The sequence below is a fragment of the Podarcis liolepis genome (genome assembly GCF_965112155.1).
Source record: "Podarcis liolepis genome assembly, chromosome: 2".
In the NCBI taxonomy this organism is placed as follows: domain Eukaryota; kingdom Metazoa; phylum Chordata; class Lepidosauria; order Squamata; family Lacertidae; genus Podarcis; species Podarcis liolepis.
In genome coordinates, this window is record NC_139555.1 from 108,128,071 (window position 1) to 108,183,360 (window position 55,290).

At 45.8% G+C, this 55,290-nt stretch overlaps 1 protein-coding gene and 4 long non-coding RNA genes across 12 annotated transcripts; 3 read left to right on the plus strand and 2 right to left on the minus strand.

Annotated features, from left to right (window-relative positions):
• Positions 1-604: 604 nt before the first annotated feature.
• On the minus strand, positions 605-15,618 carry LOC310701638 (E3 ubiquitin-protein ligase TRIM39-like). Of its 5 annotated transcripts, none has more exons than XM_083492853.1 (8): positions 15,597-15,618; positions 14,057-14,263; positions 11,921-12,443; positions 8,463-8,561; positions 4,646-4,876; positions 3,360-3,382; positions 1,947-2,062; positions 605-1,238 (listed from the first exon to the last, which is right to left on the minus strand). In XM_083492853.1, the coding sequence occupies exons 3-8, from the start codon at positions 12,335-12,337 to the stop codon at positions 691-693; spliced, it is 1,434 nt and encodes a 477-aa protein (XP_083348979.1). In that variant the 5' UTR covers positions 12,338-12,443; positions 14,057-14,263; positions 15,597-15,618; the 3' UTR covers positions 605-690. The 5 variants fall into 5 exon arrangements, with proteins under 5 accessions (XP_083348979.1, XP_083348982.1, XP_083348981.1 ...); XM_083492856.1 differs by having other exon boundaries at positions 8,463-8,558; positions 15,555-15,603; XM_083492855.1 differs by lacking the exon at positions 15,597-15,618 and adding an exon at positions 15,163-15,582 and having other exon boundaries at positions 8,463-8,558.
• Positions 15,619-19,429: 3,811 nt separating this feature from the next.
• LOC310702088 lies at positions 19,430-23,743 on the plus strand. The gene is made up of 3 exons (XR_014523216.1): positions 19,430-20,028; positions 22,429-22,548; positions 23,595-23,743. It is a non-coding gene; the product is annotated as an uncharacterized lncRNA (long non-coding RNA).
• A 7,640-nt stretch (positions 23,744-31,383) lies between these two features.
• Positions 31,384-39,675, plus strand: LOC310702080. 3 transcript variants are annotated; one of them, XR_014523206.1, is made up of 5 exons: positions 31,384-31,883; positions 32,430-32,512; positions 34,741-34,857; positions 37,614-37,767; positions 39,413-39,675. It is a non-coding gene; the product is annotated as an uncharacterized lncRNA (long non-coding RNA). The 3 variants fall into 3 exon arrangements; XR_014523207.1 differs by lacking the exon at positions 31,384-31,883 and having other exon boundaries at positions 31,906-32,512; XR_014523208.1 differs by lacking the exon at positions 31,384-31,883 and having other exon boundaries at positions 32,496-32,512; positions 34,744-34,857.
• A 1,152-nt stretch (positions 39,676-40,827) lies between these two features.
• LOC310702133 lies at positions 40,828-44,609 on the minus strand. Its single transcript, XR_014523279.1, has 3 exons — positions 44,471-44,609; positions 41,847-41,966; positions 40,828-41,633 (listed from the first exon to the last, which is right to left on the minus strand). It is a non-coding gene; the product is annotated as an uncharacterized lncRNA (long non-coding RNA).
• On the plus strand, positions 40,834-51,585 carry LOC310702098. 2 transcript variants are annotated; one of them, XR_014523228.1, is made up of 4 exons: positions 40,834-41,434; positions 47,691-47,815; positions 50,440-50,559; positions 51,358-51,585. It is a non-coding gene; the product is annotated as an uncharacterized lncRNA (long non-coding RNA). The 2 variants fall into 2 exon arrangements; XR_014523229.1 differs by lacking the exon at positions 40,834-41,434 and having other exon boundaries at positions 47,578-47,815; positions 51,358-51,580.
• The last annotated feature ends 3,705 nt before the right edge of the window (positions 51,586-55,290 follow it).

Below are 55,290 nucleotides of genomic sequence, written 5' to 3' on the forward strand. Positions count from 1 at the left end.
TGGTTTCTGCAGTCTAAACACGCGCAATGATGAATCCCTTCAGACAGGTCACTTCCCTCCACTGCCCATGTAGCACACGCCTGCCACGCTCTCATTCACACACATTGCTGACCAGCTCTGCCCACAGCTAATGCAAACAGTGTGGCTTGGTTTTTCTCCACCCTGCCCCCCAAGTTTCAGCATCACCATCTCAGATTTAAGCCCCGTTTGAGGTTTGGGAAAGCAGAAGGAATCCATTTCTTCACTGGCCTCCACAAAAGCCGAACTGCTCCAAAACGGGCTCTTTGCTTTTGGGGGAATATTCCCTTCACTAGCGTCACATCCCTTCAAGAAAATGTGAAGCCCCAAAGTTAAATACCAACATTTCTGTAGTGTTCCCCTGCCCCCTTCAGTGGTGTTTATGAAAGCCTTTCCACGTTTCCTTCTGCCATTCCCAGCTTGGTTTCCTGCTCCCTTGCGTCCTTCTCCACAGAGAAACTGCCTTAAATAACTCCCTCAACACATCAGATAAGATATTTAGATTAATATTTTAGTTTTTGGAGGGTGGGAAACAGATATTTGATATTATCTACTTTCCTTTATGCTCTAATAAAAATTTTCCCCCCAAATCCTTTCAATTAAAAACCACCTTTGAGGGCTAATCCTAGAACGAGGTTGCGGGGGGCAGAGGGAGAAGAATCGGCCATCTTGTCACTCCCAGTCCGTGGGAGGCCGAATGATGAGGGGAGCAGCATTCTTGCGTCCGGCACGGATTCCTGGGTAGAAAAAAGGCCACAGCTTCTCCGTGAAGGTGTCGGTGAAAGTGTAGATGTGGGAGCGGTCCGTCACATTGTAGAAGGAAAGCCTGCCGGCCTCGTAGTCCAGGAAGACGCCCACTCGCTTGGGTTTGGTGGCGACACTGAGGGGCGTGAAGGGGGTGGTGGTGGCTGCATACTTGTCCCCGTTGAAGAGCCTCACCCGCCAGTAGCCAGTCTCCGGCAGGGAGGTCGTCTCCCCTTTGCGGCTCACAGATTCGTTACAGACCCCTAGGGCCCAGTGGGTCTTTTCGCCCACTTCCACTTCCCAGTAGTGGCGGCCGGAAGTGAAGCCCTCCGTCGCCAGGACACAAGGGTAGGTGGTGAAGCGCCGCGGGCTGTCGGGCAGGTCTCGCAGGCGTTGCTCCACAAACTTGACGCTCTTCCGGTCCTCAGAGAGAACTAAGTTGGGATGGGCTGTCTCGGGGTCGAGGGTCAAATCTCCTGCAGGAAAAGGGAGAGACGTTCGTTCAGGCTCGGCTGCATGGTGGCCAGGCCTCAATGGCTCAGGGTGCTTTTTTTTTTTTTGAAATAATTTTCATTTGATTTTACAAATATAGAATTGTAACAATACAACACAAAATACACGTCCATATTTAGAGATTTCTCCGAATCCGTTCAACTTCCAAAATGTTCAGAAACCAAGGCGTGGCTTCCGATTGGCTGCAGGAAGCTCCTGCAAGAAGCTCCTGCAGCCAATCAGCAGCCATGGAAGTCGTGTCGGACTTTCGGGTTCCAAAGAACGTTTGCAAACCAGAACACTCACTTCTGGGTATGTGGCGTTTGGGATCCAAGGTACGACTGTATCATTCCTGTTACTGCTAACCACTGGCTGTGCTGGGTGGTGTGTGTGTGTGTCCCAAAACATCTGGAGCACATCAGATTGGGGAAGGCTAATACTATTCCTCTCCCACTATCAACAATTCTAGCACACCTCTCCGGGACAGAGTTGTGTTGTGTGTGCACTGATCAGAATTAAGCTCAATTGCTTGGACGGTGCTAATGCGCAGAATCTATTCCAAACTCAAAGAGTTTTGTTGGCACGGTGGACGAACCCCCTGATCCATGAGCAAGGGAGAAGAGGCCCAATTCTCCCAGCCCCCACACCAACCAAAAAGAAAAATGCCTGGATGTGGCACCACACCAACTTACCTGTGAGTCTCTTGATGATTTTGCGCAGGACGAAGTACTGCCTGGGGAAGTTGCAGAAGTTCTTTTCCAGCTCGATGGAGACCAGGTTCAGCTTCTGGGCCTGCACCTCTTCACATCTGCAAGAAAAAGAGAAGAGCAAGTTGGGTGAGGGCAAGTTCAGGGTTGGGGAACCTGTGGCCCCTTCAGACATTGCCGGGCTCCCAACCCCTAGCAGCCCCAGCCAGGATGGACAAGGGTCAGGGATGATGCAAGCTGTGAGCCCCAGGAACATCTGGTGGGCCCCAGGTTCACTGTCCCTGAAGTTGTCCATTGCTTCCATGTGTCCCCCAATCATCTTTCATTTCATGGCCATTGTGAGGCCAGACTTCAAATACTTGTAAGGTCTGGTCAGTGCCTGGATGAGTGACCACATGAGAACCTACAGGTCCGCAGCCTTGGCTTCTGGGATGGAAGGAAGGTGGGATATCACTGTACAAACGTAAAGAAGCGAATAAAAATTCTTGAGATTCACAAGTACTTTTAATTCTGCTGATTCTCTTATGCTGATTTTTACATATTTTTGGTGCCTTTTAGTTTGGTATGCTTTATGTATATGCTTTTTTATTTTTGTAAACTGTCCTGGGAATGTGATTGAAAGGCAGTTATAAAAAAATACTTACAATAAATATATAAAAGAATCTCCGGGGGGGGGGGGAGGGGGAGTGAATCATCTCCCAGGCTATAATTGAGCAACTTGTTTATTTTCAGGGAGGTCTTATTTAGTTTTCACCAGGTTTCCCCAAACTTGGTTCTCTGCCTGTTTGTGGGCTGCAACTCCCATCATCGCTAGGGAGCAGGGCCAGTGGTCAGGGATGATGGGATCTGTAGTCCAGAAACAGCTGGAGACCCAATTTTGGGAAACCCTGCTGGCAGTGTTTGAAACTCCCATTGTTCTAGGCGCATTTCCACTAGACATGGCCTCGATCAAAGGCCAATCTGTTCTTGGAAGGACTCCCACTAGGAATGAAGTGGCACTTTTAGAGCCAACCCCTTGCCTTTGTCCTTACAAGTATTTGCTTCAGCAAAGCAGGGGCCTTTCATACCTTCAACTACACCTGATGCCAAAAGAACAGTAAGGTAGGTTGCAAGGCAAACCTCTCTGGGGAGAGCTTTCCGCAGTTGTGAAGGCGGATGGCACCACCATAGAGAAGGCCCTGTTTTTGGTAGCTGCCCACCTCCTTTCAGAAAGCAAAGGCATCCATTGGAAGCGCTCCTTCAAGAGGTAAGGAGACCAGCAGTCTTTAAAAGAGCATTTTGTGTGTCAAACCAGGACAAATGCTTGTCCAACAGCTGTTTATGACAAGGACCACCTCATAGGACCCCATGTTAAGAGGCAGTGAGGCTGTTGTGATGACCAAAGAATTTGCTCCTTACCTTTCGAGGGTGTGCTTCACATCCTGCATGAGAAGGACAAGAAATAAAAATGGTTAAGAGTCGTGTAGTCATTAAGGAGCCCAACCGCTAAGTAAAATCTATCTATGCAGACTGGTGAAATGAGGAAGACCCCACCTTTGGTTAAAGCAACACATGTTATTCTGCTGTTTTAAAGGCACAGGCAAATTTTAAAAAACCCAAACACACCAAAAAGATTCAAGTGTTGGACCTTTTGTGCAAACCACACCAACTTCCAGCCTGCCACTGTAATGTCCTGAAATATCAGCTATGTGCATCTATCCAAGGATCTGCCTTCACAAAGCAAACCAATTCTGATGACCTTACACTGGATTTCATGCTTGCATGTCGACTACAGAAAGCTAGAGCCCTACGCATCTTGCCCTGCTGCCCACAAGAGGCATACAGATTCACATCCAAAGGGTCTATAGAAATTGGGGTTCACAGACCCTTATGGAAATGTTAGATGGGAGGTGGAGGAAGTGGGGAACAGAAATGGGATGGCACAAGACTAGAGTTCATTGACCCTTTGTTCTACTCTCATCCCTCTGAGTTGCACAATCAGTGATGGAACCAAAACCCCACATGAAGGCCCATGAGCCCCATTCCACGGTGGCCCCAAGCCAAGAGCACTGCATTTCCAGGAAACTGGTTGAGGCAAATGATCTCTGGAGGTTCTTTGAACCCATCACATGCAATCACTGCTTCCTAAGAAAGTCCTGTTTAGAGCTTTATCTGCTCCATCAGGCTGCAGTTGAGGAAAAAAGGGGAAGCAGGCTCTCTTTCAGATCCATAGGTGCAAAAGATACCGTATTTTTCAATCTATAAGATGCACCAGACCACAAGACGCACCTAGTTTTTGGAGGAGGAAAACAAGAAAAAAATATTATGAATCTCAGAAGCCAGAACAGCAAGAGGGATCGCTGAGCAGTGAAAGCAACAATCCCTCTTGCTGTTCTGGCTTCTGTGATAGCTGCGCAGCCTGCATTCGCTCCACAAGACCCACACACATTTCCCCTTACTTTTTAGGAGGGAAAAAGTGAGTCTTATAGAGCAAAAAATACGGTAATTCAAGTCTGTTTTAATCTACTGTTGATTTACCGCCTGCCTTCAGCTTTACTGGTGGTTTACTACTTCTTAAAGCACTAGAATAAAAGTAAGGGAAGGAGGCAGACTCAAGGGCTGCTGAGGAATGGGATGTTCCAAGCAGCATTTGTTCAGATGCAGGAGATGCCCCCCCTCCAGGTAGACTCTGATGCACACCCCACCTTGAGCATCTCCATGCCTGACTGCAGACACTTCTCCTCGATTTCCGTGATGAGGCTGTTGAGGGAGACCCGCTGCTCAGACAGCTCAGCCACATTGTCCTTTAGTTTCTGCAAGATCTCCTTCTCCTCGTCCTCCAGGTGTTGCATCAGCACTTCTTGCTCCTCCTCCAGGAACAAATGCATCTCCTCAAACTCTCGGATGATGAGTTGGCGGCGGTCCTCAACCTTCCGCTGCAGGGAGATGGGAGACAGGGTTTAGGTAGGGCTCAATGAAGTCAACCCAATGAGGTTGATGCTCAGGATTGGGAGAAAGAGGGAACTTGCTCACACAGCACAAAACCGTGGTGTGACACCCAAATTCAAGTACTTGCTCAGTTGTGACTCTCACTGGGTGACCTTGGGACAGTCTCCCTCTCAGCCCAACTTACTGTATAGAAACAACAACAAAAAAGCCTTGTGACACCTTGAGCACCAATTTAGTAGATCAAAGTCCATTTCATCAGATGAATGATGATAATATGATGAGGTGGATTCTGTCTATGAAAGCTTACATCATAATAAATGTGTCAACCTTTAGAGCACGGGTGTCAAACATAAGGCCCGTGGGCCGAATCCGGCCTGCCAGACCTCATCATGTGGCCCGTGTAGCCGCCGGCGGCTGCCAGCCTTCACCTTTTATTCTCACTTTTTTTTTTTACACAAGAAAGCCACCTCTTCAGCGCATGCGCGGCAGCCTACAAGCCAGAGAACGTCTGCCCTCTAGCGGCGCCGGCCGTTCTACACAGGAAACCTCCACTTTACATGCATTCAGGAAACCTCCACTTGTCTTTATATTGAGCACATGCCATCCTGTGATGTGACAGATCCAACGGCTGCCTGAACCCTTCTCTCCTGTACTGTAAGTCCTACAGATACAACCGGCCCTTTGAGGGTGACCAAACTGCTGATGCGGCCCCCGATGAATTTGAGTTAGACACCCCTGCTTTAGAGTGTCACAAAAATCTTTGTGGTTTGTGCTCCAAGAGACTAACGCTGGCGCTCCTCTTGAAATTGGAAGGTTACCAATTGTTTTGTGAAGACAGAGGAGTTTTATCCCACTGTGTACCACCTAGAGTTGGAGGGAAAGTTGGCTATGAAGTGTGGCAATCTAATATTTTTGGGAAAAGACTCTCCAGATATGAATTTAATTCGTTCCGGGGGTCTGTACTTACCTCGAAAAGTTCGTAACTGGAGGCGCCGCTTCTGCGCATGCGCACAGCACAATAGATGTATACACAATATACACAATAGAAGTGTACAGAAGTATACACTTCCGGGTTTGCCGCGTTCTCAACCCCAAAGTTACATATCCAGAGGGGTATGTAACCGGAGGGTCCACTGTAATGTGATTCTCTACTATGGGCAGTACTATGGCATCTCAATGCAACATTAAAAAAAAACTAGATGAATTCATTTAGGCCAAGTCTGTCAGCCATTTTAGCCAAACTGAACCTCCTCGTTCAGCGGCAGTATACCTCTGAATATCAAATGCGAGGGAGAAAACCCAGCAGGGGAAGGTCTGGGAAATGTTCCTGCGCCGTTTCTGGGTTCCCAAAGGTACTAATGCTGAAAGAGTGCATTGCTTGCTGCTGCCACTGTAAAGCTGGCATAAATTTGTTGTATTTTTTAATTGTTTCAATATGCTTTGGTATATTTGTACAATTGTCGGCTATCCCAGGCTTTGCAAAGAGGATAAGAGGAGCATAAACGTTACATACACAAACGTGGCTACACAGCATACACAGTTTCACCTGTATCACTAAGACAAATCCTTGTGTTCTCCCACCCACTTGCAGATGTGGCTTCTTAGCTGTTACTAATAGTAATGCACTTTTAAAGTTGTTTGAAGGGTGCTTTGTGGGTTGTTGTTGTTTTGCAAAACATTTTTTATCATCACCATCATCAAAAGCAATTTCTAGAGGAGCTAAAACTAAAAAAATTAAAGGCAATGGAGCCTAAAGAACTGTCAGAACTAAATGGAAGGGAAAAAAGAGCACATTATCCCAAAGTATGCAATTCTGGTACATTACAATTTTCCAGTGTGCTACTGTGTTCCTTTTTATAATTGGTTCGTCTTGGTGGGGGCAGAAGGGTATTTCCTGCCCAACGACCAGCAACAAAAAGTAGCACAGAGCTTTGAGATAGTTAACTATATATTCCAAATGCCTGTGCTCAGCGTTTATTTTTTGAGGGAATCTTGGTGCAGGTGTATCACAGCAAATGAAAATATCACAGACAGTCGTACCTTGGAAGTTGAATGGAATCCGTTCCGGAAGTCTGTTCAACTCCCAAAACGTTCAGAAACCAAAGCGCGGCTTCTGCACAACTTGCAGCCAACTGCAGGTTGCAGAAGCCCTGTCAGACGTTCGGCTGCCAAAAATAGCTTCCAAACCAGAACAGTCACTTGGTGCTTTGAAGCCAAAACGTTCGAGAACTAAGCTGTTCGAAAACCAAGGTATGACTGTACCAGCTTTTATTTTATACAGCAAGTGGTTTTATTAAGTTATTTCCTATTAAGTTTTCTTTCTTTTTTCAACAGCAGTTACAAGCTCGGTGGAGCATGGGAATTCTGTGACATTCTTGTGGAGAAGCTGGTAAAATGTGGGTTGAACGAGCTACATTTGTAGCTAGTTGACAGACAGAACCCAAAGAGTACTCATTAATGGTTCCTCGTCATCTTGGGAAAAAATGGCAAGTAGGGTGCTGCAGGGTTCTGTTCTGGGCTCTTTATATTGAGGGGATGCTCATCACATGCGCAGATGACACCACACTGGAAGGGGTAGCCTCTGCCCCAGAAGACAGAATAAGTATTCAAGATGACTTCCAACAGACTGGAGAACTGGGTCAAAACTAACCAAATAAATTCCAAAAGGGACAAATGTAAGGTTCTGCACTTAGGCAAGAAGAGCCAGCAGCACATATATGAACCGACCCAGACTCTGCAACTAATCTGAAGCCTTCTTTGTGTGCCCCCCTCCACAAGGGGACTGGAGGGTGGCAACACGAGAACAGGGCCTTCTCTGTAGTGGCTCCCTATTTGTGGCATGCTCTTCCCAGGGAGGTTTCCCTGGTGCCTTTGTTACATATCGACGTAACAAAGCATAGCAACGCAAAAACATTCCTCTTCAACCATGCCTTTGGCTGTTAATGATATATGGCCTTTTAAAGCACACATGATGCACTGTTGTTTTTAACGTGTGTGTTTTTGCTGTACACCTTGGATATTAATGAAAGTTTGTTTTTTGTTTTCATAAAGACGCCTTGAGTTGCCTCAGTGAGAGAAAATGTTAATACTACTACTAAGGTAAAGGTAAAGGGACCACTGACCATTAGGTCCAGTCGTGGCCGACTCTGGGGTTGCGGCGCTCATCTTGCTTTACTGGCCGAGGGAGCCGGCGTACAGCTTCCAGGTCATGTGGCCAGCATGACTAAGCCGCTTCTGGTGAACCAGAGCAGCGCACAGAAATGCCGTTTACCTTCCCGCCGGAGTGGTACCTATTTATCTACTTGCACTTTGACGTGTTTTCGAACTGCTAGGTTGGCAGAAGCAGGGACCGAGCAATGGGAGCTCACCCCGTGGCGGGGATTTGAACCACTGACCTTCTGATCGGCAAGTCCTAGGCTCTGTGGTTTAACCCACAGCGCAACCCGCGTCCCATTAGTAGTAGTAGTCCACTTGAAATTCAAGCAAGGCTCACAGGGTTTCCACTGCAGCATTTGCAGCATTGGGAGGAAATTCCAAGTGAAAGAGATACAGTCCAAAGCATGCAGCACTTGCCTTGAGCTCCCCGGGCTTCTTCTCCTCCCGGGATCTGCACTGGCCGATCTCATGCAGCTTTCGTTCAAGTGGCTCCAGGCATTTCTGCAGCTTTTCCTGCTTGAAAGAGGAGATGGCATAATTGGGAGCTAGCACAGGGATAGCAGTTAAAGAGTACGAGTCATGAGCATAAGAACCACCCATCTTGCTTCCTGCACTGGCCAAAAAACAAACAGACAGACACCTCTAGGATGACCACAAGCAGTGTTAGAAACTCATATATATATCTATATATATATATAAGCTAAGTGCCAAATAGCTCCATAAATCAAGGTTACAGTCTCCAGAATGGAATGACCTCATCTTCAGAAAGCGGAAAAAGGAAGACCCAGGTAACTACCAACCGGTGATCTTGACATCATTACCAAAATCATTACCAAGGAAGGGCCTAGAACAGATAATTCCACAGTCGGTCTATGAGCATTTGGAAAAGGATGCTGTGATTACTAAGACCCAGCATGGGTTTCTCAAAAATAAGTCATGTCAGACCAATCTGATTTCGTTTTGATGGAATGACAAACTTGTTCGTTCAGGAAAACGCTGTAGACATAGTAAGGCTTTTGACACCCCCCCCCCCCCGGTTATATTCTCGTGAGGAAGCTGGTAAAATGTGGGTTGAATGAGGTAGCTGTTAGGTGGATTTGTAGCTGGTTGACTGACCAAACCCATCCTTGTCAGACTGGAAAAAAGTGAGAAGTGGGGTGCCACAGGGTTCTGTCCTGGGCCCGTTGTTGCTCAATGTCTTTAGAAATTACCTGGATGAAGGAACTGAGGGGATGCTCATCAAATTTGCAGACACCAAACTGGGAGGGTTAGCTAATGCCACAGAAGACAGAATCAGAATTCAAAATGACCTTTACAGATTGGTGAACTGGGCGCAAAATAACAAACTGAATTTCAATAGGGACAAATGTTCGGTTCTGCACTTAGGCAGGGAGAACCAAATGCACAAATATAGGATGGGGGGCACCTTGCATACTAGCAGTACATGTGAAAAGGATCTAGGAGTCTTGATGGACCACAAACTTAGAGTCAACAGTATGATGCAGCAGTAGGAGGGAAGTCATAGTGCCAACTCTATTCTGCCTTGGCCAGATCACACTTGGAATACTGTGTCCAATTCTGCGCACCACAATTTAAGAAGGATCTTGACAAGCTGGAACATGTGCAGAGGAGGGCAACCAAGAAGATGAAGGGTCTGGAAACTAAACCTTATGAGGAGCGCTTGAAGGCATGGGTATGTTTAGCATGGAAAAGTGGAGACTGAGAGGAGATAGGGTAGCCATCTTCAAATATCTTAAGGGCTGTCACATGGAGGAGGGAGCATGCTTGTTTTCTCTTGCTCTGGAGGGTAGGACTCAAACCAAAGACTTCAAGTCGCAAGAAAAGAGATTCCGACTAAACATTCGGAAAAAAACTTTCTGACAGTAAGAGCTGTTCAGCAGTGGAACAGACTCCCATGAGAGGTGGTGGACTCTTCTTCCTTGGAGGTTTTTAAACAGAGGTTTAGTTATAAGCCCAGATAATTGTGTTACAGTACAGTGGAACCTCGGGTTACGGATGTAATCCGTGATGGAGGCACGTCTGCAAACCCGCAGTGTTCGCATCCTAAAGCGCCGCGTCTGCGCAGGCGCGATTTTGTCCTTCTGTGCAAGCGCGAAGCACGATTTTAGCGCTCCTGCGCATGCGCGAGTGGCGAAACCCATTCCGGTACTTCCGGGTTTCCCGCGATTCACAACCCAAAAACACATAACCTGAAGCGTCCGTAACATAAGGTATGACTGTAGAATAGTTCATGATGTACCAACATACCTTAAAGTTAGAATAGCTAGAATGTTTATGTTCGTCTTGTGTCATGAGATGCTAAACATTTCCTATTTTAGATTGAACTGCGTGGGTAAGGAGTTTTCTTAACTGGGAACTCTGGAGAAGACTATCAAGAAGAAAGCAGGGTGTCTCTGACGTTCTGCTGATCACACTGGCTGAAGTGTGGTGAAGTATCAACAACAGATTGTTGGCCCTGTGTAACAGGTTATGGGCCAACTGACCTCACAAGTCTAACGCGTACCGGTCAACATTTAGCCAGATGCATTCTGCACTAATCGAAGTGTTCACCTCTTCAGGGGGATTACTGTAATGCAAGCAAGGGAGAGGTTGCTGGAATTTGGGGAAACGTGAAAGAGAGTATTCTTGTCCAGAAAGAACTGTAGTCTGGCAAGAGCAGGAGCTGGACAAAGGCACCACCTTGGGCACTTGAGGTTCAAGTGAGAAAGCTGGATCTAGGTGTAGCCCACCCCATAACAGGATACCTCCACTTATAGCAGGCTGCATACCTTGTTCCCAAACACAAGAGCAACCTACCCACATTGTGTCTGTCATTTGCTGCCTTTATTTTGCTATTCTTCTAGCCTTCCTATTCATTATAGGAAGACAATTGTGTTCCCTTTCTCCACTCAACTCTGCACTGAATTCTCACATCAAATTTCAAGCTCCTTCTCCTCATTTTTAAGGCTTTCCATTCCTCACCTCCGTGACACCCTCTAATGGCCAAGTCCACCTCTGACTGCAGTGCCTAACAGAAATTCAACTAACACAGAAGCCACCAAGAAACAAAAGAGAGGCACCAGCATACTCAGGTCTGCAGAAGAGCCAACAACAACAGCCTCCACCCAGACAACCCTATGGATACTGAGAGCAGAGTCAGTGGTCACTAGCAACCAGCTGAGCATTATGTTGAAGAGAAAAAATGGGAGAGTGAATTGGCTTACTTATAGTTCCCTGGAGGAAGCCGTGGCTGGCTGGCTGAGCACTTTAATGATTAAACAAGCAAACCAAAATATAGGACAGCATTTTCTTGCAGTTCCCACTTGGGCTTCCCTATTCAATCAAGATAAGTACAGTCCGTGCAGGTTTATGTGCTACTGTGATGGCAAAAAAGACACCTGCCTGCAATGGGCAGATACACATCAAATGCATACTTCACACGGCTGGTGATGTTTCTGGTTGTTATTTATATACATTAATCACATTGTTCATGGAAATGACTCCAAGTCACTTACAGACACAATAGAAATATTAAAACCGATTACAGTAGTACCTCGGGTTAAGTACTTAATTCGTTCTGGAGGTCCATTCTTAACCTGATACTGTTCTTAACCTGAAGCACCACTTTAGCTAATGGGGCCTCCCACTGCCGCCACGCCACCGGAGCACGATTTCTGTTCTCATCCTGAAGCAAAGTTCTTAACCCAAGGTAATATTTCTGGGTTAGCGGAGTCTGTAACCTGAAGCGTATATAACCTGAAGCATATGTAACCCAAGGTACCACTGTACTATGAACAAAATCAAATGTTGGTCTTCATGCCCTCTCCCGTCTCTTTCAAAAACTTGATTCCAGCCACGTCCCATCCCCACTTTACCTTATACTCCAAGGAGGCATCGTCCAGGGTCACCACCGTGTGGGAGCGGTGTTCGTGAGAGATCTCGCACACTAAGCAAACAGCCTCCTGATCGTCCTTGCAGAAGAGGCGGAGGACTTCATTGTGCTTCTCGCACAAGTTCTCATCCCGCACCTTGCGCTTGTTCGTGACCTGCAGCTGCTTGGCTATCTCCACCATGTTGCCCAGCTGCCGGTTGGGCCTCAGAATGCGGTGGCGCGAAGTCTTGCGGCAGACGGGGCAGGGGAAGTCCCGGTTCAGATCTTCCCACCAGCGGGTGATGCATACCCGGCAGAAATTGTGGCCGCAGTCAATGATCACGGGGTCCTTGAGGTACTCCAGGCAGACAGAGCAGCTGGCTTCTACCTGGAGGTTTTCCAAAGGGTTTGTGGTGGCCATGACTCCTCAAAGGCAGGAGGGGGAAAGCATGGATGGCAGAACCAAGGGCTGTATCCAGCGTAGCACTGTCACTTATTGATATCCTTGTTGTGCTGGCGGAGCATTGCTGTGCAAAGGAAAACACAAGTATATTACAAAAGACTGCACGCCAACAGATTACAAAAGACGGCTCGCCAACACAGCTGTTGTGCAACAAGCTTCCACTAGCACAACAGCTGTGTTTGATTCCTTAATTGCGCAACCTTTAAATTATGCCATCCACTAGTGCAAGGGATCTTGCACTAGCATACAATTAACATTGCATATGACCATGATAGAGTGGTGGCACAGTTCAATTTGTCCCAACTGTGTACTTTTCATAAAAACACCAAATTTGTACCATACACAGAATACACCACAATTGTTCTCAAATACTGAGGTATGTGATCTGGCATATACACAGGCATGTTAAATATTTCTAATTGAGCATAGTGTAAGCACACAATAACTCATATATGACCCAATATACGACAATATGGAAAGTTTTCCCTATAGCCTTCACATCTTGATCATAGACCCTCTATTTAGCTCAGGCGTGGGGAATCCGTGGCCCTTCAGATGTTGCTGAACTTTGTTTTGTTCTTTTTACAAACTTTACTGAAAACTCTGAAAGCAATCACCAAACATGAAGTGTTGTCTTCCAGGACAAATACGTGCACATATGTTAAGTCTTGCATGCAGTCATCCACACAGCATCAAAACAGACTTGGAGTATCTTTTACATTACAAATTCAGCCCACTTCTACAGGGTATATACATCAATCTAAAGAGTTAAAGTAATTTATTCATGCACTGCTGAACTGTAACTGCCATCACACTTGGCCATTGGCCATGTTTGCTGAGACTGATGTTTGTGCGGGAAATTAAGACTCTAGTTCCTGTTTGCATAGTATGTGGAAGACAGCCCTGGGTGGTTTGACCCTTTAGTTATCTTTTTCCTTCTATAAAAACCACACAAGATACTTGTGTTTAAAGACCAAATAACTTTTACTTAGTGTACTTGCAATTGCAGATATATATATGTGTACGTGTGTGTACATACACACACAATGCAGGTGGAAGTTTATTTAGTTGCTAGAACATCTTACATAGATTAAACTGTTACAGACTAACATTTACTCTGACTCTGAGGCAAACAGCAGCACAACACAACACAACACACCTGCTGCCCTAACCGTTAAGACTCGCAAGACTGTTAATAACTGAACCAACTGAAATAGCACAGAGTGTATGATACCAACTGAACCAACTGAAATGCCACACAGAGAGAAATGCCACAGAGCATATGACATCACAGGGTTCTACAGTCCTTTCAAACCTTAACATTTTCCATATGCATTTTGGATGCTAACAGCCCAACAGTTTGTGCTTCAGTAACATACGGAGAACAAAGTCCCCCAGACTTTCTCCTGCTGCTGCAGAATTAGTACAATCCCTGGAACCTATGATGGGCGTTCCTCTGTTACGTGTAATTTGCACACATTCTGCTAATGCTAAACACAGCAGCCCAACACCTGGAGCGCAGAATCTGTCTCCCAGATTCAAAGCTAGCCTATTCACTTCATCACAGTGGCTCTCAACTAACCAATTAAAAAGTGTCCACTCTCAGCATTACAGCAGTTTTAGTATTTGTCAAGGTACTTCAAAGCCCTTTACAGCCGGCGATGCCAGACTACCTACCCTGTTGTTTGGAGCTCCTCAGCTGCAAGCGTATTTTCCTCTCTGAGCAGGGTTTTGGACAGCAAAGATTTATCCATTGGGAGCTGGCCAAGGCATGATTCAACATCACAGTTGAACAGTTAAGCTATGGCTGTTGATCTCTTCCAGTTCCTTAACACCAAGGCACCTTGCAAATGAGTCGTCTAGCATTTAACACTTTGGTATTCCCTTGGAAGGTCAAAAGAAAAAAAATATATATTTAGAAAGCAATAATACTTCCCATTTATACAGCAAATTTCCAAGTGTTCGAAGTACTTCACGTGTATTATCCTGTAACCCTTACAACAGCCTTTAAGGAAAATTAGTATTATAAATCATCCCCATACAACAGATGAGGTGCTGAGATTGAGAAAACACTGGCTTGCCCAAGGGTATTTATATCTCAGGCAAGATCTGGATTAGAGACTTTCTAGCTCATGACTCTTACCCAAACTCTGGGCCTGTCCACACTGGAGTAAACCATACATTTGTACCTGCTTGTCTCCCTATTAAAGTAGGGTCACCCTCTCCACCCCTGTTTTGTTCCAGATCTTTTACCCTTTTAAATGTCGGCTATTGATATTTCCCCTTTTGTACAGCGATATCAAATTCACCCTATAGAGCACAGATAGTGGGCCACTGCCTCCGAACCCGAACCATCTAGTCCTGTTTTAGTTAACAATGGGACAGCAGCCTCCTTCCTGGCGAGCTGGTCACCGTTTATGCACCCAGCGCTTCCCCCAAAACACTTCACAGGCGTTTATCTCAAGCGCTTTTACAACAGCCCAACTTAGTAGGCCTGGTATTGCCCTCATGTTGCGCTGTGTAGGAACGGTGAACTGAGAGAATGCCACACCATGAACAGAAAGAACATACAGGGCTTTTATTTCAGCTCACCCCGTTCAGCTACTGCACCACTCCAGCGCAGGCAGAGGAGGAAGAGGCAGGGCAGCAGGGCTGGCGGTGGCCATCTGTCAGGGAGGCTTTAGTTGAGATCCCTGCATTGCATAAGGGGGTTGGGCTTGATGACCCCCAGGATCCCTTCCAGCTCTGTAATTCTAGGACTGAGGCAGGCACCTGAAGCGCACCTGCAACCTGAAGCACAACGAAGCACAGGAGATCTCTGTGGAGAGGACTTGGGCTCGGGGGCTAAGCCTGCCCACCTGAGCCCAAGGCGCCCGTTCTTAAGACGGCGCGGTGTTTTGAACCAGCTGCCAGGGAGAAGCCAGAGGGGCGGGGATCTCACGGCTGCAGTAAGGGCAATTTCAGAGAGGGCTTTAGAGGGGTAATTACGGGAGGCCCCGCAAAACCCGCCGCTCCTCCGCGCAGCACGGCCGCAATTACGGCAGCCCCGCCGCCCCTCTTTGGCCTTCACTTTCTCGCCCCGCGAACATGAGGGCGACGGCTGACGGGGCGAATCGCACGGCCTGCTGGACGTCCGGCCAACCGCCAGCCCCCTCCTCCCACTTCCACAACAAACCCGTTCCGTAAACGCCACCACAGGAAGCGGCTCCTACGTTACCGGAAGCGACGCTCTGAGCTACGCCGAGGCCATAGAGCTACAGGTTGATTCGTTCTCCCGCCCCCCCAGCCGCTCTGGGAAGCGGCTCTGACGTCACCGGAAGCGACGCTCTGAGCGCCGCCGAGGCCATAGAGCTACAGGTTGATTTGTTCTCCCGGCCCTTTCGCTATCTCCGCTTTCCATAGACGCGTGGCGTGTTGTTAGACTCACAAAAGGCGTCGCCTTCCGGGTTCCTTTCGTTCCCCCGGTTCTGTAGGACTTGCAGGGAGTTTCTCTGCCCTCCTGCGGCTCCCAGCAACTGCCATTCGGGAGCATTGCTGCCTCCAGCTGCTGAGGAAGAGCCTAGCTGTCCTCTTTTAGAGCCAACCGGGTTGGTGGCCACCCCTGCCTCCTGTGGGAGGGAGTTCCGCAGGTTACCTGCGAAGAAGTGCTTCCTTTCACCTGAATCTTCCAACCATTACCTTCATCGGGTGCCCACGAGTTTTGGTGTGACCAGAGAGGGAGAACTCTTCTTTCGCCACTTTCTTTAAAAAATATATATTAAAAAATTGTTTCTACTTTTCACTATTTTTTCTACATTTCACTATTTTTTACAATCATTTTGACATTTCGAAGCTTGACTTCCCTCCCCCTCTTTCTGCACCTCCTTAAATTTATTTTTAATATCTTCAGCATATCCAAATGAACTTAATTTGCTCATTTACTCATCTTCTTTAAATATATACTCGTATGAAGCTGCATAATTTCATGCAGTTTTATCACGTAACTTGTCGCTGGCCTTTTCTCAAAACCAAAAAGTTCCCGTTGCCGCAACTTTTCCTCACAGGTGTTAGGGTGCACACACTCTACAGAAAACCAATACTTCACCCTTCAAAGTTTAGGAAATGTTCCCCCAAGGAAATGACACATTATTTTCGCACACAGAGCAAACCCCCCTCCCAAGCCATCTTGGTTCTCCTAATGACTCTAAGTATTTCCTCTGCAGAAGACAAACTTCCCAGTAGCTCTTTTGCTTCCATATCCTTCAAATCCCACCCTAAGGGCATATTTAGTGTAAGAAAAGGATGGGTCTGTGACCTTGATTCAAGAAGTAATCTATTTACCATCTCAAAGGAATGGCCAAACTATAATTCTCAGCATCCTTAACAAACTACAGTTTATGGGATTCTCTCCATGACTGCTGAACTGGTGGTCTGCCGCAGTCAAAACAAAACCAAAAAATCCCTCCAGTAGCACCTTTGTTGTTGTTGTTTAGTTTAGTCGTGTCCGACTCTTTGTGACCCCATGGACCAGAGCACGCCAGGCACTCCTGTCTTCCACTGCCTCCCGCAGTTTGGTCAAACATGCTGGTAGCTTCGAGAACACTATCCAACCATCTCGTTCTCTCTCGTCCCCTTCTCCTTGTGCCCTCCATCTTTCCCAACATCAGGGTCTTTTCCAGGGAGTCTTCTATTCTCATGAGGTGGCCATAGTATTGGAGCCTCAGCTTCACGATCTGTCGTTCCAGTGAGCACTCAGGGCTGATTTCCTTAAGAATGGATAGGTTTGATCTTCTTGCAGTCCATGGGACTCCTCCAGCACCAGAATTCAAAAGCATCAATTCTTCGGCGATCAGCCTTCTTTATGGTCCAGCTCTCACTTCTATACATCACTACTGGGAAAACCATAGCTTTAACTATACGGACCTTTGTTGGCAAGGTGATGTCTCTACTTTTTAAGATGCTGTCTAGGTTTGTCATTGCTTTTCTCCCAAGAAGCAGGCGTCCTTTAATTTCGTGGCTGCTGTCACCATCTGCAGTGATCATGGAGCCCAAGAAAGTAAAATCTCTCACTGCCTCCATTTCTTCCCCTTCTATTTGCCAGGACGTGATGGGACCAGTGGCCATGATCTTCGTTTTTTGATGTTGAGCTTCAAACCATATTTTGCGCTCTCCTCTTTCACCCTCACCTTAGAACCAACTAAGTTTGTAAAGCTGCTTTCAATGTATGGTGTGAGATATGACCATAGGTAAATGTAGATATGGAACCCAGGAGAAAAAAGCTCAACAACTTTGGCTGACCCCCCCCCCCAAACAAAAATCCTGGCTACGGCCATGTCCAGGAGCACCTAATTTTATAGTGCTGGGGAGAACTAAGGTGCTTCAGCCCTTCCTGGTGTCTGTGAGATCAGTGGATGGACAATGGGAGCTGCTCTAAGTGTGCCAGTTGTTTTGCCGTACAAGCATTCCAGCTTGCCATGGGAGAGACCCCACTTCTACCTGCCAGGTGGCTGCTTTGGGGGTTCTCCTTGTTGGGATACTGCCAGGGAGATAAAGTCCATCATGGCCCCAAACCGTCTGCCGGACGATCCATCGATCTCCCGTAGGCACGCAGTATGAGCAATTAGCGACATGAGTTGTTTCTAGAAAATATCTTGCCACATTCTAGAGCTCATGCACACTCTATCAGCAGATAATTTACAGCAGAAGTCGCATGCAGGAGAGCATTATTTACAAGCTTTATTCAGTGTTGATCAGAACAAAGAAAGACATGACTGCCTGTGTCAGTGTCTCCGACACAGAGAGAAAAAACGAAAGCAATAGGAAACATAAACATCCTGTGAACAGGACATGCGCAGACTCTGACTCACAGCCTGCTCTCTTTTAAGGTGGAACGGAAATATCCTAACACTCCTGACACCCCCCCAAACCAGTCTTGGGGAATGTGGAGGGCATGCAGGGTAAGGTTACCGGACATCCCCGTTTCCCAGGGACAGTCCCCGGATTTACAGATCAGTCCCCTGACAAAATCCATCTATTCAGTAGGAAGTTGAAAAGTGTCTCCCGGAATCAGTTACCCACTAGGGGAGAACGGTTATGTAAGCTTTCAGAATATTTAGAATTAGCCAAATTGACAGATATAATAAGACAAAAACCAAAAAGTGAAGTGAAAAAAGAAGGGGAGTGCCTAAATGAATACCTTAAAAGCCAAGGTTCGAGGACAGAAATCTGGCTGAGTCTGGAATAACCTTGTGCAGTGAAAGGACAAGAAAGAGGGATTTATATTTAGGTGTTAGGATAGAGATGATAAGGAAAACAGGAAAACAGGAAGATACAATGAGAGGTAAAGGAAGTGCTGTGGGATTGGTGGAAGTCAATGTTTGTTTTTCCTTTTTAGTGTTTACATTATTAATTTGTAAGATTTGGATTTTAGTGCTTGTTTTTGTTTTTGTGTATTGTTATTTTTTGTTGTTTTATTGTTGTGTGGAAAATGCTAATAAAATTTACTAAAAAAGAAAAGGAAAAGGAAAAAGTGTCCCCGGATTTATTGAAAAAAATCTGGTAACCTTAAGCAGGGGGAAGAGAGGGAGAAAGCCTCATTGTGCAAGCAGAAGTCCTTGCACTGGGCTTCCATTGATGGGGCTGTTAAAATGAGTATAGTATAAGTTGGTGTTCTTCGGCTGCAGGTCCCTAGACGCTGTTGGACTACAATTCCCATCATCCCCAGCCAATTTATCCAATGGTCAGCGATGATGGGAGTTGCAGTTCTGGCAATGACCCAAAGTGGAAGAACACCACAGTAAGCAACAGTTTCAAAACAGAAGCTCCTTAATATCTCTGTCAGTTTCGTCCTGTTAAAAGCTTAGAGTGCAGGAGAGAAGGCACGGCAAGCGTTTTTTTGTTTAATAAAAGTGGGATATTTCTGGAGCAGAAATTATGAGAACAGAATGATCGGTAGGCAGAAAGCTGCAATGGCAGGAGCTACAGAATCCAGGGCCAGGACACGTAGGCGTAGAATATATGGGTGCGTTCGTTTTTTCAGAGAATTGAACGTACTTTGCTAAGTTATTGCTGCCCATGGTGTGCATACTCAACCCACTCTAGGATAAAGGAGATCAAAAAAATCCCAGAGCATCTAATTTTAATTCCTTTGTTTTGTTTTTGTTGGGCTGGTGTTGGTTAAATGTTTAGCTGGAGTTGGTGGTTATTTTAACTTGGGTGTAACTGTAAACTCTTTATTGTTGTTGTTACTGATTTCTATTGATTTATTGGTTGGTTTGTTGCTTGTGTAGGATATTTTGTTTTTTAATGTTTAATGTTTTGTTGCGTTTCTGTATGTGTTGTAAGCTGCCCAGAGTGGCTGCGGAAACCCGGCCAGATGGATGGGATATAATTTAAAAAATAAAACATTATCTCACCTAAGATCCAAACATTAAAATGGTAATCAGTGATCCCATGTGTTCAATCCACCTTCAGAAGCGAAGGCTAATCTCTGGAGTGTAGATGTGTTCTATGGTTGGGATAAAAGCCAGACTGCCCACAAATGAGAAGTCACTTTCTCTTTGTTAGTTCCATCTAAGAGGACACTGTTGTTGCTCGAGGATCACTGTGGCTAGGCATGGCTCACATTTGGCTACTTGCATCTTGCATTTTTCTCTGCTTCGTAGCAGGAGGTAAGCCCAACAACTAATAATAATAATAATTAGGGGTACGCATATCCTGATGCTGGGAAAGATTGAGGGCACAAGGAGAAGGGGACGGCAGAGGACGAGATGGTTGGACAGTGTTCTCAAAGCTAATCAGCATGAGTGTGACCAAACTGCGGGAGGCAGTGGAAGACAGGAGTGCCTGGCGTGCTCTGGTCCACGGGGTCACGAAGAGTCGGACACAACTAAACAACTAAACAACAACAACAAAAATGCCCCCAAACATTTTGTGAATATAAGTTTGGCCTCATTGAGGGGCGATAGTTCAATATGAGTAGGAAAATGAGAGTACCCCTAAACATTTTTTTTAGAAAAAAGCACAACAACAACAACAACAACAACAACAACAACAACAATAATAATAAATAATACATGGGGTGCCACTGGTCTGGGCATCATATCCCACTACCCTTTCCCCTATCCGTCACATACATTTAAAGTGTATTTAAAACACATGGTTTCCCCAAAGGATTCTTGGGACCTCTAATTTACCCCTTACAGTTTTTCGATTCTCCGCACTCTTAACAAACTCCAGTTCCCAGGAGTCATTGAGGGAAGCCATGTGTTTCAAATGTATGAGCTACAAGACAAACCCCCAATTTGCTGCTCCCCCTCAAGGTAAATTACAAGGTAATTTATTGTTTTTAATTGTAGAATTAGATCAGATAGCTTTGCCACTTGGTCCCAGGTGATATTGCAATATCTGTGAACAATACAAACGTACACTTACTCAGAATCTTCACCATCAGCCGCCTTTCTGTAAATCGCCACTTTCATGCAGCCCATGATATCATGAGGACAACTACACATTCAAAATGCTTTTGAACTTGGGAAAGACAAATCGCTGTCAGAACTCAGTTTTCTTAAGGCTACCAGTCATTTCAATCCGTATCTCTTTCTTTTTTCTTTTCCTTCTCCTCCTGCGATGAGGCTACATTTTAATATTTTAATGTTTCAATATTTTAATGTTTTTTTTAATGTTTTTAAGTTGTAATCATTCAACTTGTTTTTATTATTGCTTGTAAGCTGCTCTGAGCCCGGCCTTGGCTGGGGAGGGCGGGGTATAAATAAAAATAATAATTATTATTATTGTTATTATTATTGTAGACAGTTTGTATGGCACTTTGTATTTTATTGTACTGGTATACAGTGGTACCTCGGGTTACATGCGCTTCAGGTTACATACGCTTCAGGTTACAGACTCCGCTAACCCAGAAATAGTGCTTCAGGTTAAGAACTTTGCTTCAGGATAAGAACAGAAATCAGGCTCCGGCGGTGCGGCAGCAGCAGGAGGCCCCATTAGCTAAAGTGGTGCTTCAGGAGGTTAAGAACGGACCTCCGGAACAAATTAAGTACTTAACCCGAGGTACCACTGTACTGGTATAATTGCTGCACATTGCCTTGGTGATATGAAAACGTTTTAGGAAATAAACAGCAAGTCATCTGAAAGGTTAGCTCTGAAAGGGGGGGGGAGGGAGAATGAGCACTCTAAGAATATGCAATTGCTTGGGCATATTGATTACATATTTGTCTGATATACTGTAATGGTTTGTTTTACGAAGTCCTGAGAATGTTCTAATGTCCGTATACACAAACTGAGTTGCTTTTTGGATTATGTTTTAAAATGCTTTAGCATTGGATCATTAATGCTATTTAACACTGACTTTGGGAGCCATTGTTACTCATTCCTGGGGAGCTAAAGCAGTTATATATATAAAAAGGTAAAGGTAAAGGACCCCTGGATGGTTAAGTCCAGTCAAAGGCGACTATGGGGTTGTGGCACTCATCTCACTTTCAGGCCGAGGGAGCTGGCGTTTGTCCACAGACGGCTTTCTGGGTCATGCAGCCAGCATGACTAAACCGCTTCTGGAACAATGGGACATCGTGATGGAAACCAGAGCTCACAGAAACGCTGTTTACCTTCCCGCCAGAGCAGTACCTATTTATCTACTTGCACTGGCATGCTTTTGAGCTGCTAGGTTGGCAGGAGCTGGGACAGAGCAACGGGAGGTCACCCCGTCGCAGGGATTCAAACTGCCGACCTTCTGATCAGCAAGTCCAAGAGGCTCAGTGGTTTAGACCACAGCACCACCCGCGTCCTCATTCCAGAGGACCAAAACAGTTATACTACAGTGCCTGTCACATCCTTGCACACGGCACTATGTCATGACATAGCAATGCGAACAGCACCGTGTCATGATATAGCTCCATTTTCATGAGCATTTCTGGGTTAAGGAGAAAAGGAGGAGGAAGATAATATCTCTTTTAACTATCCAGCATCTAGATAAACTTGATCTGGAGACACTTGCTAATGTGGATCCTAGGAGCAACCGCATTATTATTTTTAATGCTCTTTCTTAACGACAGATGCTGTTGTCTGCCGACAGTGTGCTACCATGAGGCCATGGATACCATGCATGCCGATGGGGAGAAGATGCGCTGCCATAAAGAACAAAATGATCTGCATAATCTTGAAAGTCTACAAAGGTAAGGTGTCTTGTCTTCTTAACAACCTTGACCTTTTCCTTGCAAGCTAGCACTTATTTCAAGAGCATTGCTTTTGGGGAAAGCCATATTGTGTTGGCCTGTGGATTATAACAACAACAACAACAACCACAACAACAACAATTTATATCCCGCCCATCTGGCTGGGCTTCCCCAGCCACTCTGGGCGGCTTTCAACAAAATATTAAAATACAGTAATGCATCAAAAATTAAAAGCTTCCCTAAACAGGGCTGCCTTCAGATGTCTTCTAAAAGTCTGGTAGTTGTTGTTCTCTTTGACATCTGGTGGGAGGGCGTTCCACAGGGTGTGTGCCACTACCAAGAAGGCCCTCTGCCGGGTTCCCTTTAACTTGGCTTCTCGCAGTGAGGGAACCTCCAGAAGGCCCTCGGCGCTGGACCTCAGTGTCTAGGTAGAACAATGGGGCTGGAGATGCTCCTTCAGATATGAATACAGCTGCCACTGGGGCATCAAGCCCCTGGGTGGCTTTAGATAGGTCGGGACTCACAGCTAGGCCTAGTCTACTGACGAACGAAGAAGAAGAAGAAGAAGAGTTTGGATTTGATATCCCGCCTTTCACTCCCCTTCAGGAGTCTCAAAGCGGCTCACATTCTCCTTTCCCTTCCTCCCCCACAACAAACACTCTGTGAGGTGAGTGGGGCTGAGAGACTTCACAGAGGTGTGACTGGCCCAAGGTCACCCAGCAGCTGCATGTGGAGGAGCAGAGACGCGAACCCGGTTCCCCAGATTACGAGACTACCGCTCTTAACCACTACACCACACTGGTGAGGCAGGCAACCACACGAAGGTGAGGCACCCACCTTGAATGGTGGAAGAAGTCCAAGAGGTGGTGCCTGCCTCACCTCCGCCACTCACCCCCCTCCACCGCCAGTGGAGAAGCAGCGGCTAGTGTGTCGTGGGCAGCAGGGCAGGGTGGCGGCACGTTCCTGTTTCACCTCAAGCAGAGCATGAATAACAACACGAATCAAAACGCTTTCCTTTCTCCCCCTGCCTCTTCCCACCACCCCAGGTTTCCACCTGTGGCAGAAGGTCATGGACTGCACGAATGTGGATGACGACAGGTGTGATCAATTGAAATTTGACAAGCGCACTAACAAACTGTACACATTCTCCTGTTGCGATGATAGAAATTATTGCACTGAGCAATAATAGATGGCAGTGTTGCGTGTCTTAGTTCTTTGTGTGACGTTGAGAGAAGGACGAAGAGGGGCCGAAGCGACCAGAAGTCTTTCAGTAAATTAACAGATACCGAAAAAGTGAGTGTTTGTTCAGCCGTCAGTCACGCCATCTCCCATGGACACCGTGAGGGCCACAAACCTAGGCAGCTTTAAACAAATCCAGCGGCCACTATTCACCATGGCCACATGCTACTTAAAGGGCCAGAGGCAAATATGAGCTGTTGAGGATCATGAGTGGAAGAATGTTTCTGTGGTCATGTGGGCTGCCTTTAGACTTACGGTTGGCACTGTAAGGAGAAGAATGGCTGGACCTGAGAGGCCCGTGGTCCGATTCGGCAGTGCTCTTCTTTTTATGCTTTTATTCTCTGGGATAGCTCAGTCGGTAGAGCATGAGACTCTTAATCTCAAGGTCATGGGTTTGAGCCTGACGTTGTGCAAAATAACCCTGCATTGCAGAGGTTTGGACCAGATGACTCCATGGTCCCTCCCTTCTATAGCTAAGCATGTGGCCCTTTCTTTATTTGAGATTTCCATTTGCCATCACGGGCAGGGAAACGGGGAGAATGCAAACACTGGGAGCAAAGTCCTCTCTTGTTGTATTGGGTGGCCACGTTGATGTGGAAACTGGAAGAGTAATTCTAGCCCACTTGGAATCTGTGACCCCCCTTAAGCCAAGCTGCATCAGGGAATGTGGAAGAATAGGCTGATTTGTGGCGCGACAGACTCCAGCCAATCAATTCTGCCCACGGCCAGTTTCTGCTTCCAACATGCAGTTACAGCGTGATCTTGGTTCCCTTTAGGGGTTTGCAAATTACAGATGTGCAGGGCAGCAAATTAAGCACTGGGTTACCTTCCCCCTGACCTAGGTAAAGGGTAAAGGGACCCCTAAACATTAGATCCAGTCATGGACGACTCTGGGGTTGCGGTGCTCATCTTGCTTTATTGGCCGAGGGAGCTGGTGTACAGCTTCCGGGTCATGTGGCCAGCATGACAAAGCCGCTTCTGGCGAACCAGAGCAGTGCACAGAAACGCCATTTACCTTCCCACCGGAGCGGTACCTATTTATCTATTTGCACTTTGATGTGCTTTCGAACTGCTAGGTTGGCAGGAGCAGGGACCGAGCAATGGGAGCTCACCCCGTTAGGGGATTTGAACCGCCGACCTTCTGATCGGCAAGCCGTAGGCTCTGTGGTTTAACCCACAGCGCCACCCACGTCCCTCTGCCCCTGACCTCCAGATATAGAAAAAGAGAGAGAGAGAGAGACTGTCGCTGAACACATGTCCTTTAGTTTTAAAATAGTTGGTGGGATTGTGGCACAACCGAGTCCAGTCAATCAGTGCTACCTACAACCAGTTTTCGCTGCCAGCTTGCAGACCTGGTTTTCTAAGATGAAACTACTGGAGAAGAAGAGATACATTTAAATGAAGCACAGCGGGACTCTTTACAAACTGGTCCCATTCCTCTACAAACTATATATTTGGTCTCATGGCCAAAGTAAATGTGATGCTAAACACACATCATTAGAACACCCAGTTTGTCATGGGGTTTGTGGGATTTCATTGGGACGGCTGTCCTCCATACATGCATGTCCCCAATGCTTTTAAAAGCATTCTAAGCCAGTGTGGTGGTGTGGTTAAGAGCGGTAGTCACGTAATCTGGGAAACCGGGTTCGCTTCCCCGCTCCTCCACATGCAGCTGCTGGGTGACCTTGGGCCAGTCACACTTCTTTGAAGTCTCTCAGCCCCACTCACCTCACAGAGTGTTTGTTGTGGGGGAGGAAGGGAAAGGAGAATGTTAGCCGCTTTGAGACTCCTGAAGGGGAGTGAAAGGCGGGATATCAAATCCAAACTCTTCTTCTTCTTCTTCTTCCCTGAAGGTTTACAATGTGGGAATAGGCAATACCTCCCCCCCCCTTCTAAGTAACTTTCTTAAACCAAATAAAACCAAACAAAGTTTCATAAAATGGATCAAATACACCCGGGACAATTATTTTTCTGCACCACAAATTACATCTCAAACAGTATCCAATGCATGGCAAATCCATCATATATCATCCAAAACCAGTTTGAAGGCCATATCGTGATATCGTGATTTCATAATTTTTGTCCTGGCAGTAAAGGTAAAGGTAAAGGGACCCCTGACCATTAGTCCAGTCGTGGCCGACTCTGGGGTTGCTGCGCTCATTTCACTTTATTGGCCGAGGGAGCCGGTGTACAGCTTCCGGGTCATGTGGCCAGCATGATTAAGCCGCTTCTGGCGAACGAGAGCAGCGCACGAAAACACCGTTCACCTTCCCGCCGGAGCGGTTTCCTATTTATCTACTTGCACTTTGACGTCCTTTTGAACTGCTAGGTTGGCAGGAGCAGGGACCAAGCAACGGGAGCTCACCCCGTCGCGGGGATTCGAACTGCCAACCTTCTGATCGGCAATTCCTAGGCTCTGTGGTTTAACCCACAGTGCCACCACGTAACATATCACAAATCAGTGTTTGTGTGTGTGTGTGTCTGTGTGTGTGCTATGCAAAAAAACACAATGTGGGAAAACCCATGAAGTCAGCCAATGTTTCTATCGATTGCTGCAGTAAATCACAAAAGCAGGTGCTGGCAAAAATCACGTTGCAGGAAAGGCCATGAAGCTAGCCAATAATATAATAATATTTCCCCAGCCACTCTGGGCAGTTCCCAATCGTATATTAAAAACACAATACAGCATTAAACATAAAAAACTTCCCTAAACAGCGCTGCCTTCAGATGTCTTCTAAAAGTCAGATAGTTGTTTATTTCCTTGACATCTGATGGGAGGGCGTTCCACAGGGCAGGCGCCACTACCAAGAAGGCCCTCTCCCTGGTTCCCCGTAACCTCACTTCTCGCAGTGAGGGAACCACCAGAAGGCCCTCGGCACTGGATCTCAGTGTCTCTACATAGCTCCATCCATATTTCAGAGATCGTGATAGATTGGTATATCGCAATGTTTAGCTGGTAGTTGATAGCTCTGTTGGTAGAGCATGAGACTCTTAATCTCAGGGTTGTGGGTTCAAGCCCCACACTGTGTGAAAGATTATTGCATTGCAGGGTGTCAGACTAGATGTCCTTCTTGGTTCCTTCCAGCTCTACAGTTCTATCAAATATACCACTATACTGAAAAACGATATATCACCCAGTCCTGGTTACCACATTCTGCACAACAGTACAGTGGTACCTCGGGTTACATACGCTTCAGGTTACATACACTTCAGGTTACAGACTCTGCTACCCCAGAAATATTGCTTCAGGTTAAGAACTTTGCTTCAGGATGAGAACAGAAATTGTGCTCCGGCGGTGCAGCGGCAGCAGGAGGCCCCATCAGCTAAAGTGGTGCTTCAGGTTAAGAACAGTTTCAGGTTAAGAACGGACCTCTGGAATGAATTGAGTACTTAACCCGAGGTACCACTGTAACCACAACAGTAACCACAATCAGTGCTATTTTTCTAGAAAAGGAGGTGCCAGAACTCACCACAAACCCCTCCCTTGTTCTCTTATAATGGCAATGGTGCCCACCTGAGAGGTTCTGGAACTGAGTTCCGGCAAGTTCCGGCTGAAAAAAAAAGCCCTGACCACAATCGCCTAGATGCGGCGGGGGACAATATGGATGCACACCCTAGCTCTGCCCCCTCCGCCACAATTCTTTACCTTCCAACTCATTGAAGGCAAGCATCTGAACTGGAAGTCTTTTATATCCAGGGATATCAAATGAAAGAACACAGAAGCAAATGATCTGCTCAGTGCTGGAATATAGGAAGCTGCCTTAATACTGAGTCAGATTATTGGTTCTGCTATCTCAGTATTCTCTGCAGTGAATGTCAGGCAAAAATCTCTCTCAACTTTACCTGGAGAAGCTGGAAAATGAACCTAAGGACCTTGTGCAGATGCTCCCTCACGTTTATTCCTCTTTCCCATAAACCACTTACAGGTTTGTTTATTATGTTAAGCAATATATTTTAAAATAAAGAAACAAGTAAAAAAATTCTACAGTTCTATGATTCTATGATTTGGGGACAGCGGAATCAGAAGGCAGAATGTCGCAATGCCAGCATCCACAGGATCCAGGACCGGTTGGACATGTAGGCAAAGAAAATATGAATGTATTTGATCTTGTTCAGAGAACTGAATGTACTCTCACCCCACTCTATGATAAGGGAGTTCTAAGACTCCCAGAGTAATGTGTGCCAGCCGGTTGGTGTGCACATGCTGTGATCTCGACTATGATTCAAACGTTCAAAAGGTTTTCTGTGATCTTAAGGCCCACCCGTCGCCTACAACCCACCTTCAGAAGTGAGGGCTAATCTCTGGAGCATAGATGTGTTCTGTTATTGGGATAAAACCAGTTTGCCCACAAATGAGAAGTCGCTTTCTCTCTGTTGGCGTCAACAGGACACAGCTTCTACTTGAGGACCGCCAAAAGCTAGCCATGGCTCGGACTGGGCTACTGGCCTCCTGTTTTTCCTCTGCTTACTTGCAGGAGGTAAGCCCAACCAACGTTGTGGCTCTGTAAGAGTTAACCGATGCCTGTTTTAAACTCTTTTCCATGGCTTATATTGTACCGTTTTATGTTGTGTTCCGGTAAACTGGTTTGATGTATTTCTTAATGACATAATGGGATATAAGTATTTTTATATTTAAATAATAAATTAGAGGTAAAGGTAAAGGACCCCTGGACGTTAAGTCCAGTCAAAGGCAACTATGGGGTTGTGGAGCTCATCTTGCTTTCAGGCCGAGGGAGCCGGCGTTTGTCCACAAACAGCTTTCTGGGTCATGTGGCCAGCAGGACTAAACCTCTTCTGGCACAACGGAACACTGTGATGGAAACCAGAGCGCACGGAAATGCCGTTTACCTTCCTGCCACAGCAGTACCTATTTATCTACTTGCACTGGAGTGCTTTCGAACTGCTAGGTTAGCAGGAGCTGGGACAGAGGAATGGGAGCTCACTCCGTTGCAGGGATTCGAACCACCAACCTTCCAGTTGGCAAACCCAAGCGGCTCAGTGGTTTAGACCACAGCGCCACCCACGTCCCTGGTGATGCTGGCCCTCATTTTCAGTGCTGGAGATAGTATGCCCCTGGATACCAGTTTGCTAGGAGTCATAGGTAGGGAGAAAACCAACGCTCTCTGATCGTGCTTGGGGGCTTGCTATAGGCATCCCATAGGCCACAGTGAGAAAAGGATGGTTCTTTGGATAGAAACATGGAAGGACAGCTCAGTTGGTTAGAGCGTGGTGCTGATAACACCAAGGTCGCAGGTTTGATCCTCTTAAGGGGCATTTGCACATTCCTGCATTGCAGGGGGTTGGACTAGATCAGGCATCCCCAACCTGCAACCCTCCAGATGTTTTGGCCTACAACTCCCATGATTCCTAGCTTACAGGACCAGTGGTCAGGGGTGATGGGAATTGTAGTCCAAAACATCTGGAGGGCCGATGGTTGGGGATGCCTGGACTAGATGATCCTCAGGATTCTTTCCAACTCTATGATTCTGTGACTTTTTCCTCTTCTCTTTTTTTTAAAAAAATATTTTTATTCAATTTTTCCAATACAAAATTTATACAATTCATAGATTATTATTTTTTAATATCCATTCTCAATTTGACTTCCCTCAACTTGACTGATACTCCTTCCCTTCTTAATTTCTTACACATTTCTAAATCTTTACTTTTATTTTTACCATTATTTTTATAGATTAAATCTTATTTTATTCACATTTTAACATTTCTTCTTACAGAGCTTCATTAAAGCTTACAAGCTTTATTTGATTATCACTTAATTTATGCATATACTCTGTAAATTTTCCCCAATCTTCTATAAATCTCTGATCTCGTCAATTTCGGATCCTTCCCGTCAGTCTATCAAGTTCTGCATAGTCCGTAATCTTCATTCTCCATTCGTCTAGTGTAGATAGCTGCTCTTGCTTCCAATTCTGAGCCATCAATATCGACTTTTTCCTCTTCTCAATTAAGATGTGAAATCAATAGAAAATGGGTCTGGAAGGGAAGGGAACAGGGTATGAACTAATGAACATGCAAGAAGTACGGTAAGTACAGTGGTACCTCGGGTTAAGTACTTAATTCGTTCCGGAGGTCCGTTCTTAACCGGAAACTGTTCTTAACCTGAAGCACCACTTTAGCTAATGGGGCCTCCTGCTGCTGCTGCTGCTGTGCTGCCGGAGCACGATTTCTGTTCTCATCCTGAAGCAAAGTTCTTAACCTGAAGCACTATTTCTAGGTTAGTGGAGTCTGTAACCTGAAGCTTCTGTAACCTGAAGCGTATGTAACCCGGGGTACCACTGTAATTATGGATTATTATTACCTTACTAAGGGAACTTCTTGGAGATAAAACCGAATACACTGGGCCGGAGGAAGAATATTCTGAGTCTCTAGTGATAACAACAATTGAAGAGAACTTTTTGGACCTTTTGCGTGGAAAGGAAAACGAACAAATTTGGAGACTGAAATTTGAGGAAGCACCGCCTAACAGATTGAGGAATACCCGGACCTTGTCTTGGATTTCTGAATGCTCTGAATAATCTGAATATACATAATGGACCGATGGAGAATCGGAAGTCCTTTCTATCTCTTTACCTTATGCCTCTTTCTCTCTCTCCTTTTTATTATATTTAGCTTTTGTGCTTTTTGTTTTTGGCTGATTTCATTTTTGTTTAAGTTGTATTTCGCTTTCTGATGTCCTCTACTCTGAGTTGAGGAGGATGCTCACAGCAAGGTGATGGAAGACTAACGAAGGACCTTGCGTGAGAGGCAGGGAAGGGAAGAACTCCCAAGGTGGGATAAGCAGTGGAAGCTCCCAGGTGAGAGCTGGGAGGGTTCCACACACTTTTGTGCGAGATAAGGGTCAAGATCTACTCCTAATACAGGACTCTCTCTTTTCCCTCCTCTTTCCTCTCTTTGTTTTCTCTATTTTAATTTAGATTCATTTTTTAAATTGTATTATATGCTGAAAACTTTCAATAAAAAAATCAGGGGTTTTTTTTGGTTTTTTTAAGTTACACAGTGTTTGCAGTAAGGAATCCCTCTGTCCACACAAATGCTGGGCCAAAACCTCTTCCCCAACCCCCGGCTTCCAAAAATAGTCTCCTGCGAAAAAGAGGGGCTATTTGTTTTTCTTTTATGCTTTCCGGGGGGAGGGGGGTTCGGATGAATTTATTTGACATTTTCCAGAGCAGTAAAGGTAAAGGGACCCCTGACCATTAGGTCCAGTCGTGACCGACTCTGGGGTTGCGCGCTCATCTCGCTCTATAGGCCAAGGGAGCCGGCGTTTGTCCGCAGACAGCTTCCAGGTCATGTGGCCAGCATGACTAAGCCGCTTTTGGCGAACCAGAGCAGCACACGGAAACACCGTTTACCTTCGCGCCGGAGCGGTACCTATTTATCTACTTGCACTTTGACATGCTTTAGAACTGCTAGGTTGGCAGGAGCAGGGACCGAGCAACGGGAGCTCACCCCATTGCGGGGATTCGAACCACCCACCTTCTGATCGGCAAGTCCTAGGCTCTGTGGTTTAACCCACAGCGTCACCCACGTCCCATTTCCAGAGCAGAGTTCCAGTCAAATCAAACTCCTTGAAGATAAGCCTGCCTGTTGTTTTATAATTGTCCATAAATAGGTTTGTGTTTTTCGGGGAGAGCCAGACACCTAAATATTTTATTTTCTTTACCACTGTTATTTCCGTTTTGCTTTGTAACTGATCCATTTGTTCCCCATTCATATTTTTTACCATCGTTTTTGTTTTATGCTCGTTAATTTTCAGTCCTGCCAACAAACCAAATTCTTAATTACTTTTAATGCTCCCGCTGTCGAGATTCGTTGTTCCTGTAATGTCAAAACTATATTGTCAGCGAAGGCTTTGACCTTGTATTCTTTTTCTCCACATTTTATCCCTGTAATTCTTTCTGTCTCTCTTATATTTTGAAGTAATACTTGCAGTATTTGTTTTTGTCTTATGCTTTCCAGGGGGGGTTGGATGAATTTATTTGACATTTTCCAGAGCAGAGTTCCAGTTAAATCAAACTCCTTGAAGATGGGCCTGCCTGGCAAGCTGTTGAGTTCCATCATGGAAGGAAGTCAAGATACAGGTATGGAAAACATATGCATTGCAGGGGGTTGGACTAGATGACCCTCGGGGTCCCTTCCAACTCTACCATTTTATGAAAACAGCAGCATCCAGATGCAAGAAGGAATGAGCAGCAGACTTTGTGTGTGTGGAGGGGGGAAGGCGGACTCCATGATTTGCAGCACTACCAAAAGAAGCCCTTTAAAAAATCCAAATAGGGATTTCCTTCCTTCTTTTTCTTTTAAGAATGGGGCAGACCCATTGGTGTCCATTATTAAGGACAGTCAGTCCTCTATTAGGAATAAACAAGAAAGCAAATGAGAGATACATACCAGCAGTTGCCAGTCTCAGAAGAGCCAAGATTTAGGGAGTGGGAGGATGTTTCAATATTTCACTTGGGAGGGTCTTATATTCCATAGACCAGCAACGATCCTTTGGCTCATCGCCAAGAGAACATGTTGATCTTTGGAGTGTAGGTGTAGATTTTTTTAAAAATAAACAACAACACAACAACCACCGAGCAGTAGTTTCATTCAGTCTGTCAAATGGGGAACATACTCTTTCTCAGGGCTCGGGGGCCAGTCGTGTTCTGGCCATGGCTGCTTGTAGTCTATGTTTTCCTCTGCCTCATACCAGAAGACCTGTCAAAAGGTAAGGTGACGTCTGCCGGCCAGTGACATGTTCTATTACTCCCCCCTCCACTTTCTTGTCTCTTCTTAAAAAGTGACAAATCCCCAAGCTGCTTTCTGAATTTGGAAGATAATTTGCAAGAGTGATGTTAAATTTCTGCAGAGACATTTTCAGGGGAGGAAGAAAAAACAAACAACTAGCTGAGGAAAGGTTCGCTGCCTTTGGAGAGCGCACACATATTGGGATGTTAGAAGAGGAAAAGGATTTTCTATTTATCTTATATTGCAACATTTAGCTAAATATTCTTTGAATTTCTTCCAATCCTCTTGTGTCTCCTTTCTGGTCGCGGAGTCTTCCAGTCAGGTCGGCCAGCTCCCAAAAGTCCAACATCTTCATCTGCCATTCTTCTACTGTTGGTATTGATCCATATTATTTCTCACTGTTGCATTTTTATGTTTGCAAACAGCACATGATTGTTCTCTTACATTGTTTCGATATTTTCTTTGCCATTGAAATGAATGTATGTTGCAAAAATGGTTCCGCAATTTATGTAGCTTACTTTGAACAGCAGCAAGTGAGATGACTAACACAGCACTTGGCAGAAACCGAACCACAGTACAGCGGAAACAGCTCTGGTTGTGATGAGTATGGGTTGGAATGCAAACTGCTGCCATTTTACACCCCTACAGACCTACGCTCTATGGAGGCGAAGGCGGCTCACTGTTAGCATGATGTTGATTAACTTTCAATGTACAGTGGTGCCCCGCAAGACGAAATTAATTCGTTCCGCAATTTTTGTCGTCTAGCGAATTTTTCGTCTTGCGAAGCACGAAATCCCATAGGAATGCATTGAAAATCAATTAATGCGTTCCTATGGTCAAAAAAAGTCCAAACAAAGCCAAATTTGGTACAACAAGAGTTTATTAACTGCTCTTTAAAGTCACACATACTGTAAAGAGCAGTTCAAAAATTGAAGGGAAAATAAATTAACTTTATTAGCAAAACATGTCTTTGTTTTTAGACAAAGGAAACAAAGTCGCGAGACGTTTTCGTCTTGCGAAGCAAGCCCATAGGGAAATTCATCTTGCGAGGCAAATCGAAAACGGAAAAACCTTTCGTCTAGCGAGTTTTTTGTCTTGCGAGGCATTCGTCTTGCGAGGTACCACTGTACTTGTTGTGGTGATGTGTGCAAGAGGTGGAGGGGCTTGCAGATTGAGTGGGAATCTAAAAAAAAAATATACATCTCTCTGTGATCAGAGGCACATTGATGTCCTCTTCCCCCTGAGGTTCGTTTTAGTAAAGGTCATTGTGGCATTAGAAATGTTTTGCCCAATATTATCCTGAAACAATTAGCTTTATTCAACCAAACTGGATGCCTGCTACCTAAGTCCATGGCAATTATGTGCTTTCATGGGGAAATATCAAGTCATGCTTTGAGGGAACAGTGTCCCTTTGTGTGTGGGGGGGCGGGGGCGGGGGAAACATCCCCTTAGGTTGGGATCACCAAAGTTACAGGTGACAATAGCTTCCAATTCTTAAAATACAATTTTTGAAAATGTACCCAAGGAAAAAAAGTGTCCCTCTACCCTGGTGATAGTCCAAGAGAGTTATTCCAGTATGTTTCTGAGCACAATTCAAAGTGTTGGTGCTGACCTTTTTAAAGCCCGAAACGGCCTCGGCCCAGTATACCTGAAGGAGCATCTCCACCCCAATTGTTCTGCCTGGACACTGAGGTCCAGCTCCGAGGGCTTCTGGTGGTTCCCTCACTGCAAGAAGTGAGGTTACAGGGAACCAGGTCGAGGGCCTTCTTGGTAGTGGCACCTGCCCTGTGGAACGCCCTCCTACCAGATGTCACGGCAATAAACATTTATCTGACTTTTAGAAGATATCTGAAGGCAGCCCTATTTAGGGAAGTTTCTAATGTTTGATGTTGTTGCTTTTTGATTATTGTTACTGGGAGCCGCACAGAGTGGCTGGGGCAACCCAGCCAGATGGGTGGGGTATGTATGTATGTATAAATATTATTATTATCATTATTCCATGGTCAGTTTGAGGCTGCAATTCTGGTAGCAAGCCCTACCGAACTCTACAGGACTTGCTTCTGAGTATACACATATAGAACCCTTCCTACGTACTCCTCAGGCAGTACTATAAAAAAGATAAAATTGGTGCGCTGAGCATTCAAGGTAAGAACAATGCGTTTAGGCAGGGAGACGCTGCAATAAAATATGTCTCTGTCTCTTTAACAGCAGATGGCTTGGTCTGCCGGCAGTGTCTCTCTATGTGGCCAATGTCACCGTGCATTCCATTTAAAAATTTCTGCCAAATCCGTGGTGGTGCCTGCTTCACCCTGAAAGTCTTGGGGGGTAAGGAGCCTTTCTGGAGGTCGTGCATTCTCTAAGCGCCACCCTTTTATAGAATTGGCTGTGTTGGACGCAGGACAGCAGTCTGCTCCCAGGCATCCCTTGAACTATGCTGTCTCAAAGAGCTGGAATTGAAAGCGAGCCTCACATGTTATCTCATTGGATGAGATCCAGGTGGAGTCCACCCACTGAGGTCACTGAACTTAATTTCAGTGGGTCTACACTGAGTATGAGTTGCCTGGATATCACCAAATATTTTTATGCCAACCTGGGAAGGCAGGCCGTTTTCAAAATTATGCACATCCCAATATAATTCCTCTCCACACTGGAGAGCCAGTGTGGTGTAGTGGTTAAGAGCAGTGGACTTGTAATCTGGTGAACCGGGTTCTATTCCCTGCTCCTCCACATGCAGCTGCTGGGTGACCTTGGGCCAGTCACACTTCTCTGAAGTCTCTCAGCCTCACTCACCTCACAGAGTGTTTGTTGCAGGGGAGGAAGGGAAAGGAAATTGTTAGCCATTTTGAGACTCCTTAAGGGGAATGAAAGGCGGGGCATCAAGTCCAAACTCTTCTTTTTTATTATTGTCTTTATACCGATCATCAGTGAAGATGTTATTGGTTATTATGTATATTCAGTCTTATGGTTTCTTGGCTGGATGGTGTTGCTGTTTTTCAAAGAAGCTTTGATGGCTAACAATTCATTTCCTCCAGTTCCATAGTTAATTTATGTCCTTTCATGTAGGCTCCCGTCTCTTTTGTAAAACTGTAATATGCCTTACATTGATGGTATAGTACAACTTATTACATTCTCTAGAAAGGAATTGCGATAGTCCTTAGGGGGTGGGGAAAGGTTTACCGTATGTGACACACACGACAACATATTTATGCTAAGTAAGCTGCACATTGTGGTGTTACGTTGGTCACAATAAATGTTGCATGTAAAACATATTTCAGGTAACATCTCGTCACGTTTTCTTAATGCTAAGAACCTCAAAGAAGAGATTAAAATTTAAAAATGTAGATTTTTTTCTTCATTTGTTGTGTGCAGGGGGGGGGGGAGAGGTGTTTTTGTGACCAATGCAACATGCTCACCCAACTAAGCTCATCCAATTTTATTCCTAACATAAAAATTATTGTCAGTTCACTAAATGCGAAGCCAAAACTTTCAGTACAGTAAAGGGTCATTAAACTATTTCCTTGGAGAGGTCTTTAACTAATCTTTAGAAAAGAAGCAGAGAGATTCTGAGTCATCTTGTATGTAGAATCATAGAATCATAGAATCATAGAATCATAGAGTTGGAAGAGACCACAAGGGCCATCGAGTCCAACCCCCTGCCAAGCAGGAAACACCATCAGAGCACTCCTGACATATGGTTGTCAAGCCTCTGCTTAAAGACCTCCAAAGTAGGAGACTCCACCACACTCCTTGGCAGCAAATTCCACTGTCGAACAGCTCTTACTGTCAGGAAGTTCTTCCTAATGTTTAGGTGGAATCTTCTTTCTTGTAGTTTGGATCCATTGCTCCGTGTCCGCTTCTCTGGAGCAGCAGAAAACAACCTTTCTCCCTCCTCTATGTGACATCCTTTTATATATTTGAACATGGCTATCATATCACCCCTTAACCTCCTCTTCTCCAGGCTAAACATGCCCAGCTCCCTTAGCCGTTCCTCATAAGGCATCGTTTCCAGGCCTTTGACCATTTTGGTTGCCCTCCTCTGCACACGTTCCAGTTTGTCAGTGTCCTTCTTGAACTGTGGTGCCCAGAACTAGACACAGTACTCCAGGTGAGGTCTGACCAGAGCAGAATACAGTGGCACTATTACTTCCCTTGATCTAGATGCTATACTCCTATTGATGAGGCCCAGAATTGCATTGGCTTTTTTAGCTGCCGCGTCACACTGTTGGCTCATGTCAAGTTTGTGGTCAACCAAGACTCCTAGATCCTTTTCACATGTACTGCTCTCAAGCCAGGTGTCCCCCATCTTGTATTTGTGCCTCTCATTTTTTTTGCCCAAGTGCAATACTTTACATTTCTCCCTGTTAAAATTCATCTTGTTTGTTTTTGCCCAGTTCTCTAATCTGTCAAGGTCGTTTTGAAGTGTGATCCTGTCCTCTGGGGTGTTAGCCACCCCTCCCAGTTTGGTGTCATCTGCAAATTTGATCAGGATGCCCTTGAGTCCATCATCCAAGTCGTTGATAAAGATGTTGAATAAGACCAGGCCCAAGACAGAACCCTGTGGCACCCCACTAGTCACTCTTCTCCAGGATGAAGAGGAACCATTGATGAGCACCCTTTGGGTTCGGTCAGTCAGCCAGTTACAAATCCACTGAGTGGTAGCATAGTCAAGACCGCATTTTACCAGCTTCTTTACAAGAATATCATGGGGCACCTTGTCAAATGCCTTGCTGAAATCAAGGTAGGCTACATCCACTGCGTTCCCTTCATCTACCAGGCGTGTAATTCTGTCAAAAAACGAGATCAGGTTAGTCTGACATGACTTATTTTTCAGAAATCCATGCTGACTATTGGTGATCACAGCATTCCTTTCTAGGTGCTCACAGACTGTCATGCTCCTGGTTGCTTTACTCACGTGTAAAATGCCATTTCGAAAAGCTGTTGGCAGATAAGGAAAATTTGGAAAGTTATCTTTAAAATAACGCAGAACATGCTAACTCTATATGGGGGTAAATGGGTTTGTAGGTGGACATTTTCTTGGAATTTCCCTAATACAAACTCTTTTTCTCTTTTCCCAATTCCAGAAAAGCGGTTGGAGAAACTTATGCTAGGTTGCGAAGAGGATGCAAAGCACAAATGTGGAAGTCAGTGGAGGCACCCAAAAACTGATTTCCATTACATATTTAGCTGCTGCTCTAATAAAGACAACTGCAATTGGAAACCCTGGATCCGTCCATGGTAACCCCTTTCTCTGGAATTGCCATAAAAGTTCATTCCATTTTCATGGAGTAATCAGGCAACTTCACTGCCAGCTCACTGTATTCCAGAGTTTTCTGTGTTCTCCTCCCATTCCCCCTCCCCATTTTGTTTGCCAACATAGAATGCAGTTACAGCACCAGCCTGCCCAGTGTGTTAAGGCAAAGCACTATCGATGGTGTTTCTGGGTCACTGTGACTTTAATCAAAAGCTTCCTGTTTTCAGGTTGTGGCCCTCTTCTTCCTTTCCCTTCGGTGTTGCTGGGAGACTAATGATGAATGGTTCCTACACATTTAGCTGGCAATACCCAAACCACTTACCTAGGAGTAAGAATCCCTGAAATAAACGGGATTGTGGCGTTTGCCCTCCTAGGTGTGTGACATCATACTGGGTTCATAAGGCAGCGGGGAAGTGAGCACAGTGGTGGCACAGGGATAAATAGACCATTAAACGTCCGGGGACCCTGTGTGATCGGCACAAAAGTGGTGTCAGCGGTGGGATTCGAACCCGTGCCCCCGAAGAGACTGGAGCCTTTTGTGGCGATCACACAGGGTCCCCGGACGTTTAATGGTCTATTGATCCCTGTGCCACCACTGTGATTGCTTCCCCGCTGCCAGCAACCTGTTACTCTCGGGTACACACTGAGTCCAGACAGTTGTTAAAATTGAAGCAAATAAACAAGTTTATTTTATAAGTATGAACAAGTTTATGGTTTCTCAGAATATTCTTGTCAGTTTCTTTACTTTCTTTACCGGCCTATACCTTCCTAATACCTTCTGACTGATTATATCAACTGTTTGACCGGCTCCTCTTAACCTATTCTCTCACTCTCTCACATCAGACTAGCCCAACCCACAGACTTATCCTCTCAGTCTCTTCTCTAACTCCAGACTGACTTCTTAACAACTCTAACTCCTCCCCTTGGGTTCCTATTGGTTAGTCATTTTAAATTAGTTAACCCTTTCCTTATGAACGCAGTATGATGTCACACACTTAGCAGGGCAAACGCCACAGGGATGTACTTCTGTGTGGACTTGTATAGGATTGCGTTGTTCATTGGCCTCTAATCCCTGTGACAGCGTAGCAGAGGCACTTGACTAAAGCAGACAAAAGAGAGAAAGTCCTGCTGAACAAACCAGTATACAACTGGTATATGCTTGGGAGCTAGTGTAGGGAGGAGATGGACCTTTAAAGCCCTAAACGGCCTCGGCCCAGTATACCTGAAGGAGTGTCTCCACCCCCATCGTTCAGCCTGGACGCTGAGATCCAGCGCCGAGGGCCTTCTGGCGGTTCCCTCATTGCAAGAAGTGAGGTTACAGGGAACCAGACAGAGGGCCTTCTTGGTAGTGGCGCCCACTACTCCCTTCAGATGTGAAGGAAATAAGCAGCAATCCTATCTTTCAAAGACATCTGAAGGCAGCCCTGTTCAGGGAAGTTTTTAATATTTAACGCTGTATTGTTTTTAACACTTGATTGGGAGCCGCCCAGAGTGGCTGGGGAAACTCAGCCAGATGGGCGGGGTATAAATAATAAATTATTATTATTATTATTATGGTTGATCTTGCTGCTTTTCACTGCCTTTAAAAAAACAAAAAACAAAACCCAGTGCGCATTGGTGTCTTTACAGGAAGAACTTTGATAATGAAGAAATAAGCCAGTTTGAAAAGCTGAAAAGCACGGAGGCGCCTGCGACAACATCGAAGGGACCAATTCAGAATTTGGATGGCAGCAGTGCCGCCATTTAAAGTCGCCTTGCGTTGGTGTTAGAAACTGGTGATTCTGAAATCCAGAATGATTCCTGCAGTTCAGTGGCGTGTCTCGGAGGCAATACATCCTCGGCTTAAGAAATGAAAGGAAACTAATGTTTAATAAAACAATCAATAGGCGTAATGCTGTTAGATGTGTGTGTGTTTCTTGCATCCACTTGTCCATTAAACTTGGAGGGCCTCTGGCACCATAGATTAATGCTTAGCAACAACAGTCACCTTCAATGGCCTGGTCTGCAGTCAGCAGTCAGTTAGTGGCCCTTATTCTGATTGCCCCTGCTATGAACCTAGCAACCTTTGCTGTTATCTGCTCATTTTGATCTGATAGAAGAAAGGACATTGTGGCAGTGGTTGAGCGCCCTGGGATGGTTAGTACGAGTGGGGTGATGATCTCGCTCCTCAGGTCTTTGTAGAGAGTACAGGACAGGAGGACGTGTGCCGCTGTTTCGGTGCTACCATCTCCACAGGGGCAAAGACATTTCTCAGGTGGGATCTTTTGGAATCAACCCTCAAGTACCGTAGATGGCAAAACATCCAGTCTTGCAAGTGTAAAAGCACGTCTGTATTTTGGGATAATAAGTTTGTGCAGATATGGAGCCAGAGAATCAAAATGGAGAGGTGGAAACTGAACATACCAAGGGCAGAATTTCCTTATAGTGGCCAGGTTGTTCTGGTGCTCGATATCTTTTAGACATTGACCAATGACTGTATTTTTCGCCCTATAGGACGCACTGTCCCATAAGGTGCACCCAGTTTTTTTTTTTGAGAAACAAAGGGGGGAAAATTATTTTCCCCCCCAGGCGCGGGGCTGGGGCGGGGGAAGCCCGAGCTTCCCCCAACCCCAGCCCCCAGAACAGGCAGCTCTCCGCAAGCCACGAGAGCCCAGCGCAGGGCTCCTGTGACTTGCGGAGAGCTGCGTGAAGTCTGGACGCGCTGAGCTCAGCGCGCCCAGGCTTCAGCATGCAGGCAACTCTCCCCAAGGCTTGCGGAGAGCTGCGCGAAGCCTGGAGAGCGAGAGGGGTCTCTCCAGGCTTCAGCGAAAGCCTGCATTCGCCCCATAGGATGCACACACATTTCCCCTTCATTTTTGGAGGGGGAAAAGTGCGTCCTATGGGGCGAAAAATACGGTAGACTGTTTGCTTTAGGACCACTATGCACTATTATACTATCAAACTGTGGGAGGCAGTGGAAGACAGGAGTGCCTGGCGTGCTCTTGTCCATGGGGTCACGAAGAGTCGGACACGACTAAATGAGTAAACAACAACGACATGCACTATTGTTGCATCAAGAATATGCTGCAGGAGCTGGCTTTATTAAATCTGTTAATAGATGACCGTAGGAATTTATTTTTCAAGGACCTGCTAATCGTTGCCATGTCTGCAGCTAGAAACATAACAAGACAATATTGTGAACAGCTACTAACTTTAAAGGGATGGTGAGACAGAATATGAAATAGAGCATGGCTTACTCTGGGACAATCTACGAAGAGAGTGGAAGACACCTGACAGATATAAGCAATTCAAAACTACTTACAAGCATATTTTTGACTATATCATTTACATGATTGTACAGCAGATTCATGGAATGTTTCTTGGGGGGGGGGTGAGGGTATATGTTTGGTTTTTTTGGCTACATGTATTTCTAGAAAGGGAATAATAAAGCTAATTATGATAGTAAACATGTTGCAGGAGACACCTGCATTACAACACCAGCCTAGAGGGGCCCTTAAGCCACTTCCTGCCCAGGAGGAGCCAATGGGGAGCCTGGGTGGGTGGAGTCAGCCAGAGCCAGAAGCCTCTACAAGAATAAGACATAGCTATGTGGGTTATCACATGGGGCATGAACAGCAGTTCCTGACAATATCTACAATTTAAATGTCAAAGGTGGGGGAAAATCAGAGATGCAAGTCCTCTTCCTTTTATGCTGGTTTTCTTCTAGGCATCAAACACTTGTCATTTTCATCACAGCAGACAAAGGCACGGCGTAGTTTTTTGTCCCCACTTATCTGTTCAATTCCGCATACCTTTGTTTTTTTGGATATGCACCTCTTATCTACATATGTCAAGGCACCTCCTGGGCGAGCTGGGGAGAAAAAGGATAGGTGAAAGGACAGGATATGTCCTCAGTACAAGCAAAGTGTGAAGCGTAGCCACTAGTCTCTTTTCGGGAAATAACATATCCTCCAAGTGCCCCAATTTTCAAGTAACAGTCCCGGAATTGCAGAAGCCATCCCATTTTCTGATTTGATCCTGGAATGTCCAGAGGGATTGTAAGTACCCACAGAGTAATCCTTACCTTCGTAAAATAATATGGTCAAGCAGTATCCATCAGGGATTGTGCAGGTATGTGGAGGCCAGCACGTCCTATTGATGTCTGGATTAGTAATATTGCAGTAATTGCATTTTATGGCTTCTGCTGCAAAAGAGACACATTGTTGTAACTCTTCCATCATCCCTAATGTGGTGTCAGGATGCTGTCAGCAGCCCCCGGCTGGTTGCCCAGGAAAGTATAAAGACAAGGAAAAGTTTCTTACCATCCTTTTTTATTTCAATCTTTAGAGAGAGAGGCTATAGAACCCAGCCTCTTGGATAATGGCGTTGTCCCGAGTGAATCTCCACCCGCCCTGTCTCTCCCACTTCCCCGTCCGTCTCCTCTACTGGTGCTGCTACGTGCCCTCTGTCTTTAAGCTCTTTGCTCTCCTACTTTTAAGGCTCACCAGCATCTGGAATGCTTTCCAATGACGTGTCAGCTGGGTGCTGTTCTGGCTATCCTCATCTGCCTTTGAGCTACAACCTCCCTCAAACCCCTGTTGTAAATCTAAACCATCTTCTACTTCCTCCTCCCTGGAAGGGTCAGGATGGGGAGGCAGTCTCCACCATTCCTCCTCTGCTAGTCCCAGGCACGTGGGAAAGATATAAGAAGAGTTTTCTTCTGCCAGATGAAAGGTCCCAAACATCCACCGAGCTCAGCATCTTGTATGTGTTTTTGTAGTCACTAGCCAGATGTTTCTCCAACATATTTATTTACACCATTTCCACCCTGAAATGTCAACACAGATAGACGTGGTCTGAGAGGGAAAGGAAGAGTTTGGGAGGATGGTGGTACATTCCATTCCACCCATGAGGCAAGGTGAGGTGATGACCTCAGGCGGCAGGAGCCACAAGGGCAGCAGATCTGGCCTTCAAGGAATGCATTGTTCAGTACTGCTGCCGCTGCCAGAACAGCAGTGCCTCCTTGGAGCTCAGAAGCCCACCCTCAATGCCGCCTCTATAGCATGCTCTTGGCAAACTAATGCCAGCATACTGGAAGAAGCAAAAATCACCAGTGTTGAAGCAATGATTCTTCAACATCAACTTCGTTGAACCAGTCATGTTGTGCGGATGCCTGATGATCGTCTTCCAAAGCAACTACTCTATTCCGAACTTAAGAATGGAAAGCGTAATGCTGGTGGTCAACAAAAGAAGTTTAAAGAATCTGCCAAGGTAAATCCTTAAAAATGTAGTATAAACACACACAATTGGGAAACACTGGCCTGCGAGTGCCCCAAATGGAGAACAGCCTTTACCAAAGGTGTTGTGGGCTTCGAAGACGTTCAAACTCAGGGAGAAAAGGAGAAACGAGCTAAGAGGAAGGCACGTTTGGCAAACCCTCACTGGGATCAACTCCCCCCCGGAAACCTATGTCCCCACTGTGGAAGGTCATGTGGATCCAGAATTGGCCTCCACAGTCACCAATGGACCCTTTGTTAAAACCGTGTTTATGGAAGACAATCTTACTCATCTACGAGTGATCACCAAAGAAAGAGTGGCCTCTTGGGGAATAGGAGGCGCTGCTGATCTCCCTGGGTGAGAAATGGTGGGGGTTGCCCTCTGGGGTCTCCTGGACACGGCACCTGCTTGCTGGGATTTAGAGCAGGAGGGTACTAAAAGTGATTTCCTTGAGAATGGGCTCCTTGAAACGGGGAGGAAAGTAGATTGTGCCACGTTAAATCAGAACAAATGTGGTTGTGGGATTCATGGTGGGGTAGGAGAAAAGGAGGGTTTATCAGTAGGGGAGGGAGAAAAGGGAATGTTGGATGCAAAATCATGGAGCAGGGGCTAACAGCCATGTACCCACAGGGAAACTGTGGGGAGAAGTGTCTCCGATAGAGAATCAGTGGAATGGAATGTACCAAATGCCACATCACGGGGCAGGGGATGAAAAAGATGTATCTTCATTCCAGATCTGCAAGGAACCTATCTTCTAGTGTGGCCACCTGTTTCAGACACCTGCTAAAAACATATTTCTTGCAGCAAACCTATCCAGACGCCTACTTTTATTATGTCTTCACTTGTTTGAAATATTACTAATTTTATTGGTCTTTATGCATATATAGGAACGGGAAGACTAATTTTTGTTGGTCTTTCTATATATGCGTGCACACACATATTGTTAGATGAAAACTACTTAGGGATTTTTCTCTTTTGATTAAGCAATCTATGCATCTTATGGCGGACAGACCATGCAACATGCAACACACACACACACACACACACACACACACACACACACACTGCAGAAGTAGCCAGAGAACACAAATCTCACATGCTTCTTCTTGTTTGGAAGTTGAAGGGCTATGGTTTCCTCTGCTTGCTCCATGCCCCTCCACTGCACAGCTACCCCTTCTAGCTTCAACCGCAAAGGCCACTAGAAACGATATTAGAGGTGTTTGACCAATCCCAGCTCCTATGCCATCCAGCAACCCTTTCACAAATTCCTTTACAGGCCTTGTTGGGAAATGAGGTCCAAATGTGGAAAAACAAGAAAGGCAGCAACACCCGTCAACTTTGGACCTCCCCCCAGTCCCTGCAAATATTTTATTGGGGGCCGAAGGGACCTGGGACCCTTCGAGTTGGCACCTGTGTGTAGGTGGGACTTACCTCCTGGCATGAGGCAGAGCATAACGCAGACAGCAAGCAGCCAAGCTGGAGCCACACGAGGCTCTTGAATCTCCAGGATGAAGCCATAACCCATTTTATAGCCCTTTGGTATGAAGAGAGAGAAAAAGAGATCGTGCCACTGGGTTCCCTTTTTTTCTTCTGTGGACAGTCGGGTTTCTACCACCCTGGCAGCTGGGCAGCTCTGTTGGTTGAGTGGAGGAACCTGGAAAGAACCATCTATTATAAAAGTCCATATGAAGCCTTATTGGCTTCTATCAGGTCACCTGATCAACCTGGGCTTGATAGCTGCAGTAACACACAATGGAGCTTCAGGACAGGCAGATGTCTGACTGTGATGATGAACCAGGTTAATCCATTCCAGTTCTACATGTGGCAGATTATATAGTATATCTGTGTTGTTGTTCTCTCTCTCTTATCGGATCAGCCCTTAGCAAGAACAGCATGTGTAAAATAAACCCAGTGAGCCGTATTCACAGGTGGCTCAATTAGTACCAGGGAAGCTGAACATTTGGCTTTTAGCTCTATCAAATGGCCATCTCAGCTCTGCCCTTTCTAAACCATTGAGCCTCATAGATAGAGGTTTAACAGCATATAACTTAAAATATCACAAGAAAAGAAGGAAGGAGAATCAGAATCAGAGCCAACTGACCCCAAACATTCAAATCAGGGTGTATGTAGAAGACAGCAGGGAAGAACACAGGGCCTGGGTAATAATAATAATAATAATAATAATAATAATAATAATAATAATACCCCACCCATCTGGCTGGGTTTTCCCAACCACTCTGAGCAGATTACAGCACATATAAAACATAATTTGTGTGGTGAGAGGTGATTCTTATGGTATTGGGGTCTTGAGCAGCATAAGGCTGCATAGATCAAACCTAGCACTTTTAATTAGGCATGGAAATTAACTGGTAGCCAGTATAGTCAGGCCAGGACAGGCCAGGCCTTACATTGCTTAGACCAGAGCATATGTCTTGAGCCAAGGCAGCTGAAAGGCCATGTAAATGCCGGTGCAATTTTGCCTTTTGGCAACATAAATGATTCTCCATGGAGCCTAAGGCTATCATACCTGCTAATCACAATGTCTGTATGGTATCTGGGGTACTATCTCTCTCTCTGCATACCTGTTGCTGGAGATCGTAAGTGAGAGAGTGCAATTATGCCCCACTTGTGGGCTGCCCATGGGCAGGGAGTGAGCAGGATGGTGGACTGCACAAGCCTTTGGCTGGATCCACCTGAGCTCAACTTGTATGTTTGTATAAGTGATTTAGATCTGCACTGCAACCCTATGCCTGTTTACTCAGAAATCAGTGGGGCTTAGTCACCCACATTGTGTAGGATTGCAGCTGGGTTGTGTTGTGTGCAGTACCAGATCAGCTCTTAGTGAGCATGGGTAAACTGAATCCAGTTCCGTTTGAACGGTCTTCACAGGTGGCGCAATGAGTACAAGGGAAGCCAAATATTTTGTTTCTGGTCTATCAAATGGTCATCTCAGTTCTGTCCACTGAGCCTCATCACTGGATACTCTTCAAGGCACAAGGAAATTCTGTGCTTGGGTTGTGATGTTGTGTGTGTGTGTGTGTGTGTGTGTGTGTGTGTGTTTTAAAAAAGCCTAAAAGCTCCCATTCACTGCAGTCACTGCATATTGATTGCTCTGCTTTGTAAACCTAACGCTTGAAATGTGGGATGATAATAACAGAACAGAACATTTAGGGAGAGCCAGATAAGAAGATGGAATCTTGCAGCATGACTTTGATCCAGAACAGGCTGGTAATGTGTACACAGAGTAGGTGCACGCATTAGATTTTATTTTGGGAGGCAAATGTGGTAAATATAAATATAGAGCTATATAGAAGTTTGAAATATAATTGATTTAATTGAATATTTGGGTTCCAGGAAAGATAAACAAGCAGCTTTGATATTTATAGATGCTGAGAAGGCATTTGATAATGTGTCTTGGTATTTTATGAAAAGAAACTTAGAACTTATGAATATGGGTCCTATGTTTCTTAATGGTATTCAGGCTATTGACTCTGAACAATATGCTAAGTTATCAGTCAATAGAACACTGACTGACAAGATTGAGATTACAAAAGGAAGTAGACAGGGGTGCCCGTTGTCACCATTATAACAGTCCTTGAGGTCCTGACAAGGAACTTAGAAGCAACTAAGGAAATAAAGGGTATTGGTATTGGTTCAAAAGAATATAAATTAAAGGCCTTTGCTGATGATCTAGTACTGACATTAGAACCACTGATATCCAGCACAGTGGAAGCACTGGAGAAAATAGAAGAATTTGGGCAATTAGCGGGTTTTATACTCAATAATTCCAAAACAAAATTATTAACTAAGAATATGGATAGTAAGGAAATAGAGGAACTTCAACAGAAAACAGGAATGATGATAGCAAAAAAAGAGAGTAAAATATCTGGGAGTCTGGCTCACATCTAAAAATACAAATCTGTATAAGGATAATTATGAAAAAGTGTGGAATGAAGTCAAAAGATATTTGCAAATAGTAAGGAAATAGAGGAACTTCAACAGAAAACAGGAATGATGATAGCAAAAAAAGAGAGTAAAATATCTGGGAGTCTGGCTCACATCTAAAAATACAAATCTGTATAAGGATAATTATGAAAAAGTGTGGAATGAAGTCAAAAGATATTTGCAAATTTGGGGAAGAATGAAGTTATCATTTATGGGAATAATTTCTGCTATAAAAATGAGCGTGCTACCAAGAATGTTATTTTTATTTCAAACAATCCCAATTATCAGCGGAACAGGACAATTCAATATATGGCAAAAGAGACTTTCGAAATTTGTCTGGCAAGGGAAGAAACCGAGAATTAAGTATAAGCTTTTGACAGATGCTTTTGACCTATGAAGAAGAGGTTAACCTGCAAAAGAAGGCTTAACTGAGGGAGGGCAGGGGAGGAGAAGCTCTGGAGCTGACTGAGGATTCCCAGGTAAGTTCTGCCCTCTATTGTGTGGGCAAGGCGGTCCCTCCCTGGCCAAATCTCCTGCCAACACGTCCCCAGCCAGGATAGGATAACTGGCAGAGGTAGGAGGAGACCTCCAGGTGTCCAGCTGCGGGTGGTGGTGGTGGTGAAGCCAGGTTGTACTGCCAGGAGCAGCATAGGTCCAGGGGTGTGAGCTCCATAACAGAGTCCACAGCAGCAAGAGGTCAGGTCAGTTTCTCCTTCTCCATGCCAACAAGCTGGACGATGTGTTACGGCTTCACCCTGCAGACCCAGAGGCCACACTTGGCTAAGCTTTGGCTACTTGCTGCCTGTGTTACCCTCTGCTTTGGGCTAGGAGGTAAGTCCCGCTTATGAGATAGGAGGGGAGTTACAACACCAGTGCTCGGAATCCCTTTTTTTTTGGGGGGGGGATACTTTTTCGGAAAGTCAGCAGGTGCTGAAAAGACAGCAGAGGTGGCAACCGCCTAAAAATGGAGGGGAGGGAATTCCAAAGGGTAGGCAGGTGCCACAACACACCAAAGACCTAAATGGTGTGGAACGGACCTCCTGATAACATGGCCCCTTGCAGGAGGTTCTCTAGGAGAATGCAGTGATACGTTGGGTATGGAGCAGCGGCGTAGCGTGGGTTATCAGCACCCGGGGCAAGGCAATTAATTTGCGCCCCCTAACCCGGGGCAAGGCAAGTACAGTAATTTACTCTCCCAAGCAGCAGCAGCGAGGCTTCTCTTTCCCCCGCGCTCTCCTGGAGCTGCCTCTTTTCTTTCCTTTTTTCCCCTTTCTCCAAGGCTTTTCGCTTTCTCTCCTTAATTGATTCCTCCTCCACACCGCAGCGTTTCCTGGCTGCTTCCCCCCCCTTCCCCTCTCCTCCTCGCTCTGCTTGCCTTGCCCTGCCCTGCCTGAGGGCGCCCTGAGGAGACTCCACTCTCCTTTTTGACCAGGCGAGGTGGAAAAGTCTCTTCCCGCCCCCTCCCCCTCGCCAGACTCCCTGCTCGGCTCGGCTCACTAGCCAGGCGGCCAGTGGAGAGAGAGCCAAGCTGTCAAAGCCCCGGCAGCAGCAGCAACGGCAGCAGCAGGCACAGCCAGACCCCCGCCAGCCAGCCCGCCCGCCCGGCTTCCTCTCCTTTTTTTGCCCGCGGCAGAAGGCTTTGCTCTCCCCCTTCTGCGACCTCGCCAAGCCGAGCGAGCGCGGGCTCCTAACCCGTGGATTTTAGTAGGGGCAGAGAGCTGCTAGTGCGAGCGCGCCCCCCGCCCATGTTGCGCCCGGTGCGGCCGGCACCCCTGGCACCCCCCACGCTACGCCACTGGTATGGAGGGGAGGAGGAGACCTCCAACTAGTGGGGATTGTTCCAACTATTATTTGAGCCTTTTATTCTTCCTGTTAGTAACGTATTTTTTATTTTTATTGATTACGGTAAGGTCCCAGGGTGAGCCACTGACATCTAAAAAGAGAAGCTGCTCTGGAAAGTTTGGAGAAAGCCCTGAAACAGATTTTGTGCTTCCCTGGGGGGGGGGGGATTTCAAAGGTGCAAGGAGAAATCTGTGTGCCGATGAAGCAATCTGCTTAATACTGCTGCCCCATAATAATAATAACAATAATTTATTATTTATATCCTGCCCATCTGGCTGAGTTTCCCCAGCCACTCTGGCCGGCTCCCAGCATTAAAAACATGCCATGTTTAAGTGGATCAGGTCCAACATGGTTTCTTTAAACTAAAATTTGAAGCAAGCTTGCAGTTTTAAACTATGTACACTTAATTTCGCACACAATTATCAAGCATCCAGCTCCTCCTGTTCTGCAGCCTCCTTTGTACCTGGGTTTTCACTATGCCTTTTCCTCCTTTCTCCTTTTCTGCCGACCTCTCGCCCAAGACACCGGAATGGATTAAGTTTGAGAACCAAGGTACCGCTGTAGATAGATCGATAGATGATAGATAGATAGATGATAGATAGATAGATGATAGATAGATAGATATAGATCGATAGATGATAGAGATAGATAGATAGATAGATAGATGATAGATAGATATAGATATAGATAGACAGAGATAGATGATAGATAGATAGATATAGATCGATAGATGATAGATGATAGATGATAGATGATAGATGATAGAGATAGATAGATAGATAGATAGATAGATAGATAGATAGAGATGATAGATAGATAGATAGATAGATGATAGATAGATATAGATTGATAGATGATAGATGATAGAGATATAGATAGATAGATAGACAGATAGATAGATAGAGATAGATGATAGATGATAGATGATAGATGATAGATGATAGATGATAGATGATAGATAGATAGATAGATAGATAGATAGATAGACAGGTAGATATAGACCGATAGATGATTGATAGATGATAGATGATAGAAAGATGATAGATAGACAGACAGATAGATAGATAGATAGATAGGTGATAGATAGGTGATAGATAGATAGATAGATAGATAGATAGATAGATAGATGATGATAGATGATAGATAGATGATAGATAGATGATAGATAGATAGATAGATGATAGATAGATAGATGATAGATAGATAGATAGATCAAATGGCACAATCTATTTTCTCCCCCCTTTCAAAGAACCCACTTTTAGTACACTTCTTCCCCTTAGCTAGCTATTTCCCTTTCACATACCCCAAAAACTCAAGAAGACACATGCGCTTTGGAAACAGGGATTCGCTTTTATAGCTCAGCTCCCATTCAAGGGGCTTAGAATTTTCCCCAAGGTCTGCTATCAGCCCCTGAATGGGCAGGGCAGAAATGTTGCAAATAAATTTGTGGGAGGGTTCTGGGAAGCACCCAGCTTGTCGCTGCAAAAAACGAGACGGTGAGCTTGGTGGATGTCTGGGGCTGCTCTTCTGGCACAGCAGAACTCTTCTTAGACCCTTCTCACCTAGGCAGGTTGCTTGCCAGGAAGAGCTGAAATGAGGCATTTCTTTTACAGCAGTAGCAATCAACTGCCAGGTCTGCAAACTGGAGCCGGAGGTGAGCATGCAGTGCTGGCCTAGAAGAAGCATTTGCACAATGACGGATGGATATTGCTTGCAGTTAATAACTATTGATGGTAAGGATTCTGTCGAGGGTGCTTGCCATTGTCTCTGCTCCAAACCCTAAAACAGCTGTGGAGAAGCTTTGGCTCTCCAGGTGTTGTTTTAATTTCAGTCCACCATTCTGACTTTTTGTATCTTTTGAATTATTGCTGGGGTGGGTGGCACTGTGGTCTAAACCACTGAGCCTCCTGGGCTTGCCGATCAGAAGGTCGGCGGCTTGAATCCCTGTGACGGGGTGAGCTCCCGTTGCTCTGTCCCAGCTCCTGCCAACCTAGCAGTTCGAAAGCACACCAGTGCAAGTAGATAAATAGGTACCTCTGTGGCAGGAAGATAAACAGTGTTTCCATATGCTCTGGTTTCTGTCAGTGTCCCATTGCACCAGAAGCGGTTTAGTCCTGCTGGCCACATGACCTGGAAAGCCGTCTGTGGACAAACACCGTCTCTTTCAGCCTGAAAGCGAGATGAGCGCCACAACCCCATAGTCATCTTGGACTGGACTTAACCAACCAGGGGTCCTTTACCTGTGGTGGTGGGAGGAGACCAGCAGTACCTCCTAATTACTGAGAGTGGAGGCAGTATGGTGATGGGAGCTGCCAAGAAGGAGCCATATGTGGCCTTCAAAGTGCATGCTGCAGCTGTCATTGGCACCGTGGCAGCAGTGGTGGGTGATGGAGGCCAGTTCTGCTGCCCCCGTGGATCCTGCCGCCTGAGGCGGTTACCTCCCCTTGCCTCATGGGTGGACCAGCCTGGCTTAGCATTCTACTTGTACCGAGGACGTATCCTGCACGTTCATTTGGCCTTTCTCTCCACAGCCGAAACAGATACCATAAAACATATACGTAGGAACTGCATTTCCAAAGCCACAAAGATGTGCAGGCGCAAATTCCTGAGCGACGACAGAAAAGAAATCTACGCTTTTGCCTGCTGTGATGAAAATAGGTGTTTGATGCCTCATGGAATAGGCCACTGAAGTGTATAGTGAAGATGATCCGAACACAAAAGCTTCCAGACATATGGCAACCCCAGTTTTTGTTCAGATGTGCTCTTGTGAGTTGTATCTGAGGTAGTGCTAAGTTAAGTGTCCTGCCAGTGCAAGGACTTCCGCTTTTGCAATAAGGCTCCCTCCTATGTGACCATTGCATACGTTCTAGGGGTTCCCTCAGCCGTCTGGAACAAATTTGGGGGCAGCGCAGGGTTTGCAGTCTCTCCTCTCTCTTTCTCTGAAGGAATAAATCTTTCCCTTGTTTCTGTTTGTTGATATTGTATAGGAAAACCAGCATAAAGCATTTGTATTGCAGTAATAAAACTCTATATGCTTATGTGGTGTTGGTGGTGGAGGCAGTCGTCGTGGCAGCTCTTCATTGGGGCATGACACCAGGAAGAGGATGGCGCATTGCATAATAATAATAATAATAATAATAATAATAATAATAATAATAATAATAATTTATTCATACCCCGCCTATCTGGCTGGGTTTCTCCAGCCACTCTGGGCGGCTTCCAACGGAATATTAAAATACAATAACCTATTAAACATTAAAAGCTTTCCTAAACAGAGCTGCCTTCAGATGTCTTCTAAAAATCTGGTAGTTGTTTTTCTTTTTGACATCTGATCAGAGGGTGTTCCAAAGGGCGGATGCCGCTACCAAGAAGGCCCTCTGTCTGGTTCCCTGTAACTTGGCTTCTCACAGCGAGGGAACCGCCAGAAGGTCCTCGATGCTGGACCTTAGTGTCCGGGCAGAACGATGGAGGTGGAGATGCTCCTTTAGGTATACTGGACTGAGGCTGTTTAGGGCTTTAAAGGTTAGCACCAATACTTTGAATTGTGCTCGGAAACGCACAGGAGGCTGTTGCAAGCTGTCACCAGCATCGGGAAACACTGAAAGGGTGGGGAGCTGGCATAGATTAATCCCTTCATGGGAGAGCAGCACCTTGAATTTAGCTACCTGTGGCATTCAGATTGCTAAAAGTTAGAAGTATCCTGAAAATACAGGGGAAAACAAAGCACACTACAATATGGGCAGAGTGTGTTAGGGGAAACAGTTCAATGAATTGAGGGCAAGAAGTTTCCCAGAGCAATGAGGTTAGTGCTATGTCACTGTGAAGAGTGCCCCTTCCCCAAGGTGGTAATGAAGAGGGCTGTCAGCAGGGGTGGGGAGGCTCCAGCTGGGGGAACCCCCAGAGGAGGAAGGCTCAGAGTCCGGGGATTGGTGGTGGGACACAGAGGTCAAACGGAGAAGATTGGTGAGAGGAGGTGTCCGAAGCTAAAGGGGCAACAGGGTTTAGTGAGCAAGAAGAGCCTGTGACAGGGAGCAGTTCAGACTCCAAGGCTGAAGCAAAGGACGGCAGTGGTGATCAAGGGACTGCTGAAGAAGCCAGGGAGTCTTCTCCTCCAGCTGTGACAAGCTCTCCTCCTCCTGGGCCTCCAAGAATGCTGAAATGTGGCACAGAATTTTTTTATTTTATTTTAAAAAAGCATGCCCATCCACTTGCCTGCCAAGACCACTGCATGCCACTGGGCCCACACAGAGACCACTCACATAGACATCCCCACACAGCAACGTAACGCACAGACCTTTGTTCACATCAGAGTTCTTTTAATACAGCATCTTCCTTAGACTGCATTCAAAGGCACTGGTCTCTGTCATTACAGCAGTGGAGCTCATGCAATTGCTTTACAGAATGGTGGACCTTTCGAGTTCTGCAGCCTCTGGCATAGAAGCCGCATCGTTTGTAGTAGCGCAACACATGTTTAGTTACCACTGGGAAGAGAAAGAAAAGTATCTGGGTTACTGTTAGAATCTAGCGAAAGATGCGTGATGGAAGGATCCGCTCATGGCAAGGTCCCCACCAGGGACAGCTGGGGAAACGGGGGTCTGTGCTGAAAGGCAGGTTTTTGCTACCACTGTTCCCAGGTACAGCAACCGACACCCCCATTTATCCTCAAGAATGAATGGAAATTTCCCATGACATTAGGTGAAGCATTGCAACTGGGACGCCACTGGCCAGAGGGCCCCAACCTGACCCCTGACTTGAGATACCTCAGCCAGGTGATCTGTATCACATGGACTTATCCAGGATCCTTTCTGTGCCTTGGCATGCTAGAGTTTGACTGGAGAATTATAAGTAAACTTAGAAAACTCATGTTTTTCCTACTGCCTGCAGGTATTGTTGGTTCAAAGAATTTCCAGGGGAATACATTTCATCATGTGACTGAGGGTGTAGTAAAGTTAGTGTTTGTTTAGAAGCTATTCCTTGGTCAAGCAACGAGAGTGAGGCCTTGTGGGTAGCCAACAAGCCACAAGCACCATGGGAAATAAGTTCTGTCCCTTTGACCTCAGACTAACAGGCACCCAGGGTGTGAAAGGTTTATTATGGGAAAGGAAACCCCTGATTTAATGGAAGGTTTGACACCTGGGTCCGAAGTGGTGTCCATTCCCTCAGTGATGTTATCTGGCCTTGATTGCCTGGGAATGTGTATCTGCAGAAACCCCACGGAAGGGAGGAACCCCTTTGATTTAGGCCCTGGGTTCTTAATTAGCCCAGCTGCCAGAAGTTAGATTGATTAGCCCGCAAGCCGGTCATTGGAGAATTTAAAAATAATCAAGAGTTATGATTGGTTTTGGGGGTTCCGACGCCATGTGTGAATCAGGGACAAAAGATCTGGGAAATGGCTGAGAAGGCACGCTCTGCACTCTGCAATCCGCAAATCGCCCGGCTGCTGATGTTCCATCTAAGTAGCTGTCCTTACGTCCTTTGTGATGGAGAATTGCGAAAGCCTCTGAATGCGGAACTTTTGAAAGAACTCTAACTATTCTCTCTTTGCTTTATCTGTGAGTATGTAAGTTAGTTAGATTTTATAATGTTCTTATTTTTTCTTGCCTGTATCTTACTAAAGAAGTGCCTGCTATTTTAGCATGTTTTCTTATGTTCTTTTAAAATAAATTTCAAAGAAAGAAACTGTTTTTGGTTTGTGTGCCTTTCCGGGGGGAAAGCTAATTCCTAGCCTTACGCTTGGTTACGCTCTACCGTAGAATTTCTGTCTGCAAGTCTGTGGATACAGCTTGTGGAGGGGGGATAACCAGCAATAACGGGGCACAGCCTTCTCCCTGGGTTGTGGCTCTGGGTTCCCCGGAACAAAGGGAGTGGTGGCAGCCTTACCGGTGTTATTTTGTTCTGTTCTGTAAAAAGTAAACATGCCTGCCAGCCCTGCTCAAGAAACCTGATCTGGCCGGGGAGCAAAGACAGGTGAGGGAGGAGCGGGTGGCTGGGGGCGAAAGTTTACCACAGAGGGCTTGGAATCAGGTTTCGCATTAGCGTAGCTTAGAGCTTCCATTGGAACGAGGTGCTTCTCTCGTAGTTCTTGTTCTGCTGAAATTGCAAGATCCCAGACCTCCTCTGCACCCAGTCATACTAGCCATGCCCCACCACCCACCCGTGGAAATGCACTGAAAATAAGGGGGGGGGGAGAAAGACAAGAAGGACCACTCACTTGAAGTGATTCTGTACAAGATGCAGGCTGGAGGATGTCCTGTACGTGGATCATCAGGGCATTTTTGTACATATGGGGCAACTGGTACACACGGCTGTCCTTCACCCTCTGAATCGCACCCTGTGCAATAGAGCATCATTCCCCTGAAAAACCTTCTGAAGTTGGGACCGTGCAGGGATTACAAGGACAGGAGACATAGTGGGATCTGTGGAAATCATCTCTGCCAATACCCTGACCCAAGCATGGTGGGTGA

Coding starts and splice junctions, on each gene's coding strand:
- LOC310701638 (XM_083492853.1), bottom strand. CDS start 12,337: ATGGCCACCACAAACCCTTTGGAAAACCTCCAGGTAGAAGCCAGCTGC. Junction 4,877..8,462: donor AGAAGCCCGGGGAGCTCAAG/GCAAGTGCTGCA, acceptor ATCTCCCTGCAG/CGGAAGGTTGAGGACCGCCG. Junction 2,063..3,359: donor GTGAAGCACACCCTCGAAAG/GTAAGGAGCAAA, acceptor TTTTTCTTGCAG/ATGTGAAGAGGTGCAGGCCC.